Source organism: Pyxicephalus adspersus, chromosome 4 (genome assembly GCF_032062135.1).
Source record: "Pyxicephalus adspersus chromosome 4, UCB_Pads_2.0, whole genome shotgun sequence".
Taxonomy (NCBI): domain Eukaryota; kingdom Metazoa; phylum Chordata; class Amphibia; order Anura; family Pyxicephalidae; genus Pyxicephalus; species Pyxicephalus adspersus.
The window spans coordinates 84,344,820-84,416,908 of NC_092861.1; the positions used below are offsets into that span (position 1 = coordinate 84,344,820).

The 72,089-nt window shown below is 38.1% G+C and overlaps 3 protein-coding genes across 8 annotated transcripts in view; 2 read left to right on the forward strand and 1 right to left on the reverse strand.

Moving 5' to 3' along the window:
* The first annotated feature begins 21,969 nt into the window (after nt 1-21,969).
* LOC140328911 (heat shock factor protein 2-like) lies at nt 21,970-35,069 on the forward strand. Of its 3 annotated transcripts, XM_072408830.1 has the most exons (12): nt 21,973-22,172; nt 24,918-25,026; nt 26,139-26,311; nt 27,459-27,583; nt 27,714-27,777; nt 28,976-29,025; nt 29,324-29,396; nt 30,310-30,434; nt 30,944-31,075; nt 32,051-32,114; nt 33,185-33,254; nt 34,380-35,069. In XM_072408830.1, exons 1-12 carry the CDS (start codon nt 22,080-22,082, stop codon nt 34,712-34,714), a joined length of 1,413 nt encoding a protein of 470 aa, XP_072264931.1. In that variant the 5' UTR covers nt 21,973-22,079; the 3' UTR covers nt 34,715-35,069. The 3 variants fall into 3 exon arrangements, with proteins under 3 accessions (XP_072264933.1, XP_072264931.1, XP_072264932.1); XM_072408832.1 differs by lacking the exon at nt 33,185-33,254 and having other exon boundaries at nt 21,970-22,172; nt 34,380-34,615; XM_072408831.1 differs by lacking the exon at nt 24,918-25,026 and having other exon boundaries at nt 21,974-22,172.
* A 5,375-nt stretch (nt 35,070-40,444) lies between these two features.
* LOC140328912 (heat shock factor protein 2-like) lies at nt 40,445-57,482 on the forward strand. 4 transcript variants are annotated; one of them, XM_072408833.1, is made up of 14 exons: nt 40,445-40,615; nt 43,145-43,218; nt 44,311-44,419; nt 44,900-45,027; nt 45,961-46,085; nt 46,883-46,958; nt 48,250-48,311; nt 48,401-48,485; nt 49,372-49,514; nt 51,217-51,474; nt 51,578-51,683; nt 53,203-53,256; nt 55,571-55,655; nt 56,489-57,482. In XM_072408833.1, the coding sequence occupies exons 1-14, from the start codon at nt 40,564-40,566 to the stop codon at nt 56,752-56,754; spliced, it is 1,623 nt and encodes a 540-aa protein (XP_072264934.1). In that variant the 5' UTR covers nt 40,445-40,563; the 3' UTR covers nt 56,755-57,482. The 4 variants fall into 4 exon arrangements, with proteins under 4 accessions (XP_072264934.1, XP_072264936.1, XP_072264935.1 ...); XM_072408835.1 differs by lacking the exon at nt 53,203-53,256; XM_072408834.1 differs by lacking the exon at nt 43,145-43,218.
* Nucleotides 57,483-61,003: 3,521 nt separating this feature from the next.
* The window catches only part of SERINC1 (serine incorporator 1), an 11,534-nt gene continuing 448 nt past the window's right edge, over nt 61,004-72,089 (reverse strand). Inside the window, exons 2-10 of the mRNA XM_072408837.1 lie at nt 67,485-67,646; nt 67,185-67,378; nt 66,546-66,625; nt 65,216-65,353; nt 63,425-63,594; nt 62,978-63,068; nt 62,740-62,881; nt 62,433-62,660; nt 61,004-62,129 (exon numbers count right to left, since the gene is read on the reverse strand). Of these exons, the coding sequence (XP_072264938.1) occupies nt 61,991-62,129; nt 62,433-62,660; nt 62,740-62,881; nt 62,978-63,068; nt 63,425-63,594; nt 65,216-65,353; nt 66,546-66,625; nt 67,185-67,378; nt 67,485-67,646 (1,344 nt within the window). The 3' untranslated portion in view covers nt 61,004-61,990. The remainder of the gene's footprint in view (nt 62,130-62,432; nt 62,661-62,739; nt 62,882-62,977; nt 63,069-63,424; nt 63,595-65,215; nt 65,354-66,545; nt 66,626-67,184; nt 67,379-67,484; nt 67,647-72,089) is intronic.

The following is a 72,089-nucleotide window of genomic DNA, read 5'->3' on the forward strand; positions in this document are numbered from 1 at the left end:
TCTGTTTAAGTAGCACACGTTTAGTTTTTCATTTTTCATGGAAAGGGATACATTAAATTAACCAACGGGGGGCAACAGAGAGATCCCAGCATTCTTCCTTCTGCATTCATTGTTATTCATGGAACCTACCTAGCTAAGCCAAAATGTCCTGGTTTGTTTTAAGTACTGGTATTCAGGTGTTCTACAAGTACCCCATATTCTAAAGCTCAACTATTTTCAATCCAACAGTGCTCACTGCACTTATTGAGAAAGTTGTATGTTCATATGTGTATGTAATGCCACAACCTTTTTAATTTTTTAAAAAGTCATTTTGGTTACCCCTTATTAGTTATTTGCAATTGCTTAAGGTCTTACTTTCTAATAGGGTTTAACTTTTTTTTAAAAGGGTGTGCTGTACTTTAGTGATCTTTGGTCTCTTCCATGCTGATCAGGTATCCTCAACCTTCCCAAGGTAGCCTGCACCTGTTTTAAGATATATGTGTACACATCAAGATGTCTTTGTGGAACATTAATGTCTGCTGCCATCTAATGGCAAGTGGGAGGTATGAAAGAGTCATCCTGCTATGCATTACAGCTGCATGTTGTATTAACTAAAATAAATGTAAAAACTAAACACTGACAGCTTCTGAAGAGAAGCTGCCTTCACTTTCTAAATAAAAAAATAAAATCTGTAATGTGTGAAGTAAATACCATTCTCAGAAATAATAAAACTATTCCAAGAAAACATGTTGAGTGCTTTTAAAAAATAATTTATTCTTGGACATTGAGCCTTCTTAAATACTTATTTAAACTCTCCACAGAAAATGTTGTTGTTTAGGAAGATACACTTATTGCCATCTAAAATGTTCTTAATTTATATAACTAGAGGTGAAGCTATTTTCACATCAATTAGAGCTGCCTGTACATAAATGATTTATGGGGGGGGGGTCGTACAGCAGAAGAAAAGCTCTACCTTGAAATCAAACTACCGCAGAGAAGAAACACTTTTCTAGATACTTCTCTGCATTCAATATTCACCACAGCTATTCAGATGAGTAGACAATGTTCACCTGTTACTTTATATAAACAAATCTGTATCTCTCCTACAATCTGATAGATCTCACCACAGGAGGACCTAACATGATGATGAATGTTCTCATAGCTAAGTTTTGTCCTAGACCTGTATCAGCCTCACATCATGTTTAAAGTTCCCATACCTAAATTTATCCTAATTGACTTACTCTACATAGGAGAACCAGTAGCTCTTTTATTTTGCCATGACTCCACAGAGAATGAACACTTGATGACCTACCAGGAGAAGCTTAGCCACAAGTCTTATACCACCCTTGTTTGAGGGAACCTAAAATCCACCACATAGTTCCAACTCATACACCATCTTCTCAGAAGAGACTGTTCCAAACTCTCCTGCTTCAGGTCACCATGTAGGCCAAAAGGCTCTTTCTTGACCGGAGTAATCCATCAATCACAAAGAAAGCAGGCTAGTTAGGCAGCTCTTTAAAGGGGATGTTTAAAGTGAAACTAAAGTTCCATTTTCAAACTCCAAGATTGGGCAGGGCTTTCTTGCAGAAAGGAACAGGTAATATCATTTAGGCAATAAGCATTCTTACCTGCCTGATCACTGTTCTCTCCTATCAAACATTGCTGTGCTTTTTCCTGCTCAAATTTCTGACTTGCAGTTTTTTTCCTAAATTGGAAGGTTATCTATGGAAAGGTAATGGGAGTAACAACTACTGGGCAATAGGAGAAGTATATATGATTTATCTCCTATAGATATATTTTTAGATATACATGACATATTGCATATATATATATATATATATATATACATACACCAGAGATGTGAAGTCTCAGAGACTGTAAGCTTTAAATACTCATCTGGAGTCATTGATGATAGCATCATTATTAGGAAATATATTTCATATTTGTTGAAGCATATTGAATATTTTAATCACAGTCAATTTTCTAAGAATAAATGTGAGTTCTTAGAAAATAAAAAGATATGAATGTCCCTCTTGCATTTATTATAGCATGTGTATTAGGCCCTTACATGGACACTTTGTTGATATTACATTGTGCTTTTGCTATGACAGAGATAAAGCTGTTAAACAATCTTTTCAGTGAAAGCATATCATTTTTTAATAAGTAGCTATATTTCTTACAGTATATTTAATACTATTTTATGTAAGGGCAATTTTTTATACTTTATACAATGTCTATCATGTGTCTATATTTTACCCGAGAATGTATGGCTAGGCACAAGAGAGGGTTCTTCTTGTCTGTAAGAAAATGAACCTTAAATATAAAGCCATCACATAAGTAGAGAGCTTACATGTAGTCATTGACACTTGCTAAAAGCAGACTATTCTGATACTGGCTCTGGTGATTGCTCACAGTGAAATGGAACATTCTGTTCACTCCTGCAGTGCTTGTTTTTCCCACTTACATTACGCCTGGCTGTTTTCATTATTCTCTTTCAGTGTTTCATTCAAGGACCCTCTTATATTTTGCCATTGGGTCTTGGTTAGCATTTGTCAAGAACACAAAGAATTATAATGTTGTAACATTTTTACGTAGAAAAAACTATTTTGACATTTTCAGTGTCATCAACATAAACACGGCTAATTTTAAATACATTTTGAACATATTTTGCTGCTTAATTTTGCTCAAATGAATCTGAATTGGTTTAAATTAATGTGAAAAAGAAAAACACAGACATGTAAAAATGAATACTTTTGGTTCCTTTCTGTTACTGGTAACTGTAGCCATACGTAGATACAACATCTTATAGACAACTTAGAAATAAGCTTTCCTCGTCTAACAAACCAGGGTGATTGGTTCTATCTTTCTGCCAAAAGGATGTCAATTGTGTTATTTTTAAACTATAAAGTGAGTATGTAAGGTTGGAATTACAAGGTTGCTATCTGACTTATTTAAAGATGCTGATTTCAAAAATGCCATCTCTGTCCTGGCAAGTAAGTCACTAACCTGAAGTAAGCATGCAGCTAGTCAAACCACAGAAGATCTAAACTCATCTCCTGCTTGTGTTCCAGGTCAGTTATTCACTATGTACTAAAGCTGGGATCAGTGTGACATCCAGGATCCTTAACTTGAAGAATAACTTGGGGCTCATCCATACAACGTAATTAATACAGCTGTCCATTAAAACATTATTGCTCAGTACTGTCAAAGTACCAGAATTTGGCTTAGTGTCATCCTTATGCAGTCCATTGTACAGCACAGGTAAGATTGGGAAAAGAGAAGGAGAGCAGGGTACAAATACCAAAAAATGATTATGCTGATAGGAGGATGAAGCAAAACTGATGAGCTTATCAGTCTAAAGTGGATCTAAAGTCTTTCTTTGAAAAATACATGATGCATGTGCATGCCTGAATGGGAGTTATGTCATCCCAGCCACTCAAGATGTCCAAAGATCGTAAGCAGGAAGAAAGATGGTGGCACCCTGCAATGGAATGGGGACAAGTGTGTATCACAGGTTTAGTTGCGCTTAATGCTTCTCCCTTAACTGTGAGACATAGACTAAGCATAGGATAGAGACTTGTGCTTGACTGCAATAGAGAAATTGGTTCATCAATATCCACACAAACAACAGAGTGATGCTGAAAAAAGATGTATGGTGGACTGATAAACCATCATCCCTGTGTCCCAATGGATGTGATGGACTATTTGCTTGTGTGGATTGTGATTGCATCGTTTCATTTTTTAAGCGAAGCTAATCAACAGAATGTATGACTTGCAAGAAGAAAAGCACTTGTGACTTCTTGTGAGTCCTTATGCAATAAAAAGTGCAATCTACCGTGTCTGTGTCCTTTCTTTGGTGTTACAATACCTACTCATTGAAGAGCAGGTCCTTGCATACTAATTTTGTTCTTTTCCTTGTCTAGGCAAATGTGCCAGATTATCTCAAGTGATTACACTGTTCATTCTAGAAAAGACATTGGTATTTGTGTATAATATTTACAGCTGATTTCTAGAACATGCTCTAAATACACAGGTCTTTAGGATTTGGCAATGCATGTTTATGACCAAAAAAAGGCCTCTTCAAAGTTCTGCTGGGAATTCAGTACTTTGTGTTATGGACAGCTTTATGTTGCTTGATTTTTATATTTCTCTTAAAGTTTATAATTACAAAAATGAAAAAAAAAAAAACACTACACATTCTTTTTATAGATTGTAAAGCCCCCCTAGCAAACTCTACACAGATCAAGACTTGCTGCAGCAGTGAGCCATTCAGCCTACATTGTACATACACTTACACACCTTTTAGAACTGCATTGAACTGCAGTTTTGGACCTAAAGCCTAACAATGCTCCAAACCCGGGGTTAGCAAACTTTTATGGCCACTAGGCCATTTCAGGGGTGGGCGGAAGCACACCAGTCAGGACTCTGAGTCCCCGTCCTAATGGCTCCGCCACCACCAGGGAACGCCCCCTGAAGTGAAATCCCTCTCTTCCGTATGCATTGTGGAGGAGAGGGATTTCCCTTCAGGGAGCATTCCCTATTTACCGCAGCAGCAGAAGTATTAGGCCTGCTGCGGTAAATAGGGGAGTCACAGCAAGGAGGCAGCATCGGAGCTCCGGCTTGGGTAGTTCCTAACGACCCCTGGTCCATCAGCCGGCAACCCGCAGCTCTGGAGCCAGCGGTTTGCCGGCTGGCATTAGGCCGGATCAGCCAGGGGGCGATAGGCCAGAACAAAACTACCGGCTAGGCTGTATCTGGCCTAAAGGCCGTGGTTTGCTGTGCACCAATCCTATTTAACTGTTTGGGAGCAGCTGGGAACCACCTTGTGCAAACATGTGCAATGTGGTGGGGTTGTGGCACAGTTCCTGGATGTGATATGTTGCTTCTGGCCATGCAGTTGCTTTTATGCCTCTGGAGGAAGAACCACATTTTGACTTCAACACATGTCAAATTGTCAAAATGCTGCAGTGATCTTTACAAAACGTACAGTGATCTTTACAACATTTACAGTTGCCTAAGAGCAGCCAACCAAGCGGTTTTCAACCACAAGTCTGAAGTGGGCCTTACAGTTCACTAACATTTTATAGTTTTTAGTGCACTACATTTTTACTCTCATACCTAAATATCAAATCCTAAAGAAACTCTACTAAAATTAATTTTGAAAAAAACATTTTGTTAATGCTTAACACCAAACCTTTTATTTTTAATGAAAAAAAATGTGCCCTTAAAGCTGCTATACAAATAAACCAAAAAGGGTATAGAGGGCCCTGCAGACTGCTTTTGCTGCTGAAAGTTGAGAATTGGGGCAATGAGAGTTCACATTAAGCAGACTTTACCTTGTAACTTTTTCTACAATCAGAAATAATGTAAGTTAAATGAAAGTCAACTTCAAACATTTTGTCTAAGAACTTGCCATGTGAAGGCATAAAGGGTTAAATCAGTTGAAAGGAGTTTTTTAAATAGTCTCTAGAAAGCTTGCATCTGTTTTTCTGCCCATATAGGAAGAACTAAAAGCCATATGGCTCCTTCAAAGAACTAATTTGACAATATAACCGTACTATATAACTACTGCACTTTCTTTCCAGGAATAATCTGCTAAAGCCTTGAGAAGCCCAGTATCACGAATATCTTTACATAAATGCTACCAAACAATGAATAAAGTACAGGCCATGGAACCATTATTTATTACTTTAATCCATACAGGATTCTAGTGATCATGACAAAAAAAGCTTTGTTGAGCACAAAAAAAAATTTTTTTCATTTAAGCAATAGATGATAATACACATTACAGTGGGCAGTGTGGAAAAGAGTTCTTTTGCTACCTAAAACATTAAGATCAAAGGAAGCAATTTAGTGTTGATTGATTTTTTTCCTTTTTAACGTTAATGTTATCAACTTGTGTCCGACGATATAGTGCCGAATGAAGCATAAAATAGGAAGAAAATGTCTGCTGTACAAACAACAAATCTTCAAAACTGTAGCAATCCAACGCTGACTTTGCACCACAGTGGCTACTAGTGCTGAACTATTTAAGTTATAAAACAATGGTAACACCATGTTGGGATTTCAACATTTAAATGAAACGATCATTCTACAGTTCAGTTGATCATAATGTTGAATATGCAGTGATTGTTACTAAATTGTCAGAAAAAATTGTATGTTGATAAAAAGCTGGTGCCTGTAGGCCTGGAAGTAGTCCTTTACAAAGAAGGCTATACCAATGTTCTTTATGGGAGGACAGGATGGGACTATATTCGAAACTCTAAAGCTAAAGTGGTGGGCAGTGTTGGCAGTTTGTGATTTTAGAAATAAAGGTGTGCCAGCCACAATGTGTGCTCATGCAATAAAGCATACAGTGGCATGGTTTTTTTACGATCATATATGCAGTGAAGTCAGATTGGACAATAAATGATTTATAGATTGAAGTTACCACAGGTGCCAGTAGCTGGAAGCCTCTCTACACATGGAGAGACTAGTACCAAAGGAGTATGTCAAAAAATGTGCACAGTAGAAAGAAAATACTCTTATGTTGGAGAGCTAAAAAGTAAATATCAATGACAAAATAGACCATATTTATGCATACAAAAATAGAAGACATCAGGGCCCATAGGCATGCTTGGACAATCCAGGTAGAATCATACATTGTAGGGTTATTTGTGCCACCACAGCATGCTCTTTAAAGAAAACCAAAGGACAAACCCCCGTCTATAAAACCCTGTAAATAACAACCTATATCAATGACCTATATGCAAAAGCTTCATATAGGTTATTGCTTCATATTGAAAAGCTGCAGTATGCATCATTTGGCCATATCCTAGCCAACTTATAGCAGTTAAATTTGTCTACATCTGGTACCTGTCATTTCATTTACAAAACTGATAAACTGAGAGGGGTGGCAGAATAAAGGTAAGTGCTTAAATGTGCATAAATCCCTTCATATTTTTTAATGAATCATGAGTAAATCGAATTTCATATAATTTACCTTAGGCATTGAAGCAGCATGCTATATAGAGCTACCTATAGAGGTCAATAATCTAGAGTCTCCATGCAGACTTTTCTCACTTCATCTTCTGAATAATATACAGTATGGCTTTAAAGGGAACCTAAAGCCATGGGGATTTAGCGGCCTCTGATAACCTGTTGTATCTACACTTTCTAGCTAAATAAAAATTCCCCAACCATGTAGAGACAATGTTATGATCTGGGGTTACTTCATTTGGACAGGTCAAGTTCGGTTAAGTACCCAAAAAATATATATATTGTATATACTGAATGACAAACTTTTTCGAATAATGTATTTTTTTTCTTCCCTGATGGCACAGGGATATTCCAAGATGGCAATGCCAAGATTCATTGATAAGGAGTGGTTCAGTGAGCATGAGAAATCATTGTCACACATGGATTGGCCAATGCAGTCTAGATCTTAATCTCATTGAAAATGATTGGGATGTGCTGGAGTAGACTTTACACAGCAATCTGACTCTATCACTATCAATATAAGATCTTAGTTAACAATAAATGCAACTTTAAGCAGAAATAAATGATGTGACATTGCAAAACCCTAAATAAAGCTAAAGTGATTTTGGTTATATGTGTATAATGTTTTTTGGTCAATATTTTCTTTTGCAAGTTTATTAAATATGTTGTATATTTGTTATTAATTTGTATTATAACTTAATTTTCCAGAGAACTATAATATAGAGTGTGTTCATGATGATGCTCTTTTAGCAAAAAAAAAAAACCGCGTACAGATGCCCTATAGGTGCAGGCTCCAGGAATTGAATCTTGATCTTGTATTCACTTGAAAGTCATTGACCCAGAAAAAACATGGAGGGCACAAGTTAGACTTTAATCCACCTTTAATAGGAGCATGCTTGTTCTTGCTGAATAAGTAGGATTAGAGCTACAAAGTCTGTTCCTTAAAACAAATCATAACCCCATTATTGCCTCACTTGTTTCTTTACATGATTTACCTTGTCCTACTGTAGTCACCCCTATCCATATAATACATTCCAGAATGTCCAATTAATAGTTCTAAAGACTTAACATTTCCTAAAGTCATATGTGTATTGTTTTCTGTTTAACAAATATCTTATATTACAAAATATTTTTGTAATTCCTGAGCTTTTCGTGAAAAAGAGAAAAAAGCAACTTTCAAGTCAATGTCAAGTCTTATCAACCATTTGACGGGCATGCGTTACCTGGATTGATCTACTTGTTATTTGGCTCTAAAGCATAATATACTGTATATCCTATTAGGTTTGACATGTGTGTTAGTAGAATTATAAAATAGGACAACTTCATACAGGGATACAGCATCTTATGAAACTAATAGGAAAACCAGAAGTATGTTGGTGGTAGGTGTTACAATCTCAAATAGTGAATATCTATTGGCTAACTTTTACATGGGGAGGATGTACAGATGACTCCATTCTATGTTTGAGAGTATTTCTAGGAAGAGAGAAAAGGTGATCCAAGCAGGAGCAACACCTGCTTTCTGTGCTCTAATACTGAACTGCATTTTCAGCAATGACATTTTAAGTGATACATAAAACATTTTTTTATAAAATTGTTCATGCTATAATACATATTTATTTATATAGGAAGAAAAATATGACTGTATAATACGGATGAAAAAGTAAATGTAGTAAAAGAAAAAATAACATTTAATGCATATTATAAATAGTGGATAAAACCTTCCACACATTTAAAAGTAGAACTAAACTTGTTGGTGGGTGGTGAGCTTGTACCATAATCAGCAAGTGCATACCCTGTGCTGTCGCCCAGTCCTGGATGACAGTCCAGAACCAGTCATTGCTGTAGGGATGGGTGCCACCATCTTCATGGCAGATTTCTGGAAGATTTCCCAACATTGCATGTTTCTTTTGTCAAATAGTATTGTCTCCTAGTGGTTTTTGTTTTTCTCTGTTTAAGTCCCCTTTAGGTAAGTGTTTGATCTCATTATCAAGATGTTACTTTCTGCATTTGAAAATTGTTCAGTAAAAGTTATTAGGAATAAAAATTGTTTGTCTCTCACGTGCTGCAGTGCTAACAAAGTATTTGCTGGGTGACGCGATTGTCGATTAGAGGATGGCATTTGGAGTAAGAATTAAAGAGGACACTGAATGTAAAAAAGGGTCCACAATGAGAAAGGATCATAATTTCAGTTCTAGTGCCTCAACAGTCAGTGAGGGCTGGACACCTGAAGGAAGTTGGTAAGGCTTCTAAACGTAAGCAGTAAAACCAAAGTGTGAAAGCCAGTTCATGTTAGCAGAGGAATCAGGTATATTCTCAGGTTCCTTACTTAGAGAACTCTCTAAATATTGCAGAATGTAGCTTGGGAACAGTGGGTAAGCGTGCAGCCCTGAAGCTCCTTGTGTCTGTGGGACTAGCCTAGGTTAAAAAGATGGATTTGTTTGTTAGATGTCCCCCTCCCCTTCAACCTTAAACACTGTCCCATCTCCTAGAATTGGGCCCTAAAAGCCATTTGGACATTCTAGATTAAAACAACACTTTAGCCATTCCTTTACAAAATTGGCAATTTTTTATATACTTTTTGTGAAGGAGAGGGTGGTAAACAACTGATCTAATTGTATTTTATTCATAAAGAGTCTTTTTTTATTACTCATAAAAGTCTCCTATGTGTAACCCCTTTATGAGATCCTAATTAAAATTTGTGTGATGCCTTATAGCCGTGCATTTTCCAAGAACATTGTAATTTGCCAGAGACAGCATAAATTTTGTCTTTGTAGAAGCTATGCTACTGCAGCCCATGTATCACTTTAATGGGTTCTTTCCTGCTATAAACTCTAAATTATATACTACTGCAGCATAGCACACAGCATGCATGTGGTAAATAGAGATCAGTGAGATGTGATTATAATTCCTGGCTTGGTACACTCATCTCCTTAGGTCTGGATTTTTCCTTTTTTCAGTACTGTGCACTAAAATGGTTTCATATTATGCACGTTTCATTTCTCTGAACATCACTATCACCTTCATCATAATATCTGTTCTCTTTGTCTAGTGGTGACCATGATGGGAACTGCCATTTAATTCTGTTTTGTCTGACTAAACTGTTACATACCTTGGTAACTTAAAGCATTTTGACAGTCTGTCACAGTTTCTGGTAATATATCAGGAGCTGTACAGTACTCTAACACATAGCAATAAACAGCTTTCACTCCCAGAAAGGAGTATTACACATACACATTTAAATAATTTCCACCAGTATAAAAATTATAGTAAACTTGACTTTAAACTGAAATCTGATTGGTTACTGTACACTACTCCACTCTTGGTGAATTTATAACACGTTAAGGTGTATGAACATTAATGAATCTACTATCTGGAAAGATACACCTTTTGGATCATCAAAATCCTTCTTTAGAAGATAAGGAAAAGTGTAATCCATGAGTAATAAAACTAATAATGTGATCCCCTAAATAGTTTTACAACATTGTAAATTTAGCCATCGGGTGTTTCAACTGGCTATTTTGCTATTGACCCCCCCTAAAGAAGCGGTCTCACCCGTGAAATGCGTCGGGTGACAAGTATTAATCGCCTATGTTGTTGTTATGATATGGTTATTATGCTGATGTTTTTAAAGAAGACATTGTATGTATGTTTTAAATATATGTTTTGGTTTAAAATAAAAATGTATAGTTTTAAGATTTTGTATACCAGAAATCCCTACTTTTCCTTCTGTGTTGAGAAGGTCAATCTCAAAATATAATTAGTTATTACACTGCTAATACTTTTTTTTAGAAAACATTGCATGTAGTACACTATGGGCTTTATTTATAAAACAGGGAATCAGAGTGCCCATGTGTGGGCTATGCGAGTGGATGTTTCGGTAGACAGCTCTGTGCCCCTCCAATGTTTTTTAGCATCCTACACGGCTCCAACAATCCATGACACACCCATCAGCTCTCCACAGCTGCAGACATCTACAGGCTGCCTATGATGAAGGGAGAGGCCGAATCAAGTGGCTTCAGCATCAATCAAGATGGCGGCCGATCCGGCCACCATCCCTCCAACTCGCAGAACAGCAGCGAGCTTTACAGCATCAGGATCCACAGGTGGATCCAAGGCATCCTGCTCCCCTGCGGCTGTGGAGCTCTCTGATAATGAAGATACCAGGGAAGGAGGTAAGAACATTAGAACCTTTAAAACTTTTCTTCGGGCACTACTTTCTCATAATGTCAGCCACTGGTTCAACTACTAAAATAAATTAAATGTGTTTTCCACATTTGCTGAGAAAATCTGCCAAAAGATTTGTCTTATTTCTGTGGATCCTACCAACAGATTGCCAGCAGGTGGAGCCCTGTCATCACTGTCTCCTATCTGGTGCCAAGTGCAGCCTTCTCCCAAGCCAAGAAGGATACGTTTGTGAACTTCTGGATTTCATTCAACAGTGTAAAAGAGTCACCCTTTTCAGAACATTTGGAATTTTTGCCCAAATTAATGTCAAGCCGTGGACATTAAAAATATCCTTTTCTATTAAGTTTTTGCAGTGTAAATGTTAAAATGCTTTTTTTGAATTTAACATTTTGCAGACCTTTTCTACCTTATTGGTTTTCTTTTCTTTCTTGATTAATTCAAATTCATCCTGCTATATTAGATGAAAGACCAGAGGGGGAAAACATGGCCTCCCCTGGAGTGGCAGTATGCTAGTTTTGCAGATCCCACTCCCATTTTGGTCAGATTTTCTGACCCTTTATGTTTATTTTTGGCCAAGAGTTTTTTAAGACATTTTTATGCTTTCTGAGGCAATCCCCCCCCAAGCCCCCTCTCCCTCCCCAATGTCTGCTTGTTCGGTTCCCCTATTGGTCTGCTTGATGGTGGAGGGGTCAATCAGGTTGATAACAGGTCACTTGTGGAGTTGAACCCATGTTAAAGCTTATCAATAAGTCGTTAATGGAAATGGCTAATCAAGGTTTAACTTTTCTTACTCATAATGTGCAAGGTCTCAACTCCTCAATTAAGAGGACCAAAGCTTCTCAATATTACCATGCAATGAATGTTGATGTCTTAGCATTACAGGAAACCCATTTTTCCACTAAATCTTTGCCCATTGTCACTTCCATTCACTTTGCACTTTGAATTTAAAGACTATGATGGCCGCTACGTCATGGTAGTGGGCAGCTTAGGAGGAACTCTTGTCTCTCTAGTGTGTTGTTATGACCCTACAACTGGCCAACTGAGATTTTTTCAAGATATATTTGATAAACTCTCCCCTTTTAATAAAGGAGCCTTGGTTTTGATGGGAGATTTCAACTTGGCCCCAGATCAACTATATGACAAAACGTCAAGACCGACTTACAAATATCCCCCAAAACAAAGTTTGTGATTTGCATCACTGCTACAAGAGCTAGACCTGGTGGATGTTTGGAAGGAAACAACCCTTCTACTAGGGATTACCCATTTTATTCCTCAGCACATAAACAATATTAGCGAATAGATCATGCCTTTATCTGTTCATCACTTACCCCTACCTTATCTCGGCACGTATTCTAGCCACACCATGGTCTGATCATGACCTGGTGCTATTCCTCTAACAGGCTTAGGCTCCAAAAACCCCAGTTCGCATTGGAGACTAAATTAATCCTTACTGAGTGACCCCACACATTGTATGTCCATTAGAAATCAATTAATCGATTAATTTTAGGTTTAAGAACTCACAAGACACATCACCGGCTATTAATTGGGAGGCCCATATCAGAGGTCAATTTCCTTAGGTACTAAACTAAAAAAACAGGCTTCTCTCCTTATAGACCAAAACCAACAGCAGTTACAACAGCAACAAAAACAGTGCCCCCACATAGATCTAAGCCAAATTGAAGCACTGCAAACAGAACTAAACCTCTGCCTCACAACTAAAGCAGAAAATACACTGAGGTGGGCCAGACATAAATTTTTTACCTGGGAAGACAAACCAGGAACATTCCTAGCTCATAAACTTAATCCCAGGGTACATGCCGCTGCACTTCCGAAAATTAAATTAGGAGATTATCACAAAATACCAAATCAGTTTTGGAAGCATTTCACTGTTTTTACCAGACACTTTATGATGCACAATTGATCCAAAATTGAATCCTTGTGCAAATCCCATGCTAAAATTCTACATAAAGAGTTTATGGTGAAGGAGACTCTGGAAGTTATTAAAAATCGAAAATAAAACAAATAGCTTCCTAGGACCAGATGGTTTACCCAATCTGTATTATAAGACATTTTGGGACGTATTAGCAACCCATTTATCAGAATACTTCAACTTTCTCTGCAAAGGAAATGAGGTACCTAAAAAAGACAATAAAGCTTTAATCAGTGTAATTCCTAAGCCGGGCAAAGACCAATCTGAACTACAGACCTATCTCTAATTACCTGTGAGGAGAAGGATTTCCCTTCAGGGGCATTCCTGGTGGGGGGCAGGGCCATCAGCGCGGGATGAGAGAGAGAGAGAGTCCAGCCTAGTGTGCCTTTTTGACCTCCTAAAATGGCCTAGTAGCCAAAAAAGTTTGCTGACCCTTGCTCTAATGTATATAAAAAAAAAAAGGGGGCAGCCCCCCCCCCCCCCCCCCAATGAATGGGAGTGCAAGGATACCTATATCACGCATCCGGGGATGCTCATGTGTGCTCCATGCCTGAGATGTTCGGGCATGCGCAGAAGGAGCACTTTCGTCAAACGGGGGGAAAAGTGCCAAAGTCACGCATGCGCGGACATGATGGAAGAGAACTCCGGACCGATTGACTGCTGTGTGGGATTGAAGGTAAGTGTATTTTTTTTTGTTTTGGGTGACTTTTAAATTTAGTTTCTCTTTAAATAGATGACGCTCCTGTCCTCCCTCATGGTTTGGGAGAATAACAACGATCAAAATGAATATTTTACCCAGGCTGTTATATCTTTACCTTAGGCAACTTCCCCTCCCCCCTTTTATGATATTACAATATAATAATATATAAAATAAATTATAATGTTTACCTTTTCCAGATATTTTCAGGCCAGCCAAGTGGCACCACATGTTCCTCCTCTTTTCGAGGCTGGAGGGTTTTCACTGATTCACTGAGTGGTGAAGATATGATGACAACACGGTTTTAAACACTGCCAAGAGGAGCAGTTTGTTTAGGGAAAAAAATAATCTGGGTATAGGCTATACTGTGAGCATGCTTGCATGCGATTTAATGTAGACCAGAGGTGGAATAAGGTTGTCTGATACATTGATACCGCTGTCCATGTTTTTGCTGAAGAGTTTCTACCTCTTTATTTGTCCCGGTGACACTTTGATGAGATATCTAAACTTTTACAGTATCACTGGCATAGTAATACAGGGTTATGACCCACCATTCCCCATCTGCTGTCTCTCCTTGCAAATCTCCACACTGGCTTCCTTTTCCCATTTATCAGGTTCAATTTCTACTATGCTTTCTAGTTAAATCCCTACACAGCTCTTGTCCCAATTAATTTCTGATCTGATATGTAAATACACCTGTAGCTGCCCTCTTTGTTCCTTCAAGGCTTGCCCCTACTTTCTTTATAGTTAAAAGAGCCTTTAAAACCCATCTTTCAAACTTTCCTACCCATCTTCTTCTACCTCTTAATCCTCACTATTTATCCACTATTCCATAGCCCCCTTTTTTGTGTACTACTCTCCACCACCTATTAGACTGTAATCTCTTTTGGGCAGGGTCCTCAGCTTCTCCAGTATCATTGATTTTATCTGTCCTTTGCAATTCCTATATAATGTACATGCTGCATAAAATATTGTGACTTCACAAAAAAAGTTTAATAATAAAAATAAGTACCTATTTTAAAGAGATTTTTTTATACTTCCTGTTCTGTTATCAAGGCAGGAAATCATTTACACTTTGGCCCATATGGACACAGACCAAAACAACTCTGATAAACAAACTGATAACGGTTTTACTCTATCCAATACTCCAGCTCTATATAGTTTATAGTGGCAATACTCTATCCAATACTTCCAAAATACATGTTTTAGTCTTGTAATTCTATATGAATCCTGTGTGAAACATCTCTCCGGGCGGCCAATAGAAAGGTAGCTCAATTGGAAAGCATTCATGTAAAAAGATGCAAAACTTTCAGTAGACCTGGTAAGGTTTTTTAGGACATACACGCAGTATAAGAGACTATGTAAATCAGCACCGTGACAGATTCTCTTAACACTACAGCTTACAAATCAGTCAAGTTCTGATGAACTGTAACATACAATAATAAAAAAGATTAAAGATTTTCCTTTCATTTGGTCTATGTATTTTTTTGCCTTGGAAACAAGGGCAACATAAAACAGTTCCTAATGGTTTGTCTATGATTAGTACCCAGTTTATGTCATGGAAATACTATTATAAGTGAGAGCTAAACATATCACTTTACTAATTAAACAAATTTGGCATGTTCTACAGAAATCATAGAAGGTGATTATTAAAATGTTTGACTTGCAGAAAGGCTAGCAATGTCATGTGCTCGTCTAGCAAAACTATGCCAGTGGCAGCACAGAAGTACAAAGCTTCTAGCGGGTCATCTTGTTTCATATAATACAATTATACAGTGTATGACATTAATAATGAAAAACTTTTATGTCCCATTGTCCCAGATCATTTTTCCGCTTGAGCCTTTTGTTTGTTTCATAATAAAGACAATAAAGATATCCATAAATACTTTATATATATATATATATATATATATATATGTATTTTTTTTCATTTAAAAATATAAAAAAATAGAAGAAATGCATTTTTAGTATTTGTCAGTAGTCCTTTTCTTTCTTGCTTACTTTGCAGTGTTACAATTATGCCATCTACTGGTATCACAACGTTATAAGTTTGTGGTTAAGGATTTGTTATCCATTCTTTTCTGTATATCACTGTGTTGTTTATTCAGTGGAAGCTTTTCTCCATACTGTGTATATATATATATATATATATATATATATATATATAGATAGAGAGAGATTGCATAAATCTGACCCAAACTGTCCCAGGATAGTGTTATATTGACTTAACACTAACACAGGTATAGAAATCAGAATGGTGAATGATGCTATAAGGACATAATGTAATAAAAATAATTTATTGAACTTATAATTATGGGTTATTGACAGCTTCTACAATAAACCACCCAGCACTGTACTTACATATACATACTGTGCCACCCAAGGGATCTTTAATTTCAGCAGTGGGAGACAGCAAGCTAGGTTCAACAATCAACACACATCGTGAATGACTTGGATATGCATTGCTGGACTAGGCGAAAAGGGGTTAATTACCTATAAGCCCCTGTAGACCCTTACAACTATTAAGGGGCCAGGTTGTCGGGAAAAAATGTTATCCCCCAACATGGGCCTACTAACTGTTAAGGGAATGTGGGCGTCTGATATGGACCAGAGGGACACCCTCTCTTTTACTGGCCAATTTACCAGTATATAAACAGGGGGGGGGGCACGCCATTAATGGAGAAAGACCTGCCCAGTGCCTGTATTTCTATTAATCTGGGTATTGCTGAATTGCAATTTATTACTATTAATCTAATAGCAAAGAAAAAAGCTATTTATGATGAAAACACGAATTAACAAACCTGCATATGCAGTCTCCTTACTAATTTTCACAAATATAATATAAAAAGTTACCAGAACAGAAGTTTTGTTCAACCACCACAAAATGTAAAACAGCCTTGAAAGCTTGAATGTAACTGGAGAAAGCAAAGAGAGTGAGAAACATAGATTAAGCTTCAATAAGTACACTCCTAGTGACCAGTCTACTGTTTTTTATTTGCAATGCACTATTCTGGTGAATATTTTTAGGCCAAAATACAAACCTTTTTCTTGTGATTGTGTGTGGGGGATTGAGTAAATCATTGTTAAAAGTGCATAGAGCCAGCCAATATACTAAAAATCTAAATAAAAAAGGTAAAGGTAACACTTATCTGTCTTGATTTATTTATAAAAAGTATGTTCCATTCAGCACATATTCTCTTATGGGGAATGTTCCAGGCCCATGTGTTTCCAATGAACATGATTGATTCTCCACAAGAAAATGTGCTGAATGTCAAATTTAGTGCTTTAGGAACAGGCTCATTTAAGTATCCACAATTACATTTAATTTTTGTTTCCCTACAGTGCTCATCATTATTTTATATTAGCATTATATATTTTCATGGAGAAAATACAACTATATAATATATGTGTGTATCAGAGTTTTGCAACTGAAAAACAAGTGAGAATACAAAATATTTTATGTTTCATTATGTTTTCAATATATTATGTTTCATGTTTTAGTGAAAAGACAAAATGTTTCTTTTTACTACAGTCTGGCATCCCATACAGTTAAATCCCATCTCCCAGATACTGATTGTCCATACAATTATTCTACATGCCTTTGGCCCACAGGTCAGATCCTGTTCATCAGTTATGTATGACTGTTATGAGTACCCTTGTATAATTTACATCTGCACAGACATGGATTATGCCTTCCTTACAAATCCCGCCAGCATCACTTAGGCCACTGTACCCAGTCACACTCCAGTAAGTTAAGCTTACAAAATGTTTCCAGAACTGACACCTCTTTGTACCAGTTTTCCCAACACACTTGAATATTCCTTTTATTGTCTGAGCTGGTAGTGAAGTCATATGATTGATTTTTTTTTCTGCAAAACTGAAGAAGATATAAATTTAACACATAATACTGAAATGGCTTCAATTCAAATTCATGGAAAACGAAAAAGAATCCAAGGGTAGGAATGAGTGATGTGACAACAGAGGATGAATACAAAGGGCGAGGTTTAATGCTGTCTTGGACAAATTACTAAAGGAAATTGCTTATTTTCCCGGAATACTTCTCATGTCGTTTCCATATAATTCTAGAACTGCAGATGTGCAGTTTATCACAAAAGGGTGTTTTTTTGTCATTTCAATTTAAAATTTAAATTTTTGTTGACAGAATATGTTTAAAATATTTATTCCAAATGTGTTGCTTTGCTGTGCATTTTCCTGAGCAGGCAAAATTATTCAGGGAAAAATTCTTCTATTTACTGGCTTCTTTCAATTCACCACTAATTAGTCTAATTGGCTGTTTATGCTGAAAACTGAAACTGAGAACTGAAAAAGGCCAATTCAAAGTCAAATTCAGCTACTTTAACTGTTTGCACAATTGCATTTATTGATGTATTGATGATGATCACACAGTTTTTTTTTTTTTTGTGTGTCTTTTATAACTGCCTGGATGTTAGCCTTAAATCAGATAAGCAGTCAACTAAACCTTCAATGAATTTAACTGAGCCTCATTGAAAAGAAAAGGTCCATGATCCCACAGAACCCACTCACAAATTATTTACAACTTCAGAAAAGAGTTTCTGTCCTGAATTGATTAGCTCATCAATCTAATTTTCCAATAAAGTCAGACAGTGCACACTAAATGTCAGTCAATTACCCTTTTTTAAAGAGACTGACCACTTTCAAAGCAGCAACAAGACAGATAAGTATCACAGTTTCTAATATAGTGATATTTATAGGGGCAAGCTAAAAGTGGTTATGTTTGACTTTTGGTCCACTAAATCGTGCAGTTTCAGACATCATTGGTGTATAGCCTAATACACATTACTTTCTGCTGAGTACATGCAAATATTTATAATGGCTTTCAGAAAGCATGACCCACATAGCCTAATTGTGCACTTTATTTTGCACTTTATTTTGCACTAATAAAATCTAAAACAATCCAAACCATTGTTTCAGTGCTTTCATATGTTACCTAGAATTCTGCCTAAAGCTGGACAAAAAAAATGAAGTACAGGTTATACATACATATACAAAACATGTTTTATCTGTTGAAGGATTGATATTTCTGTTGACCAGTTTCAAGATTTGTACAGCTGTGACACAACGCACAGCCCCTGTCTGGCAGGGAAGCTTTTTCTCTGCAAAAGTCAACATATAAATCTTGTCCCTCCTGCATCTCCTGACTGGGCAGTAAAAATAGGAACAACAGAAAACGTTTTTGTCAGTTCCACGGAGTGATCAGGTAGGTAAGAATGCTTATTGCAGAATGGCCATTGCCTGCCCTTTCTGTAATTAACTCTGCTTGATACCAAATTTTAATTTTTAAAGGCGGAACTTTAGTTCTATTTTAATGGTTATCTGTCTCATCATTCTATCTTTGCTGTGTACAGTTTGACTTTTTGCCTTATTCTTGTCCACCACTGTTACCATCTGCCTTGACCTTTGGACTGTAAATCACAATTTATTTGACCTTGTATATGAGCAGCACTGTGGATGAGAGGTTAGTACTCTGGCTCAGGTTCGAACCTTGGCTAGGTCACTATCTGCATGGAGTTTGCAAGTTATCTCCGTGTGTATGTGTGGGTTTCCTCTAGGTACTCGAGTTTCCTCCCACATCCCAAAAGCATGCAGTTAGTTCAATTGACTTTCCCCAAAATTGACCTTAGACTGGAATAAAGACATATGACTATGGTAGGGACAGTAGAATGTGAGCCCTTTCAGGGACAGCTAGTGACATGACTATGGACTTTGTACAGCACTGCGTAATAAAATGGTGCTATATAAATTAATAATAATAACCTTGTCCTGGCTCAAGCTGGTCAGCATGGCAACCTGCCATACAGCCAATATACAAAGGTTTTTAAATAGGGGAAAGATGAAGGCTGTAAATGTATGACTGAAGAACATATATAACCAGTAATGATATATACTTACCTGGACTGTAAATATTTTTTTTTAATATTCCATGATTTTATAGCTAAAATTCAACTATTGAACTAGTTGAACTATGAATAGTACAACAGCACACCAAGAAATTGAACACACATTTTCCTGCATTGCCACAATGAGTGTAACTCAGTCCATTTTTATTGAATAGATTCTCAATGCACCTGCAGCATTTATCAGCAATATGATGAAATTTATATGTGGTGCACTTTAGGCTGGATTTACCATCAGGCACAGTAGGCATTTTCCCATGTAAGACACAGAGGGCTCTATTATTTATAAAAAAAAAGAAATCAGACATTTCCCGCTAGTTTGAGGGAATGTCAGATTCCCTGTTTTATAAATGTAACAAGTCTTATTTTCCCTTTCATAATTATTATACACATACTTGTTTTTCCAACATCTGAAGTATTAGTCATGTAATATAGGCTTATACCAAATTTGACATTTTTAAAGGTGTACCACCTTAAAGAGGAACTAAACCCAAAACGTCAAAAAAAAAAAAAAAAACAAGACACCTTCAATCCCACAGGGCAGTCAGATCGCTCCGGGGGTGTCCTCCATCAGGTCGTGCGTCGTCTTGGTTGTGATATGAAGCTATCACAGATGCATTGTGCTGACCGAATGGCACACAGAAAATTCTGAATGTATTTGGGTCTTCTTTCTACCTCCAGAGAAGGAAAAGCAATCACACAGCCAGAAGCTTCATGTTGCTTCCAGGACATTACCGTGGCAATAAAGACAGAATGGGAGCGCAGAGCTTCCTGGGAAACCCATATCATGCATCCTAGAAGGATTCCGGCTGCTCCTCCTGCACATGCTCAATCTCCGACATGTGCAGACGGGGCTTTTTCCTACAATAGCTGATCTCACACAGGCGCAGTGATATATTCACTCTTTTTTTTCCCCCATTCCACCCAATCTTGCGCCTGTGCAATGTGAGATTGGGTGGTGTAGCAAGAAGAAAGAAGATGGCGACGCTCAGGGTTTCCTCCATGCCAGGACAAAGGAGGAATGCAGAACGGTGTATGACACAATAGAGGTAATTTAAGGGCAGTTTTTTTTTTTTTAAGATCTACTTTAAATTGGATCAGCTGAGAATGTGATGCAGTTGATTGCAAGTCTGTTGAAATCAATGGTGAAATGCCCCACAAATGTGGTAAAAACACACATTAAACCCCGTTCAGGTCTATCACACACACACACACACACACTATATATATATATATATATATATATATATATATATATATTTATACACACACGCATTATGGAATGGAGGTCCATCCCTGTGAATTGGAGCAACAATTGAAGGATATGAGCACTGTTTTATCAGCGCTGTGTAATACGCTGCAACTATATAAATCCTGCTTAATAATAACAATCATCACACCACCCTGCAGTACTTTAACACAAGCTGTAACACACAGCCAAGTTGTGTCACACACAATGCATTGTGATATTACACGCTGTAACACCTATGATTGCACAGTAATATTAATAAACAGGATTTATATAGCACCAACATATTACATAGCGCTGTACAATAAATAGGGGTTGCAAATGACAGACAGATACAGACAGTGATACAGGAGGAGGAGAGGACCCTGCCCGAAGAGCTTACAATCTAAGAGGTGGGGAAGTAACACACAATACCAGGGGAGATATGTAGTGGTGAGAAGTATTGAGGGTTTAGAAGACAGAAGTTTGAAAGGATGGGTTTTGAGTCTCTTTTAAATGAGCAGAATGTGGGAGAAGGCAAATAGGATGAGGAAGACCATTCCAGAGAGTGGGGGCTGCTCCAGAGAAGTATTGGAGCCGTGCGTGTGACGAGGTTATAAGTGAGGAAGTCATTAGAGGAGCAGTACACAAATGAGGGGCCTCAGCCAAACCCACAATACGTGGTGACACACTACTGTGCTTTGTGGTGCGCTGTGTTCATAGGAAATGTTGTACAATGTTGTGTTACACAACAAAGGAGACATGGCATTGGGCTTACACGGTATAACCACACCGTGCATTGTACATAGCGGGCTCTAGGTAGAACGTATCTTCTATGATAACAAAGTATTCCTGACTTTGAATTACCCGCTCTTCCTCCCAGTTTCGCGCTATAGCGTCAGTGTTCTTTGTACCTTTGGAATGGCTGTGAATTAAGCTGTAGAAAAAAAAACGCATCCCGCAGCCCGACAGAACTGGCAGTCACGTGACCGAGGCCGGCTGGCCGCGGGTCGGATGGGGTCACGTGAGTGGGCGTGGTCTGTGTTGCATAGACAGTAATGCAAATGAGCGGGGACCACAGGCAGAGAGCAGCGGGCTAAACATCGGCCTGGGAGGAAGAATCACAAATAGTGGCGTGCAGCAAACATGAAGGCCAGCTCCAGTGTCCCCAAATTCCTGACTAAAATATGGTCTCTAGTGGAAGATTCCAGAAACAGCGAATACATCTGCTGGAGCCAAGTAAGGGTTCATCCTCATCATCCAGGGCCATGCTGCCCCATACAATGCATCCCTGTGATCTGTCCCGCCATTGATGGGAATTCTGCACAGATATGTTTGTAGGAACACAGCAATGTATTGTGATGTGATTGCATGCTGCAGAATGTCATGTTTGCTATAAACTGCAACTCCTATAGGACTGTTTACATTCATTGTAATATTGTATATATAAACACAGCAATATATCATTTCCAGTCATTTGTAATCTGCACCTTTCTTTTATTATTAGTAAACAGGATTTATGTAGCGCCGACAAATTATGCAGCGCTGTACATTAAATAGGGGTTGCAAATGACAGATGCCCCGAAGAGCTTACAATTCATTATAATAACAACTGACGATCCTGCCATGAAGGCACTTCCTGTTATGGGATGACAACGCTCTGTGTCTGTCTCCTGTCACATAGAGAAACACACAATATGATGATTGTGCTACAGGAATTCCTGATTACAGAAATCAGAGTCTGCAGGAGATCACAATCATTGTGATGTACAGCGCTGCGTAATATGTTGGCGCAATATAAATCCTGTTTAATAATAATTAATAATTGTGATACAACAGAGGAGGAATAAAGGGGGAAAATAAAACTTTTATAAAAACAAGTGACCGTTTATGATGCACCGTGTAAAGGTTTACCTGTACTATGCATCTAAATATATTATTTATAATTCCTGGGCTATATTATATTATTAGTATAATAGTATATTATCCCAGCACCTGCTATAGTGCAGAATAATCCATGGCTGGGGTTTCATTGTGACAAAACATTTACTACCATTCTACTTTACTTTTTGAATCTCCAGCTATGATCAGGAGGAAAATGGATGAGAAGCTAAATGATTCCTCCCAGTAAATTTTAATAGGAAATACAAATAAATGCTGCTTTGGGCACAATCAGACCTGAGGCCAAAACCTGCACCTGGCTGCCACTACATAATCATCATGTCGCCTTATATTGATAACTGCTTTGTTGTTGAGCGGTGATTCTCCTTCCAGAGATAGATAAATAACTGCACAACAGGAAGTACATTGTCGCTTTCCGGAACCGTGCCGCGATCCACCACAGCCACACGCACAGAACACTTCCCAACCACTCCTATTAGGATGAATGGGAGCACAATTGAGTGGTACAATGCTGCTGTGAGCTGCAAGTTTGACATGGGCTTTAGAATATTGCAGTGCATTAGGCTGCGTACACATGTTCAATAATTGTCGATCTTTCACGATTCTTTCCAATGACAATACTGCACGGGCGCTGTACAGCAAAGTTCTGCTCTATGGAGAAGGGAAGAATGTCGGGGTGGCACCCCGCTGCGCTCTCCCCCCTCTTTACTTGTATTATGATCATTTGTGGTGCCGCCAAGACAGATGCTTGAACAACGTCGAACGAGCGCTGTACACACGTCAGATTCTCGTCCAATACCAGCCCTGAAGCGTTTATCTAACAAGAATCATCTGACGTGTGTATGCATTATTAGGCTCTTACACACTTCCCAATTGTTGGCTGTTCAGACAGCACTTTTAGGATTCATAGCATAGGAAACGGCAATGATCATTAGCTGATGGTGATCCAACAGGACAGATCGCTGAACAACCATGAGACAGCTACACATACGCTAGATGGTCATCTGAGATGGTCTTGGGCATTTATCTTGGAAGATGAAAATCTGGTGTCTTTATCTAGTTTAAGTGTATATTTTTCTTGTGCTAGGGTAGCAGCCCTTCATTTAATTTTTTAACCTGCTGAAAAATCACATTTTACCAATCATGCTCCACTACAATAGTGCAGACCACAATGCACAGATGTTATATGGGAGATTGTCTATTTTGCAGGTTAGCCTGATAATATAAACCTATCCATGGTTGTCATCTGACTGGACACCACTGATGGAAAGAAGCAAATTTAAGCTACGTACACACGTCCAATGGTTCTCGCCCGATAATCGGCTCAGGGCTGATATCGGACGAGAATCCTTTCCAACGACTATAATTGCACATGTGTATGCCGCTTTAGGTCAGCTGCTGCCACTGCATTCTGTATATCAGCCAAGGTCATTGTTTGGTGTGAGTGGGGGGAGGACTTTAGTAAATAAAAAAAAGGCTGTAATCGAAACATCTAATATGCACTAAATACTACATCACTATTCATATGTCCCTCTGAGAGCTACAAAATGATGAAATAACTGTAAATCACTTAGTAAAGCAAAGGCTAAACTTTGTTTGCTGCTGGCTCCTATTTAAGTTGTGGCTGTGTGCTTACATTGTTTGCTTCATTCTTTTGTCTAACCACTCTTTGAGACAACATGGAATGTCCCAACCCCCTTCCCTTGTTTCCCTGGGGCCAGAACTCACAAGCTGGCCTCCTAAATATATAATGGCACCTTTATACATCTCTTATGAGAATTAACAGATTTGAGAAAAAAAGCAAAGCATGGATCCTGCTGTAACTACCAAGGATGTGCAGGATCTCCTTACGAGTCCATGTATACATTTGTAGCAGAGGTCCTATTACAGAAGGAAACCCATTTATGCACATATAGCATGAATAACCAAGTCAAAAGGGAAAATATGTTCCTACAGAAAATATATAATCTTCTGTGTAACTCATCATACATTAAATGCCATTGTCACTTAACCTTTGCTTGTAGAGTCATAAGGTGCCAAAATGTGTCAATAATATATTTAATGCATCCTCTGTGTTTACAGGATGGAAATAGTTTCATTGTTTTGAACGAAACAAGCTTTGCAAAAGAGATATTGCCGAGACATTTCAAACACAACAACATGGCAAGTTTTGTACGACAACTCAACTGGTGTAAGTAGAGAGACATTCAATACATTTTACAAAATCTGCTGCCCTATCTCATCTATACTTCAAAATATAAAACCTTTTCTATCTTCAGCTTTTAACGCCAGATATGTTTGTAGTTGTGAGAATAGTGGGGAAGAGTAAGAACCTCTTTAGGTTTTTGTTGCTGCCTGTGACTTTAAGAAAATCTACCCTTACTTCCTGATGCTTAACATTGTTGTCATTGAGATAGAAAGTTAGAAGAAATTACCAGGAAAGGAGTGAGAAAGGCCAGAAAGGTTTTCAGCTTTGTATTGCTGTTTGTGTCTCCTGCAACCTTTGGCACTTTACCACCCTTAATGCAGACGTTTCTCTTCTGCAAATTAGCTAATATATATTGGTAAAAATCTACATGTGTAGAAGGTTAAAAGATGTAGAAGTTAAAAATTATCCCACGAGGCTGACAACACTTGGTTGCACGCACCCGTTGTGCTATTTTTTAAAGAATCAATGTCTACAAAATTGAGAGCTAATGGCAGTGAATGGATCTCACTATCCTCACCATTCATTCTCTATGGGGCTGCCACGGGGAAATTAAGGCAGCGGTTCACTGGCAAGAGGGAAAAGTGATCACACTGCAACCTCACAGCCAGTGTGACCCTAGCCTTATGCTTCCTCGGCCTGCAGCTTCTAAGCAGGGATGACAGCACCAACCTTCCAGGTGTAGTCCTATGGTACAAAACCTTGCAAGAAAACACTCTTGTAATGGACTGCTATTTTCAAAGATTTCACCTACTCTGAATTCCAAAAAAGCCTCAACCCTAAACTGAGAGCATTTCAGATTATAGAGGTAAATTCATTACAACCCTAACTTGTTCTTTTGCACCAGGCAAAATGGGATTTCCATTTTAGTGGAAGGACTTCTTTAAAGCTAAATTTAGGGCACTGAAAGCCCGTATATAAAGACTAGCGCATGCCAATTCATTCACTAATAGTCCATTGAATAGATTTGCTAGCCAGAAACCAAAATGGTCTTTAAAAAAAAAAGTTAAGCAACACAGTTTTTGGTATTCTGTTTAGATATACTTTATATAGTTCCTTGTTTCTTTCAGTAAATGTAGCATCTCTCTTTTATGCAGATGGCTTCCATAAAGTTATGCAGGACGAGTCTGGTGCTGCTAGGCATGATAAATACTGCTCGGGCAGATACCAGCATCCATTTTTCAAACGGGGCCAGGAAGAATTACTGATAAAGATAAAAAGGAAGGTAACGTCAAGTACTGGAGAAAAGCGTGTATTCCGGAAGGCTAAGGTTTGTTTGCCAAATATTTGGTCCAGTATGTTTAAATCCAGATGTTAGATGCATGATTGTTCAGGAAGCAGATCTATGAAATATTTCTAGGCAAGGTGTTGTACATAGGCTCAAAGTGAAATATCATATTGAATATAATCTCCATTCTGATGGGTTTACAAGAGAATATAATAAACTCAGATTTTATGGGTCATTTAAACTCCTTTCTGGTCATGTCTGTAGAATAAAGTTCTGTAGCATCATAGCGAGTCCTTAGGAATATTATTCTATGGTTTATTTTTGAACTGGGAGCCTGCAAGTCTGGTCTTTTAGCTTTTAGACCATTCAGTGATGGTGCTGGTCTGTGGCTAATGATCTCTACCCGCTCAGTTTGAATCCCAAATATGTAACCACTATCTTCGTCATTTGCTTGCATGCTAAAATAGGAGACCTGCCAGCAACCTGTATGCCTCATCTAGGAGGCATGAGGAAACAGTGATCGCACTGCAACCCCACAGCCAGTGTGACCCTAGCCTTATATTTGCCTTACCCATGCTTCTGCAGCGCCTAAGCAGGGATGACAGCACCAGGCACATTAACAGCTGGCCACTGCCATGAAACTATGAAAGTGACACCAGAAATGTGTAGCAATTTGTTTTCACACTTACCCATAATATTCCTTTAAGGGATAGTCTTCTTGATGACATACCCATAGGTCAATCCTGTTCCTATGTGTATGCCGTTACGCGAAGACCCCGGAATATGGAAAGTTGATTTCATACTTACCTGTAATTTTCCTTTCTGGGCCATTCCTGTTTATATTATTATTGTGATAATAAACAAACATATTTAACTAAAATAAGCATTCAAAAAAGGATAAATTCAGTAAGTTAGCAAGAATCTGTTTTGCTGGATAACTGTTTATCTGTCTTTTCTTGCTTATTTTACCTGGTTTTCTTGACCTAATTTCTTTTTGTTCTTAAAGTGTTTGTACAAAAGCAAAAAAAAAAAAAAAATGTGTGTTTTCATAGAATATAAAATCTGTCTTAATCAATTTTTTTATAAACACTTATATCTGAATTCTTATTAGACACACGTTGACGTTAAAGTTAAATGTGTTTTCTAGTTATTGTTAAATAATCAGCATCTTGGAAATCCTTTCATCCAGGTATCTGCTCCACACATTGAGGAAGGTAAATCAGGTCCTGATGACATGCAGAAAATCCTGACATTTCTTCATCAGCTTCAAGCAAGACAAGATGTACTTGATTCGACTGTGGAATCTTTGAAGAGGTACAGTAGACTACTTTTAGAGCAGCACAGGAGTGGCATAGAAGACATCACCAGAAATAGGGCATTTGAATATTTCAAATAATGTCAAATAATAACACTAATAGGTGATTTTTTTTTTCTTTCAACTTAGGGAAAATGAGGCCTTGTGGAAAGAGGTCATACAATTACGGCCACCTCAGCAGCAATTTGAATCTGTGAGTACTGTGTGTGTGTCTTGCACTGTAGCTAGAAGGGGGGTGTCTCTATTCACCTGGATAACTATTCCTATTTTTTTAAAAATGGACAGATAAATACAATTGTTACAGGGATGAAAATAAAAATCTTTATCCTTGTGATAACGAATTGAGACGTGAGCCTACTAGGTGTGTTGCATACTGCCACCTTGTTCTGTTACTTATTCAGTCATAGCTATAGTTAACCAGTCTACCACTTTGCCTAAAATCACTGTGTTGATGGTGATTTAGGAACAACACCAACTGCTCAGCATTGTAAAATACAAATAGAGTTTTTCTAATACCACCACCCTCTCCTCTTAAGGTTCTTTACTGAACTGAGAATGATGTTTACTGAATTGAGAATGATCCCAGGGTAAAAGATATGTCGTTTTCAGGCATATGTTAGCATTGTACTACATAATACTTATCGTAAATTATGTTACATTGATTGTAAATCCAGTGTATGTTCTGACGTAAGCATAGTCGCAATGATTTAGGACCTGTACAGACACTTTATAATTATCCCCCCAAATGATCATTGGTGGTTATTTCATAGGACAGTAGAAATGAAGAATGCTTTACAGACAGTGTGTGCAGTTACTGCTGGGCAGGCTGGCTGTGTTATGGAGAGGTGAGAACAAGCGGAAGATGTCCGGCTTACATCCCCTTATTGGTAAAACAATGGCCACAAACTGTGGAATTGGGTAGCACTCAATACCATTGTGGTACCACTGTTCTAATGTTACATTTTTTTTAAATGATCATCTTGTGTGATGAAAATGTAGTGTCTCCATAGAACTTTAGGGTAGGAAGCAAAGCGTAAATGCGCTAGAAAATAAAAGGTATAGCTGTTGTGCATAGAAGCAGCTACTGTGTGAAATGTAGAGCACTGTCAACCTATACTCAGTATCAGTCACAGAAACTTCATTTATTAGTGCATTGTGATGACAAATACATGGGTTATTTTTGTCCTGTTGCCACACAACACTGCTTGGATCAGTAGCGTTAAGCTTAAACATTTTGCTGCACAGAGTTCTTTTGCTAGTAAGAAACTTGTTTTAAAATGTATAAAATCTGTACACAGTGATACAAGTTCCTATATTCTGGTAAAAGATTATGATGAATTACAGTTTAAGCTGTGAATATCTTAATAAATGAAAACTTATTTATTTTATAGGTTGGAGCATCTAACTCCTATGAACAAATGACACCTTTTCAATCAAATCAGTAAGTACGGTTTACATTTACTAAAAATAAAAAAATGGCAGTATAAAAAGATGTTTTACTGCCTTTACTGATGTAAATTACAAGGAGTTAGACATTTTGTAGCACACTGTGTCATCAATTTAAAGGTATATTTTTTTCATTAAATTTAGTATCCATGCCCTGCAAAATAAGGAATTAGTGTTTTTAGTCACAGGAAGCAGAGACTTCCTGTGGAAATGTAGGTAAATATTACAAGTATGTGTGTGTTAGTTGAAGCGCAAAAAACTGTGTTTTCAAATTATGTATTTTCATTGTACAGCCCACTCATGATTGACAGTACAGGCAACTACAACCCGTTATCTGCTTCCAAAGCATCACAAACCTCCAATCAGGTAAGACCTTTCTTTATCTCATTGTACGTTTATTATTACTCACATTGTACGTTTATTATTACTAATAAACCCATTATTAATATTATTAATAATAGCATCACTTATGCTCTGTTAATAACTTTGTTTGTTTCTCTTGCTGCCCACTTCACCAGTCTCTGCTCTGATGCAAAGGAGCAGCACTCTAAAGTTTTGAAGTTGAACCTTCAGGAGTGTTGTAGACCAGGTCCACCCACTCCACACATGTAGTGTGAGTGAGATCTAAGGAAGGAGGCAGAGAGTGCAGTGCAGACACAGGCATAATATACTCAGGATCTGTCTACTTCAGACAGACTTTTGGTGGCTAATAATTTTCAGAATGTTAGAACTCTTTCAACAGAAAATTATAAATATAATCTAATTCGAATTAATAATTATGGTACATAACTAATATCATATTAACTAATATCATTTATACATCTGGTAAGGTTTAATCACAGCCTTCCTGCTGAACCAGCTGAGTGTTGGAATCGGTCTTACTTACCTACTTCACTAGGTAGGTGTTTAGGGAGCTTTAAAGGGAGAGAACAGTTAGTGAGTAAAACTCAGCAGGTTCACAGAATTCCTTCTATAGTTTTTCCAATAAATTAGAAAAAAGATTTATTACTGGAGTCGTGGGTTTTTAAAAGGTTGTTACTGAAGGCATGAAGTAAAATCTTTTTCCTGCAGGAGCCACCAAAACTTTCTTTCTACCTGTGTAACCCTACAGAGCATTTGCTCTGCATGGGCAGCACAGCTGCCACCAATATTCATTACTGTGGCTGTGCTGCTTCCTGTGTCACCTGGCTTACTTGTCTGTGGAACCACATAACCCTGTCTTGGTAAATAATCTGCTGAGAATGTTGTGCCTTAATTCAATGTTATGTTTAATGTGCAGGAATTTAAGAACCGATCGCCGCATTTTTCTGAACAGAGGTCTAAAAGACGCATCAAAAGAATCATCAGAGAAGATCATCATAATCTCTCTACAGAGGAACCCAACAACCATTCAATAACTTCTTTGTAAGGAAATCTGGCTTGTTTCATGAAAACATAAAACCCATGAAATAGGATTTTGGATTAAATGGTCTCATTCTAGTTGTAGGTGTATTATTTCTGTTACCTTTTACTTTTCTTTTTTCTGGCACTGTAGGTAAAGTAGAACTTCAAAGATTATCCATAAACCAAAATCATATGTATTTTAACTTACCAGTTCATAGAGTTGACAACTGCCTTAGATAGCAAGTAAAATTGATTTTAATATTTTAGTTCAGTGAATAAGAAGATAGAAGTACACAACAGGTATTGGTAACAAGTATTGCCAGCACCTCAACCTCCACTCCGAGAATAGCATTATTTAGTCAAGGACACCAGCTTATTCCTTCTACACACAAGCAAGAACTATGGTGTAATTGAAAACTAAATAATTCAGTAAACATCTGATTTTTTTTTTTACTTTGTTTGCTACAAGAGATCAGCACATAGAATTTGTTATGGGTATTTTTTATGTATTGGACTGTTTGTCATTCCAGAAATCGGGAGCTTGAAACTTGCACAGATGAATCTGATGATTCTTCAGATTTTTCCTCTTTTGAAAGTGAGATGGTAATCACTGAAGATACTGCTTCAAATCATGACCTGTCATTAAGAAATCCAAGTGAAATGTAAGTAATAATTCTAAAAGAAAAATTAGCAGCTTTTTTCAGTGACCACACTTAGGTGACAGGTCATATTATACACAGAATTGCAAGAAAATATTGGTAGAAAAAAACATAACAAAAACAGTTTGTTAGGGCTGATTAGGATTCTTAGTAGAGGAATAAATATGAACACATTCAGGTTGTTTTAACTAACCTCATAGGCCATAGAGGCAGCTCATTCTTTTTCTCTGCAGATTAATGAAACTGACTAAATAAAAAAATACAACTGCTATTTTTATATCTCCTCTCATCTAAACACCTTTTGTGTGTTTCTTTTATTTTTTGACAGACGCTGCTATTACAGCTGCTTTATTTACATGATATCTCTCGGTTTTCTTTTTGGCAGCTAGGAATTACATGTTTTTTTTCTAAATTTCCTGCATCTACCAGGAAACAGTGACCTAACCTCAAACCACATATTTACTGCTAGGCAAAGGAATTTCTAGGCTCTATGAACATGGGGTCATGGGGCACAGTATGGCTCCTTTCAGACTTGCTGTTAAAAACTGCTGCTGTTAGCCATTCCCAGCCAACCCTCTTCAATATCGTGTGATTTACCCTGCAGATGTTATGCCAACTAGAGTTTACCCTAACCTCTGTGTCATGCTGTGTGGTTGAAGTTTGGTGCAGTTTAGTTGTTGAAGTATGAAAGAAAACACAACTGCAATAAAGCACTTTCCAACTGCTGTGAGCTGTGGTTGAATGTAACTGTAGTCAAGTCAATGGAAGGGGCTGGCTACCGCAGTCTGCCGCAACCGCCTGCAAAGTGTAGATGTTGCCAGTAAGTTAAAAGGGACTGAATGATCTGAAGTTGGTGTGTGTGTATGTATGTGTATGTGTTACACTGAAACAACTATATTTGTATATTTTTGTCAACACTAACTTTTTGCAAAATTAGCTATAATTCAGTTAAATAATTTTACTTTTATCTTTATTGAGCTCTTATCACAGAAAACAAGCACCACACAAGAGGCTGAAAAGTAGTCCAGAAAGACAAGATTTTGTAAGTACTAAAAATTATTGGAACACATTATTACTTTAACATGATGGAACAGTCATGGATGTATGTGGACTAATTTTGTTACCTTTTAATGAATTACCAATAGCAATGTAGTTATACAAAAAAACAGATCTGTATTATTATGCAATACATTAAAACTTTTTTTTGTGATCGACACATTTTAAGATATTTTGTTACCTAATTCAGTTGGAATTTTAAAAGGTTGAGAAGAACCTTAGAAAAAACAAAGATTCTTCTGAAAGATTTTAATAATATATATGCTTTAGACATTTTTGAAACCTTTAGGGCCACTGTAGATGGGCTTTGGGCTGCCAATGATTTTGACATCAATTTGATATGCTTCTGAGATCATTCAGAATTTATTGCAGATTAATTTGACATGCAGATGAATTTCTTTTGAGTTGCATTTTACCTTCAAACTGCATTTGCATTCCCATAGACCTGTGGAGAAAAAGAAGCAGTTCCGATGTGGGCTCAGGCCTTTGCTTAGCAGTTGTTGTTATAAAAAGATTATTGCAGTTTTTGTAATACTTTAAAGTGGCCTAAAACTGCAAGTGGACTGTAAGTCTTCTGCTCCTATTCAAAATAAAGAAATGAAAGCCTTCTGCTTTAGCAGCCAATGCAGCTCATACAAAACCTTCTGTGGTAAATAGTGTAAGGAGCGAATCAATGGCTGTTCAGAAAAAAGGTGACTGTTCTAGAAAATTGTTCTTTTCAATGCTTTTTCTATCTTGAATAAAAAGAAGACATGTATATAAACATGTATATAATGTATGTAAAGTTAAGTGCGAAGTCTGATGAAAATAGCTTTTATTTCTCATATTAACATCATTGAATTTGATAATCCATCATTTTTGCTTCTCACCTTAGAAAGTAAACAAATTTTAATTTAGATTTTTTTCTTCTATTAAAGTCATACATCCAGAAATAAAACAGCTGTATAGGTGGGATGACAAGAATTAGCAAGTAGAACAGTTTGTTTTAATAAATAGTACATAAATAGATTACATCAAATACTTGTCATATATGTTTTTTGTTTTCAAAAATTCTAGACAATAAAGCACAGAATTATATACAGTGGTTCAGAGAACGAAGATGAACAGAGCTTTCATATGAACATGGGTATCTTTCTAAATTCTACTCAATGTGTTCTTTATCACATATATGCATATGTTTGTGGATTCTTCATTTGATCGTTTAGGTGGAAATATGAGCAAATTAAAAAAAAATCACATATAGAGATGCTGTCTGTTACTAGCATCAACAGCAGTTTTTTTCATCAAATAATCCCACCAGTATTATAGTTAATGTTGATCTTGCTAGTAGATCCATTATTTCCTCCAATTCCTCTAACAGAATGACAGCACTATTTGCTCTGCAGTAAAAACCTACAACAGCAGTGTCACCACGTGCATAAAACTATTATGCTTGAATGTTGTAATCTTGTATCCCATACAACAGCTCCTGAAAAAACTGCTGTCACAGACTTTATTGAATGTTCATTCTAACCCTTCTCTTTTCATCAAGGCTTCTATATCTTATTTAATCCTGAGCCTTTTATTTAAAAAAAAAATTGGATGATTTGAGCAATGTTGAAAGAATGTGTGGATTACCCACTTTAATGAAGGAAATCAAGGCTGCAGATCAAATATCAGCATGGATAGCCATTTAATTGTGGGGAGTTGCAATTCAAACGGTAGTGGCTCTGCATGCTTGGATTAAATATAAGGATAATGGATAGAAACATAAGTATTCTTTATAGGCCTCATTATTTTGTGGTTTTCATATATGTGGGGGCACGCAGTTTTGTACCTAATACACAGGAGCGTAGTGTTTACTAATTTAGGGTAAAAAAATTGTTATTTAACTTTAGCAATGCAGGTAGTCCCTGAGTTAAGGACATCCAACATACGCACAACTCCTAGATATGAATGAACAGGCTTCCCTGCTCGCTTATGTGCAGGTCAGAGGCTTGGCCGGGGGGGGGGGGCGGGGGATTGCGTGATGACTTGCAGAAGAAATCTTTTGCTAAACACAGCTGAGACTGAGCTCTTCTGCAAGCTCTCTTTAATGACCAAGACAAACTGCAGTTGTTTTTGCTCCAGAAGTAAATGAATGCCTAGGTTATTTTGGGGTTTATGAACCTACAGTCCATATCTCGTATGTAACCCAGGAACTACCTGTAAAGTTAAGAGACTTTAGTTATCCTTTACTGTTTATTTATTTATTTTTTGTTTCTGTTTAAAGGGCCAGTAGACAAGTCCTTTAGATCATGCCGATCACCTTGTTACAAAACGGACTACATACTGAGGCAAATGCATCGGGATCATACTCATCTAACGAAGAAGGTCCTAGCTGTGGAGCAACAGTCTTTACAAAAACTTTCTGAAATATCAACAGCATTGAGCACGTTAACTAGTTACATCATGAACACACAGAGTTCCCAAAAAGTATCATGCCTTCCTTTTCTAGATTCTGCAAAACATCATGAAAGTGAAAAGCTAAGTTCCCAAAGTAAGCACCGTGGACTGTACTCAGACACCTCAACAAATCATTCCACTAACAGAGAGTATGAATCTTAGCAACTCTTCATTTTAGTGCCTGCATAGGATCAATTGCATCCCTTAAAGTTCATCTGGTAAACTTGTGTCCACTAGTAATTACGTGAATGTACAATAGACTACTTTTAATTCTATTACAAACCTTTACATACTTTTAAACACTAGTAAATGTGTATTCATTTGTTGAATAGTGAAAACATGAAAAAATGGAGCATGTGAGATCGTAAGAGATCGAAAAGTATGTTTTCTAAAATGAATTAAGCATTTACACACTGTTGTAAAATACATTGTTACAATGTACATGATGTAATAATTGGTGTGTGATTTCTGTGAAGAAATATGTGAAAAACAAAAAATAAATGAAATGTAGAAAAAATGTGTTTGTGTGATATCGATTTGCATGTTCAATGCACTCATCAGAGATAATTTATAGTTTTTAGCAATGCAGATGAAGATAGGATTCGTTGGCTTGAAGAGGGGAGGAAGTCAGATTTAATTAAGGGTGCCTATTAGTCTATAAAAGCATGTGTAGTAATTACACTGTGCTGGGGTGCTATGTTACAGGTACTTTAATGTCTGAGGAAGGTAGGTTACCATTCTGGGGTATATTGGAGTAAAGGTGTACACCAGGGGTTGGCAAACTTTTTAGACTACTAGGCCATTTCAGGAGGTCAAGAAGGCATACTAGGCCCGAAAAAACAAAGTGTCCAAGGAAAGGTCTTTTATTTAAAAATACAGTACGATCAATGGGAAATATGATGTTGCATGTTCCTAGAGACAGATACAATATCAGGTTCTAATGATGAGTTTAGCAACAGAATGTCATTAAGGTGATTGTCAGTGAGCTGAGAGCGCAGCTTGTTCTTACAAAACTTTATCTTTGAGAACAGCTGCTTGCACGAATATGTGCTGCCAAACATTGCGATCACACGCTTGGATTGGGCTAACAACACTGGACACTGAGCATGTGGCAGCTGACGGTAGAAGTCAATGAAAGTCTCTGTACGTGTGCACATGCTTGGCATCGAAATGCCCCTTGAGATTTGACTGCTTGAAAGTGCTGTTGGTGTCCTTGCACACTAAACACAGAGCTTTGTCAGTTCATTTGGGGCTGAAGACACAACATTCGAGGTCAACCTCCCAGAGACTGGTAGCTGCACGTTGTTACTGCTCTTTAGGCATAGTAATTGGGGTTACTGTGCGGGAACTCGCAATAACGCCAAAATTCAATTAGGCCAGATCCAACAATGAATGACGGGGTCGTTAGGCTGGACTGGAATACTGGCTAGGCTGGAGTTTGCCTATCTCTGGTGTACACAGTTTGGAGTGTGGTGAGATTTTGGGTGCTTGAATTGGGAGTCACAAATGTTCATCACTAAAGGCATGTTTGAGGGTGTTGATCAGCATATATAGCAAATAAAAAAAATACAAATGTCACATGCATACATAAAAGGCAAATGTGACGTGAAGAGTATAGGTACATTCAAGTGAAATGACAGATGAGGAGAGAAATGGACAGCACTTATTTTATTCCCTGTTCAGGTTTGATTTACATCACCCCTTCCCCAACAAAAGCTCAGCTGTAGGGCCCATGGAATAGCTGCTGGTGGAAGAGCTGCTATCTACAATTCCTTATCTGAAACATTTAAAGATCTGTGCCAAAATGAGAAAGAGGGAAGCTGTGCAAGCAACTATGAATTACACAGATTACAATCAAATTGTCAAGGGCTATCGGTTGACACCACAATTGGTATTTGCACATGATTTGAAAGTGGCAAATTTCAACTCCTTTAAATAAGGGGAAGGAAAGCAGAATTGTCTGAGGTGTATGGGTATTAATTAATATCATTATTAATAAACAGGATTTATATAGTGGCAACATATTACGCAGCACTGTACATTAAATAGGGGTTGCAAATGACAGACAGTGACCCAGGAGAACTAGAGGACCCAGCCCAGAAGAGCTTACAATCGAGGAGGTGGGGGAATAATGAAATTATTGGTAAATTAACAGCAGTAACCACTTGTATAAGTATCACTTTTCCAGTGTGTGTGTGTGTGTGTTGGAAGGATGAAAGTGCTTGAGGAATTGTGAGAGAAAGCAAAGTTTTAAAAAATAAAAAGCAGAAGCAGAAACTCCAGCCTTCCTCCTCCATTAAGGCACTCCTTCAGTATCAGCCCTCTAAAACACAATATACAGTACAATACATTTTTACATACCGTATGTTTAACTATCCAATGGTAAGATAATCTTATCCAATCCTAAAATGATATGACATTTTATAAAGCTGGTATAAAATAGAGATTTAGTCATGTTAATCCTAAATGTTAAAAAGGTATTGTGGTACACGTGATCCTTTTTAGTGCACACTAGCTGTAGTGCTTGTCCCTAGTGCCTAAGTAATTAATTACCTTTCCTATTTGAGACATATAAACTAAACTTGTTAGACATATGACACGGCTGATCTTTTTACAGTGCTATGGTATATGTTAGAGCCAAATACATGTATATTAAAATTGTGTGACTGTGGGGGGACATTAGTGTCAGCCCTCTGTACAGAGAGTGATGGGACTGGCTCAGTGTTTCATTGTACAGCACTATGGTATATGTTAGAGCTATATAAATCTATATCTATATAAAATTGGATGTATGTGTGTATGTTCCACCATCACTTGAAAACGCATGGAGACATTTCAGCCAAACTTGCCATACTTATGACTGAGACTTATGTGAGTGCCCCAGTCATTGTTGTACAGCACTGTGCTATATGTCAGGGCTATATTTGTATGTATGTCATCACTCGGAAACGCATCAAGACATTTAAACCAAACTTTCTAGACATATGATTCCGCTGATCCTTGTACAGGGCTGTGGTATATATCAGAGTTATATACATGTATAATAATAGTGTGTGACTGTGGGAGGACATTAGAGTGTCAGCTCCTCAGTACAGAGTCTGATGGGTCTAGCTTAGTGTTTCATTGTTCAGCACTATGGTATATGTCAGAGCTAAATAAAATTGGATGTGTGTGTAAGTTCCACCATTACTCGAAAGCGCATGGAGACATTTCAACCAAACTTGCTATACATATGACTCATGTGAGTGCACCAGTCATCTTTGTACAGCGCTGTGCTATATGTCAGAGCTATATTTGGATGTATGTATGTCATCACTCAGAAACGCTTCGAGATGTTTAAACCTAAATTGCTAGACATATGACTCAGACTCATGTGAGAGCACCAGTCATCTTTCTACAGCGCTGTGGTATATGTCAGGTATATTTGCATGTATGTGTGAATGTATTGCTCAGTGTGCCTTTGGCTTATATTTTTTCATACTTTTTTTGGGTCTTCTTTACAAATTTCTGGCCTGTAATAACGCCTTCCAGAAAACGTAAGGCAATTGGCCGAGTGTAATCAAAGGCAAAAAAATGAAACAAAACCATAGACAAGAAAATCACTATAGCTTTATTTGATTCCTTTTCCTGTATAATATAAGATTTCAATAAAAAAATACCGGGCAATGCTGGGTAATCAGCTAATTGTTTAATAAGAATAAAGTAAAAAAATGAAAAATTACACACCTACATTAATTATGTGCAGCTGGTACTGCTGGACTGAATGCCGTGGGGATAGCCTAAAAGTGATTTTTAGGTACTGGGTTATGCGGAAGGTACTTTTCAGATTCTTTTCTGATTTTTTCTGACCAGTTATCCACAAAGCACCAGGTCCAGAGTTGTTGGCATTGCATTATCACTTTCCCTGTCCCTGAAGACTTTTAGAGAACACAGGTAGTTGGAAGGAAAGCAATGTTTTTTATCCTTTTTTAAGGCAGTAGACCAGACATGTCCAAAGTGCGCCCGCAGCCTCTGTCGTCACAGGGAATCCCCAATGTCATTATAGTGGGCGTGTGCTGTGCAGGACCCGCACGGACCACGCCCACTCTGATTCCAAGAATGTGTTCTGCAGGGAGCCGCACTGTCACCTGACTACCTGCACAGGGAATCCCTCACGTCACCCCCTCGTGGGCGTGTGCTTTGTGGGACCCATGCAGACCACACCCACACTAACCCTGGTTAGTGGTTCGGCCCCCACACATTTTCACCTCACCAAATCTGGCCCTCTTTGCAAAACGTTTGGACACCCCTGCCCCAGTTATCTCCGTAGACTTGAATTAGAACCACTTGTCATTGCTATGGAATCAGTTCTTTATTGTAAATGTGAACTAAGTTTAAATTATTACACCACATTGATTCCACCATTACAATACTACAAGTGATTCTTGACAAAACGTGGGAAACTGGTTCTTGTTAAAGAGACAATGGACATTTTGGGAATAATAGAGAGATGATGGAAAAATGGTGCTAAAGGACGGGCATTACAAAGTTGGTAAAAATTATAGGGGCGCTGTAATCATAGGGGCTACTGGACACCTATGACACGAACAACTGGATAAACTTGTAATGTGTTGACTCGCACACTTTTTAACCACCTGGCTATAGCTTCCCCCATCTGACAAAAAAACAATTTCTGCTTTACAAAGAACCCTGTAGAACTACAAGCAATGATCTGTTCCTGCCTTTGGCTCCCTATTCACATGTGTTTGGTGGGTCTTAGGCCTGGCCTCTTACCCTTAAGCCGCATACACAAGTGCAATAATAGTCGTTGGAAAGGATCTTTCACCATCCTTTCCAATGACTAGCACTGCAAGATGCATGAACGAGAAAGGGGGATTAGGATCGTTCGTTGTCCATCATTCGTGTATCTGCCAGGACGGTCCTTTGGATGATGGACGACTGGCGCTGTACACATGCCAGATTCTCGCCCGATATCAGCCCTGACATGAATATCAGGCGAGAACTATTGGACATGTGGTATTTAGTGTTATTTTGCCTTATTGCCAAGTGGTTGCAGCATGTCAGATTATAGGGGGAACAGTCCTGCTCCTACGGGGAAACCCCAACACTCCAACGGACCTGGGACTGCTTTCCCACACCTTCTGAGGGTGCTGATGTCTCCTATCTGGAATCATGTTAGTCGGTGCTCCTAGTGTCTTTTTTCGGAATCCTGTCTAGCTCCACATTGTGTGGCCCAGTCCCTGCACTGACCAGGCCCAACCTGCATGTAAGTTCAGACCACAAAGACTTTAGGCAAGCTACCATGTCGTGATACACACATTATGATGATTTGTGAAGGGGAGAGGATCACATAGTGTAAGCAGATCTTTAAATTTAATAAGTTCTACTTTATCTTTTCATAATTATTGCACTACTATTTCATTTTGTTTTCTTTTATGTTTATTTTCTCTCCCCTGTGTATGGTAATATTAGTGATCTTCACATAATTATGGGCGATCCATATAAACCAAGAACAGCTGACAGTCTGTAAATGTGATCAGTAATACATAATTGCAGTGTACATGGTGATAATATTCTGCAGCCAGACTCCAACACGGCTATAAATAGAACAGCCTTCATACATAAGGACAATAGCTATTGGCTGCATACTCTGAATCCGAGCCATATAACTGGTCACAGACCCACTATGCATCAAGACCCCCGTCCAATCAGCTCTGGCAGACGTCCAGAACACGCCTCCCACCTGTGCCTACACGTGAGGTTCCACCCGTTATGTAAAGTAAATCAGTACAGCAATGAAGCGTCAAGCTCTTTGGGCGTGGCGTAGTGTAAGATGGGCGTAGTGTAGTGTAAGATGGGCGTGGCGTAACGTAAGATGGGCGTGGTGCCCAGTATGCGCACGCGCAGTACCTCAGCCTTGCTGTGTGCGGCCGGATAGCACTGTGTAGTGGACGGCGAAGCTCGGGGACAATGAAGCAGAATTCGAACGTACCGGCTTTCCTGAGCAAACTATGGACGCTGGTGGAGGACTCGGACACCAACGAGTTCATCGCATGGAGTCAGGTACCCGCCCCATGCCCTGTGTGCACGTTGGCACGGCTTCCATCTTGTGGCGGAGGCCCAGGTGCAGAGATGATGGCACTGCCAAGCTTTGTGTGTGTGGCCGCTGTGCTATGTTCTCATTGTCACTTCAACATTCTTCACAGAGTTCTCACCCAGCCTAATACTGGGCCCCACATAGTTATATCATTGTCCCCAATGTGTCACCATGGTATTGTGTATTGGTGACACCTGAGAGATCAGACATTTGTTGTAATGACACCCCAACAGGCCCTGCATAACCCCATGGGAACACTTCATCAGGAGTGATAGAGTGTAATGTACATAGGTGTGTGTATATGTATGTATGTATGTATGGTGTGTGTATATGTATGTATGGTATATATGTATGTATGGTGTGTATATGGCTGATCCCCTCCTCACTGTGAGTTAATCACAAACAAAGCAAAACAAAATGGAACCTAAACATTCATTAACTTCTGGAGCAAGCTGTGCTTTATTATGCTAAAAGAAACAACTGCAGAGTTTGTCTTAGTCATTAAAGTTACAAGATCTGGAAGAAGGGCAGAACAGGTAGTCCCTGACTAAAGGACATCTGACATACGGCCGACTCCTAGATATGAACGGAGATTTCCTGACAGAGGCTTGATGGGAGGTGGTCATTAAAGTTACAAGATCAGCTCAGCCCCCTAAGATCACCTACAACCTCAGCTGTGTTTAGCAAAAGATTTCTTCCGCAAATCATGCAAACTGTCCCCTCCTCCCATCAAGCCTCTGTAAAGCTGCGTACACACGTGCAATTTTTGTCATTGGAACGACAAAGGACTACATGATGCATGAACGATGCTGTACATACAGCACCGTTCTGCTCTATGGAGAGGGGAGGGGGAGAGCGACGGAGCGGCACCCTGCTGCGCGCTCTCCCCCTTCCCTTGCATTAGGATCGCTCGTCGTTCATCGTTCGTGGATCCGCCAGGACGGATCCACGGACGATGAACGACGCCGACTGTACACACGCCAGATTATCGCCCGATATCTGGCCGATGCCATTTATCGGGCGAGGAAAATCTGACGTGTGTACGCAGCTTAAGGAAATCTCTGATCATATCTAGGAGTCGTCGGTATGTCAGATGTCCTTTAGGCAGGGACTACCTGTTCTGCTCTTCTTCCAGATCTGAGCCTGCAACCTGATTGGCTGTGTTATTATGAGGTCACACATGGACCACAATCATGTAATAGGTTAGGTGGCTCTAGCAGGTAGAAGCCTCTGTAATAATAATAAACTGATATGTCAACTCTTACACAAAAACTTAAGTTTACGCAAAGTGGAAGTTGCTGGTAAATATCCTCATTACTGAATCTCACACATGAGTGAGGTTGGCTCTGTTTACATTCGAGGGCCATGTCCAAAAACATTGCCTGATCTCATATATGTACAGACCGAGATCGGGAGACGTCATAGCGCAGGATATAAGGGGGAGCAGTGCAAAGAAGACAGAAATCAATACAGCGCAGGATTAGTTGGGTGCAAAAAGTACATTGATCAGGACTTTCAAAAAGGGTATATAGAAAAAAAGTTCCACTTTATTGGACAGTGTTTACAATATAGACAATGCAAAAAAAATAAAATAAACTCAGAAAAATGTAAATATTTGCCTCTATGTTGCTATATTGAAAATCGAAAACATACCAGCCTAGGAAACTTCTGATAACTTGTACCGGTTATGCAGAACTCGACTGGGTTAGAAAGAGAACTCGCTGAGAGATCTTCAGCATGTGTTACACCTGGTATTGCTAGGTATGTTGGATGTCTGATCCCAATTCCTTCTGCTGACCCCTGTGTGCTGGGGAGCAGGGAAATATTATTTTCTTTATTATATACAAAATAAGTTTTCTCAAAAACTCCTCACTCCAAAGGGTCAGACCTTGGGGTTTAAATACAAATCAGCCTTCATATTTGTATATACATAAAATGTACACATAGTTCTTGGTAAGAACAGGTTTAACAACATTTGTGTAGACATTGTGGGTTAAGTTAGCTGGATACCCATAAACATGCCTGTATTTAGTTCTCATTTCATGCCATTCATTGCCAGTAAAAGTGCATAAAGACATCCTAAGAGGTGCAAAAGTGACTAAATAGAACAAAACTTCATGTACTTCCCCATTTACCACTTTGTTTATAGAGCATCCTATTGATCTCCTTTACAAGCGTGTTATATTTATTATACATCACACAGCTCCTTGACGTGAGTAGAATTCTTTGCATCACTTGTCCTTCTCAAAGGAGCTCACATTCTAACATCCCAACTACATTTATACACAATCATGGAGTTGGGGTGGAAAATTAGGGCTGTAAAATTCTTGTGCTGGGGACACTTTGCCAATGGAGCGTTTGGCGAACTCGCAGTCTATCTCCAGGTTGATAGAGCTGCACATGCCACTGGGAATGGCTCCTAAGGGGGAAAGGTGGAATGCTTTAGAGATTCAGTTGCTTGCAGTATTTATTTTTTTTTTTTTCGCGTGACATAGGGGTCTGTTGGACTGCATTGTCTGGTGGAGAATCTTCCATGTCCAAGGAAACCAAGATTTTCATCTGTCATCAGGTAGTTTGGTTGACTCTTTCTGAGCAGACTTCTCCAGCCGTGTCAGGTTTGAAGGTGCTTTCTCCAGGCTGAATGGCTCATTTCTTTCAATTGGATTTAAATCAGGGGTTATAGAAGGTAGTATTGAGTGTTTTGGGGTTATCTTGTTCCTTGACCTTCAACTCGGGCAACCTTCTGATACTAGATTGTACATTTTGCTCTGGAATGTCCCTACAGTCTTGAGATTTCATTGTCCCTGCATAGACTTGGGGCACCCTATGGCAGGGCAACAAAGCAGCACCCAAAACATACCCGACGCTCTTGTTTGTTTGGAGTAGGAAGGGTATAGTGTTCTGTGGATATAAAGCTGCTCCATGTATGTCTCATCTGTCCAAAGGATGGTCTCATAACAGTATGACCTAATATGCATTTCAGTCAATTTCAGCCTGGCTTTTTCATGGTTTTTATTTTTTTAGACTTATTTTTACTTAAAAAATGAAGAATGGATATCAGGGACTGTTGGATCTTGTCCCTTGAGTTAAACTTGTATATTTTTGGAAGTTGTCTTGGGATTTTATGTTTACCATTCCCACTTTCTGCCCATTCTGGGGTCAGTTTTTTTTCCTGTGGCCTTGTCCATGGAAGTTGGCTACAGACCCATCAACATTTATCTTCTTATAATTGTCACAGGAACATCCGCCTGCTTGGTGATGGTCTTGTATCCTTTACCTTTAACACGCTTGTCTATAACTTTCTTTCCCATCACTTCGAGCAAGTCTCTCCTTTGCTTTGTCTGATTTATATTTAGTGTGGGACACGCAATGATTCTAAATAGCAGAGTGAGTACTTTCCTCCATTTAAATAGCCTGAATGACTAACAGCAGAACCGTGGGATACAAGTGATTAGTAATAAAAGGACGCGGCTAGTTTGACAAATCCTCTTCTGCATTACTCAGTGACATATGTAGCTATACATGGGGCAGTTGTTTCATCAAATTATAGGAGGCATAAAGCACTTTTTTCTGTCCAAGTTTTAACCAGATTTAAAAAAATTGTCTTTTGGCTGTAAATTGTGTCCAAGTTTTTGTAAACTATTTTTTTGTTTTAATTTAGAACGGTCAGAGTTTCTTGGTCCTTGATGAGCAACGGTTTGCAAAAGAAATCCTTCCCAAGTACTTCAAGCACAATAACATGGCCAGCTTTGTGAGGCAGCTAAATATGTGTAAGTGTACAGACTGGTAAAAGGTCATAATACAGCTGATATCATGTTGAGACAAGATAATGTTTTGTGGATCTTTTGTTGCTTCTCATGCTTTTTAGATTGAGTAAAATCTGGGATAGACAGATGCATAAAGAGATTCTTGATCCTAACCCATGTAATCTAATAAATGCTAAACTCCTTCCTCCAACCAGCTTTTCACAATTTCCATCTTGCCAATAAAAGAACTAGTTACTCGGGATCATCCAGGCTGATATGGGGGATCTGTGTGTGTGTCCCAAGCATCATAAGTTTGGCTTTATAGCTAACTAAAATGTGGCTGCCAAATGATGCCAGTTCAGTCTTTTGGCTGCCCCTAAACACAGACTTGTAATAGTGACCAATTCCATTTAGCAGACAAAGATAGAGGATATAAATGTTCTCCTGTTTTTATGTACGTAGCTTATGAATAGTATCTAACAACAATCATTTTATTATTGTTAGATGGTTTTCGAAAGGTAGTCCATGTTGACTCTGGAATTGTGAAGCAGGAGAGAGATGGACCCGTTGAATTTCAGCATCCTTTCTTCATTCACGGGCAAGACGAGTTACTGGAAAATATCAAAAGAAAGGTAAGGGGTTTCCTTAAATTTCTGTAACCTTTCAGTGAGCTAAACTCTAAATTGACACAGTTTAAGCAAACTCCTTTTATTTTTTTTAAATCCCTGAAATAATTTGACTTATGTAATACATGGATAGTAGGCCCACTTCCACTTTAGCACAGTTCGGCTTTGTGCCTAATTGTCTCCTGTACATGCTAGAGCTCTGTCAGGTAGGGAAAGTATATACCCCTGGCTATGTTAACAGGAAATGAATTGCACAAAACTATCATTCATGATCATTTCCGAGGACAGTTTAGAAATGATTATTTGTACAAACCGGCTTCTCAGTTTTTTTGTTGAGCAGATTGTTCTTTGGGATGGAGGACAAGTATTGGGTGTCAAACACTCTTTGTTATTTAATAATATGATACCAATTGAAGTGCTCAAGCCTGAGTAATCCAACATGGGAGATCCCTAACATCCTCCTGAACAAAGTTCAGAGGAGATTTTTATCTGATCAGATAAGTTGGTTTAAGATGACGATAATCTGTATTGTGAGCGGACCTAAAGCTGTACAAGAGCTGCTCAGAGGTTAGCACTCCGGCCTTTGCAGTGCTAGGTCCTAGGTTCGAATCCCAGCCAGGACACTATCTGCATGGAGTTTGCAGGTTCTCCCTGTGTCTGCGTGGGTTTCCTCCGGGTACTCCGGAAGATACGTTAATTAGCTTCCCCCCTAAATTGATCTTAGACTACATTAACCACATATGACTATAGTAGGGACGTTAGATTGTGAGCTCCTTTGAGGGACAGTTAGTGACATGACTATGGACTTTGTACAGCGCTGCGTAATGGCGCTATATAAATACTGTGCAATAATAAGAACTGGGATGGTGCAGAAAAGAGCTATTTCTGTAAGAAGAAATGGACTTGCTCATGTAATTTTGATAATGTTTATTTTGGCAGGTATCTTCCACAAGACCTGAGGAAGCTAAAGTGAGACAGGAAGATATTTCTAAAATTTTGAACAGTGCTCAAAAAGTGCAGATGAAGCAAGATACTATTGATTCAAGACTTTTTTCATTGAAAAGGTAATTACTGTCCAATATTTAGGATGCATTACAAGCCTGCACTGTATATAGGAAATTGTAATAAATGCTTCTTATATTGATTTGTGATGTTTTTGTGGGTTATGAATAATGAAGTTGTTGTGTTTACAGTGCTCAACCCAGAAATTTTTTTAAGCTGGGTGGGAAGAAATTATAGGTGGGTGGCAGCCCCTGTATTGTGACCAAACTCTTTAGTAACCACCCAAAAACAGCCGGTGGGTGCTGAAAAGTGCTGGGTGGTGCACCCAGCTAAAAGGGCCTGGGGAGAACCCTGTGTTTAGGCAATCACATTTTACATTATATTTGTAATGTTTCAGTATGTGAGTTTAACACATTTGATATATTATACACCTTTTTAATGCAATGTCCAAATCAGTCTTGCAGCTAAAAACTGTATGCTGGTTGCATGGGCTTATGATTCATTAGGGTTCTTGGGTGCCACACATATTTCAGGCCCTCCAACATGACCCCACACAAAAGGTGCATGCTTCCTGCGCTTCTCCCTGATCTGAATCTTTCTTCTACACACCTGTCAACCCTTTTCAGATGAATTTGTCTACATTAGGGATATATAAGGGATATATTCTATTCTATTGGGACACAGACCTTATTCAACAGTTTTAGCAAAGTAGTATACCAAAAATGTGAGATTAATAAATGAATTATAGGGTGTGTGTGTGTGTGTGTGTGTATGTGTATATATAGTGTGTGTGTGTGTGTGTGTGTGTGTGTATATATATATATATATATATATAATTATTTTTATTATTTATTCATAGGGAAAATGAAGCTTTGTGGAGAGAAATAAGTGATCTGCGCACCAAACACTCCCAGCAGCAACAAGTTATTCGGAAGGTAATCCTTTACACTTTCTGTGAATATTCTGTGCCCTGTGTCTTTACATGGGCTTTAAAACAATGTCATCTGTGCATGATTGGTACTATTTGTTGAAAGAGTAGGTGCATCCTACTGATTGCTGTTGCCTGGCAGCTGTTTTTGTTAGGAGAGCAATGTCATTTGGACATGTTGTTTGTTGCAGTACACTAGTATGGTATGTGTGGAGTGGCAATAATGAATATCAGCCTAGCACATTAAAGCATAATTTTGTGTGTTAAGGCAGCACTACTGGGAACAGGTCCTAGGGCTTCATAGCATTCATGAAGCCATTGCTCGGTAATTGCTGCATTGTGATCTGAAATACCTACAGACACTTTTATTTCATTTTTTGGTTGGATGGACACTGTTTCTACACACACCAACACATTATTTTTCTCAGAGATTTATCTTGCAAATGGTTTTATCAAAATTCTCTATGAATGATTTTAGGATATTTTTGCAAACTAATATATTATATTATAGTTGAACACTGGTATTAAGGTGCCACTGAAGGTAGCATCCTAAAATCCTAAACTATACCTATAACACATTTGTAAACTACAAGAAATATATTTGGGCAATAAGATGCCAGCACGTACAGTCATGAGAAATAGTAATTTTTAGCTTTTGCGCAACAGCTATAACCTGGCTGAAGTTGGGTCATACAAATGGACAATGGTCTCAAACAAACCAGCAAATCTACAACTTGAATGGCTGAAGGAAAAAAAAGAAATAAGGTGTCGTATTGCCTTTTATGTCCAGTTCTCAACGCAATTGAAAAAGTGCTGTGACAGAACCTATGAATATTAAACCAATGTCTGTAAACATTCATGAACTAATACAATGGTGTAAAGAAGAGTTGGCCAAAACTCCTCCACAGGGATGTAAACAATAATCATGAGACTGCAAGGTATTACTGCTAACAGTGGTTCTGCAGACCATTGAATCATGTAGTGTTGACTTAAAAATGTAAATAATTTTTAGTGCCAGATGATTTGTGCATGTCCTGATATGTAAAATGTTAGAATTTTCTTTCTTTTTCTCATGACTGTGCATTTAACTTCAGGCTACCTGAGACCTAAAAACTGGGAAGGGGCAACTATAAATCGTAACATATAATTGCTGCTCCCACTTATGCTGGCAGTATATAGTAATTGCAGTGTAAACTAATAATGATTAGTTTGTTCAAATATAGATCCTGTCGTGCAGAAAATTAAGGTTAATCTAACGAAATCTTTTTTTTTTTTTTTTTTTTTTTTATCATTGGCAGATTGTACAGTTCATTGTGACCTTGGTACAGAATAACAGATTAGTGAGTTTAAAGAGGAAAAAGTAAGTAATAAACGTCTATGTTTGAATGTAGAACCTGTAATTATGTAGACACAAAATATTAAAAACCGTTTTTGTTTTTTCCATTTTAGGCCTTTACTTCTTAACACACAGAGTCCTCCAAAATCCAACATTTTGCAAACAATAGTTAAAGAAACGGCTGAAGACAAACACCATGTAAGTTTTTGTAAAATCTTCCTTTGTGTTGTGTTGTGTTGGTGATTTTCACTAAAACGGTTATTAGTTTTAGACATATTAGTAGTAACTAGTTCTCCCAGAAAATATTTTTGCTGCCAGGTGATAAAACATTTTGGAGGAAACAACACCCTTTTTGGGATGTGTCCAGATACACATCATTATAATAAATAATGTCTGCAACATCGAGGATAGGGTTTGTCAGCATGGAGAAGGTTACTTACCAGGGCAGAAGAAGGTATTCTAGCCCCTTGTAACATGTTGGCTGTTTTTTTGTAATGTGAAGCCAGTAAAGATATTCTTGGACTTGATAGCCAGTGGTGTGGGGCTCCCATATTATCCACTTTCACAATTCTTCCAGGAAACTGTTTGGTGTTCTACAGCAAAACGGAGAAGCCTAACCAAGGGCTAGCAAGCTACAAGAATCGGTCCAAGACTTCACATATATATCCTTTCCTTCTGTGAGGTCCATGGGTCTGAAATACTTTGTGATTTCAGTTTTAATATCTGTGAGGGTCAGTAAGTGGCAGTTTATATACAGCAGCAGTCTAGTTAACACAGAAGCTGATTTCAGATTACCCACAACATTTCCATAAAATTCCAGTGGTGCCTAGATCCTGAAGCAGCAGAGCCATCCTTAACCATAATCTTTCCACCACCATCATGTTTTACAGTTGGTATGAGGTCAATTAGCTGTGCAAAACATGTCTGTTACTGTACCTAAACAACTTTATCTTTAATTTATAAGTATGCAGTACATAGTTGTAGAAGGCATGGTTTTGGCCTGTATACTTTAAAAGCAAACTGTAGTCTCATATATATACTTTACTGTGTACTTTATAAAAATATCTACATATATATTTTACAGGTCACTCATAGGGGTGAAGGCATGAACAGAGGAGAGATTTCAGATGATATAGTAATTTATGATATAACTGACAATGTAGAGGAAGAAGACAAGAGAAATGTTCTCACACCTGAAAATTCTGATCATTCTTCGGATGCCATAAAGTAAGTGGAAAATATTGTGGGAAAGTTGGAAATATTTCAAACTGTATTGATATAACAGAAATACACTGTAAAGGAATTACAGGTTTTACCCCCTAAAGCAGTGTTTAAGTTCACTGCTGCTGAGCCTGCTCACATTCACATCATAAGATCTGACCTGTGCATCAGGACATTCATAGTTCTGCTAGCGAGAAGGCAGAACAGAAACACTAGCCCCTGCAAGCAGTAAGTCCGCCCTATTGTATTTAAGGTCCAACAGGAAGGACCAGGGACATTAATCTGGTGTGTGTGTTTTTGGGCTTTTTAATAAAAAAAAATCTAATCGTGAGCAGGCATTGGGAGGTGTATGCTGTGATAGCGGGCTACTGATTTAGGTGTATTATTTTATTATACGCTAGAGTCAAATGCTACTTAACATGTTTGCATTCTGCAGAATGTAAAATTATGTATACATTTTATAGCCAAGATTATGTAGACTTTCCAAGCTATTTATTTTATTCCAAGTTTTATTTTACCAGTGAAGGATTGTGCTTGTAATCTACTGTTTTTTTTTTTTTTTTTTTTTTTTTAACCTAATATAAATGCATCAAAACAAGTGTTGAGATGCATTAATGTGTGTTGCAGTGCAGTTTGTGTCAAAATGCAATACAAAATTCCAATCATGAGGTATTTTTGAGCTGTGACATTTTAACACATACACTAATTTCAGTAGAAAATAAACAAAAATGCAAATTTGTAAATCCATCTCTACTTCTACCTGACCTCAACCCTAATACACTCATTTAGGATGATTCTTAGAACTTAATTGAAGACTAGGTTTTCTATTCCTGCATCTGTATCTGACTTCACAAATGGAATTAGGAAATCCTACAGAACCTGTACTAAGAGGAGAGGCTGTTAAGGCCATAGGAAAATAGTTGCAAAAGCCATGTGATTTTGGATTGTAAACAAGCTTCTATAGGTGTGAACTTAAGGTNTTTTTTAACCTAATATAAATGCATCAAAACAAGTGTTGAGATGCATTAATGTGTGTTGCAGTGCAGTTTGTGTCAAAATGCAATACAAAATTCCAGTCAGGAGGTATTTTTGAGCTGTGACATTTTAACACATACAATGATTTCAGTAGAAAATAAACAAAAATGCAAATTTGTAAATCCATTTCTACTTCTACCTGACCTCAACCCTAATACACTCATTTAGGATGATTCTTAGAACTTAATTGAAGACTAGGTCTTCTATTCCTGCATCTGTATCTGACTTCACAAATGGAATTAGTACAGGTTCTGTAGGATTTCCTAAGAGGAGAGGCTGTTAAGGCCATAGGAAAATAGTTGCAAAAGCCATGTGATTTTGGATTGTAAACAAGCTTCTATAGGTGTGAACTTAAGGTGTCCACAAGCCTTTAGCCATATTGCGTATTTAGTTCTGTCCTAAGACCAGATAGAAGATAAGAAGACTTGAACTTGTAATTTTAAAGTGACCCACTTTGTGAAACAGTTAAGTTTCTAACAGAGTTACAGCATGCAGTTGAAAATGCAAGAATGTAATACACATAGAAGGGTTTGATGCTGCAGAGCCTACTAATCCATGTCGTTTAATTAATGGAGTCTTTACCATATGCTTTTTAGGCACATTGTCTTGTGGTTTCTACTACTACTACTACTACTACTTAGAATTGACTTCATCTTTATTCAATTTCTCCCAGTCACCGGCTTTCACCTGAAATCGTAATTGTAGAAGATGATATGGAGGATGAAGATACCTCGGTTATGTCTGAAGATAAAAATGCAGTAGTGGGTGGTCCACTGAGCCCAGTTCGAGACGACACCTCAAGCCCACTGATCTGTGGTCCCCTTCAGCTTAATAATCAGTCCTCGCTTTCCACAGAAGACCCTGTCACCATGATGGATTCCATTCTGAATGAGAGCGGCGTCATTTCTCAGAATATTAATCTTCTTGGAAAGTTAGTAGAATTTATTATTTACCTAGGGTGGTTGTCTGCCAAAGGCCATCATGTGCATGCTTTTAACATTTTCAACTTTGTTTTGTTTCAACTTTGTTTGCAGAGTTGAACTGCTGGATTATTTAGACAGCATCGACTGCACTTTAGAAGAATTCAAAGCGTTATTGTCTGGACGTCAGTTCAGCATAGACCGAGATCTCCTGGTAGATGTACGAAACCATTTATTTCATTTTTGATTACCAATGTTTTTTATGTGTGTGTGTCTATGTACAGTGCACAGGTATTTCTGTATTTCAGCCACGTTATGGTTTTTGGGGTTTTTTTTTCTGATTATACTCTTTGGTACCACCATAACAGATCTGTTCTGTTTTAGAACATTTTACATGTAAGCGCCTTTTTGGTCTGTTTTGTGTTGGATGCCAGTAAATCTTACATAAACTAGTTAATGTTAATACAAATAATATATCCTTTATTTACCAAGCCGTGTAATGAATGGAGTTACAACTTGATAGTGGATTATGTGGTTCGGTCTCGGGTCACAAAATAACTGTATAAATCCAGTCTTTCAGTGAATTACAATCTTGCAAATATACATTTTTCATGTGTCTTAGTGTACAGCCACTAAATATTTGAGCAAAAAAAATGGCTTTTCTTCAAATGTGTTTTATAACTCTTTAAAGGGCTGTGCCTTGCCAAGGTCTGCATCATTAATCCTAATTGGAGAATTGTAATCTGGGTCTTCTGTATACCAAGAAATCATTCCTCCCATCTAAGGTGAATAAAACACAGCCACGAATATAAAGACTACTGCCAGGATGTATGTGGTCCTGTCATCTCTAGGTAGACCTCAATGTCTGTAAACACCGTTAGCAGTTATAACCTTGAAGTCTCATGCTTTTACATCTCTGTGGAGGAGTTTTGGCCAACTCTTCTTTACACCATTGTATTAGTTCATGAATGTTAACAGACATTGGTTTAGATGCCAACCTTGGTTGGTACCTAACCAAAGGTGGCATCAGCATTCTGAAGAGAAAATGAGACGTTTTTAGGGGGAGTATTGTGATGTTGTGAACTGTAATAATCCCTACAAGTAATATTTAAACATTATTTAGAATGTATGTACAAAACGTAGAAAGACGTACAGAACGTAGAGAGGAAGTGCCAAAAACTTTTCTTATGACATACCCTAAAATTTGTCAAAGAGACAGCAGCTGTTTTCTTACCTGCTCAAAAAACATTATACAAAAAATATATTAAAAACTATTTTTATCAGATGTACAAGTTCCTCAAGTGAAGTAAAGTTAGGTCTGTGCAGCAGACGTTTAACATTCTAGGGTATTCTCTTTTGCACCGTAGCCTCAAAGTTTTCTAAAATGTTTCACAAATAATTGTTTTATATGAGATATTTATTGAAGTTACCGGTGATGGAATTTTTCTCATACAGTTAAGAAATTACTATTCATTATTTTTACTTTAGAAGACATTTGTGGATTTTAGTTGTGTAGTAAAAGTATCAAGAGTCTGTTGCCAATAGTTTGAGCATTCTTCCTATTTTACTTGTGTTTTTCCGTTTCAGAGGATGGTTGCTTTAATTCAGTGTTGGTAAGAATACCAATGTGTGCTGTAACAAGTGACTTTGGTATTTGGATATTGCCCCAACAATCCTTTTTTTTTATTTTTATTTTTTTTTTTATTTTTTTTTCATTATCTACAATTTTCCTTTTCCAGATATTCTCCAGTAATGTGCAAATGAGTCCTTCTGACTTTCTTAATGGCCCAAAGGTATGCTTCTCATAATGGATACTGACTTCTGTGTTCTTCACTGGGTGCATCAGTGGGCAGTGAAGACAGAATGGCCATATCATTCTGTGTTCACTTTAATTCATTAAATTCTTGGTGAATATAGACAGTATCTGTTAGTAAGATTTAGTGAGCAGATCATTTCAGCAAGTGTTTTCTGAGCTTTGTTTTCTCTGTTGAAGTTGATTTCCTCTTTGTAACTAAATCTGAACTCATAGGTGCAAACGAACCAAAGTAAAACTTCGGGGCAGTAAATAGATGTAATAACTCACTATTCACTACTCACAAAATGACTGCAACTTTTCACCTTTCCTGGTTTTATCAAACAATTGGATCTCTCAGAAGCTGAACTATGACAGAGGGTCCATCATTGAGTATCCCAGTTTTCCCAAGAAATAATGTTCACTATTCTAAGATAGTGTCACTATTTCTTGGCTTTTTTCGATGCCATTTTGCAGTATGGGTTTCCACCACTTAGGAATTAAAACTGTGTTTTGTAGACATTTTTGTAAATGTGAACTTAAATAGTTAATTAATTTTAAATTTAATATAATTTATCCTTGTTGCATTGTTGAATAATATTAGGATTTTATTTTGTGTATCAGCCAGCTTGCTTGTTCCATTGTGAACATTACGTGTATCCAGGGTGCTAGAATTCTTGCTTTATCAGTGATATTGAAATCCTATGCTTATCATGTTTATACTTTTTATAGATCATTGCAGACAGCCATATTATGTCTGTGCTGTTTTTAATAGAGATTCATACATACGGTGGCTAACATTTTATTCTGGATGAAAGATTCTCCATTGGCAGAGAAACGGTCATCCTATCAATTATTTTACTTGGCACATTGGCAATAACACGTGTACTATATCTGTGCATGTAGTTGTTAAATGTTGCAACATTTTACATCTGATTAAGGAGCACGCCACTCTTGGAGTACTGAGCTGGAAAATATTGTAAGATAATATACCCATAATGAGTTATAAACTAGAATAAACGCTACAAGGAAAAAAACTGCATCACCCTTTATTATCGTTTTTAAAATAACTGTGTCTTGTAAAACCCGACATGAATTGTTTATAGGATGCCTTGTGCAAGAGTGCATCTTCTGGCTGCTATTCCTTGTTCACAGATGATTTTCATGGAAATCTATTAGAAGAGTTAAAGGAAACCTGTACTGAGGGAAATATGTATACTGTCATTACTAAAAATGCTGGCTGCTTGGGTGTCCTGGCTTTCAGCTCTTTGTTACCAGCTTGGAATAAACTTGTTGGTGAGAAGTTCTTTCACAGATCACCAAAAATTAATTGATGGGATCCATATCTCTCTATGTTCATGTTTTGCTTTAAGGAAAGGGTTTGTCTTTTGTTCCTTTTATGATGGTGGTGCTGGGAATTTTAAACACTATTTAGAGAATACGCTTGTCTGGAAGTTATTTGTTATCTAATAACAGACAGTGCACATGAAAGTTTCTGTGAAAACTATTTGTAAACTCAAATTATTGTCGAAAGCAGGCCGCCTTAACAGTTCATGCTTGGTCTTTTACATATTTAAGTGTATGTCAAGGCAATTTGTTTTTCTAGAGTGGGAGAATTAGGTTTTTACAGCTTTCTTGGACTAGATAAAAAAAAAAATGAGGGAAGTCTGCAACAGGACCCAAATCTGACCAGGGTTCTAAAGCCTTCCTCTACTACTGTTAGTGCTGCTGTTGGGAGAGTGTTCTCTTTAGTAAAACTTAATTAAGAGAGTCCTGGATAGCAGCAACAATCCGAGGGGTTCTAATTCTCCCTCACTTTATTCATAACTTTGAAAAATATTTTGGCTTTACATACACTCCAGAAAGCCGGGGCAAATTTAGCATGGCTTGTGAAGTTCTTTGCTATCAAACCCTGTTCTGTCACTTCATGTTGTTCAGAATTCTGTTTGAAACATAAATGTTCTCTCTTCAAACATTTTGCCTTGTGTTGTAGACAAGTAACTTGTATCTAGCATAATGGATGCTCCCACTGCAGCCTTGTCATCTATTCTGGTGCTCTGGATTCCAACATGTCTTGGAGGTAGCTATGGCAGACTGTCTGTTAAAGACAACTCTCTCTATATTACAAGAGTGTAATCACTTTTATATTTTATTTATTGCCTCAAATGCAAATATTTGCATCAAGAGGTCTTGTTGCGGATGGAATCTACAATCAACACATTTGCAAGTAGTATTCTCATTTCTATATCCTGCATTCCAGTATTGCCTTCAAACATTTTGCTCATAACTATATATTTTTTTTCTCTTTGATGTAGTTGGAAACTAAAGGAATTGAGACATTAAAAAACAGTGAACTTCTTTCAGGACTAGCAAATGGAAATGCAGATGGTGCAAAATCAGGTTTGTTTCAATAGTTTAGTCCCATAATTCTTGTAGTTTGTTGTTGACTTAAGATGCATAAAATGAACTTGTGCCTAGATGTGTCCTTAGCAGCTGTAGAAGCTTCTCTTCTTTTTTTATCTAGTTTTTTTCATTCATATGCAGATTGATATGTAATGTCATCTGTAAGCAGACTACATTTTTTAAATTTTTGTTTTTCCTTTATTAGAAATGACATCCTCATATTTACCTAGTTTACCTTAATTAGCTCTAATTATTTCCCTCCCCCCTTAACTACAATTTTACACCCATGATTTTATTACTCACTAGTACATGTTGATGTATTAAATACTCCTCCTTAGTGGAATAATGCTAGGTAGAGAGACAACATCACACTAAATAGTTGGAACATGTTTGGCTTCATTGTGTCCTAAACTGCAAAACAAGCTACTGCATAGCTGAATAGTTTATTAATAGATAGTTCTCCCAAAAAGGTTTATCAGCTGCTTTGTTGGCTCTAATACAGAGTTGTAGCTGAGCCCAAGCAAGTGGCATTGTACATGACAAAATTACTACATAGCTCAAACTACAACTGATTGTACAGTCTCATTGCATAGCCCCCGATGTGACGCACAGGGATCTGCATCGCACTCAGTGGTAATGGGGCCCAAGTAATTGCTGAATAAAAGCCCTTCAGTCATAATGAAGGAACTGTATAGACAATAAATTATGCCCCCTTTTCATGTCTGCCTGGAATGAAAAATCTACTAAGGAGTAGCCAGTTACTAAAACATTTTAGTGTAAACATACACAGGCATTTATTATATTTCTAACTATTTGTGGCTTGTTTGTAGACCACCAGCTTGTACAATATACATCCTACCCACTCATGGCTTTTCTGGATGGAGACACTGGAGGCTTTACATCAGAGGTCCCATCGGTCAAGACAAACAATATGGACAATTTATTAGAATCTAGCCTGGATTCAGAGCCCACGCAGAGTAAATTGGTGCGTCTAGAGCCCCTGACTGAGGCGGAGGCCAATGAGGCTACTTTGTTCTATTTATGTGAACTTGCACCGATACCTCTGGACAGTGACATGCCTTTATTGGACAGTTAAATAGCTGGGATATTGTACGTATGTATACATTCATCAAAATGATGAACTATTTATTTGAAGTATTATTTTGGTACTGTTCTTCTCCCTCATGTTTTTGCAATTTTTAAATTCTGTATTTTAACTTTTTGTTTTGTTTTTGTTTTTTTAATGCACAAACTAATCTATTAGATTTGGTGACATTTTAAAGATATCATTTTAAACAATGGTTTCATAACATAGACTTTTTTTTATATACTTTTGGCTACTTTTAGTTGTAGGCGATTACAAAGCTGCATTAATCTATGTTGCTTTCACATGTAATGTATATACACCTGCTCCGCAGTGTGCACAAATTCTAAATCCCGTGAGATGAGCACTAATAAAACTGCACCACCTAATATGCCAAACACACCAAGCATCTTGTTATGCTGATCTTGGTTGTCATCACCTTATAAAGTGCAGTGTGCCTTGGTCTGCATCAGTGTTACATTGATCGGGTAGTGCATATGTATATAAACTGTATGCTGGAATTCATTCTGTATGGACAATTATGAAGAGTGAGCTAGATACAAAAGTGCCTGTCCTTTTTAGTATGTGTTTGTTTTGAGGGACCAATGAACATTTCTGTTCGGTTATACGGTGGGTCTTTTATGTAAACCCATTTATGCACTACTCTCTCTCCTTTTTAAAAGTTGCTTTATTATGGCTGCAATATGTTTTACTTCAATAAACAGATCTGTCCATCCTCATATTTGTACACGTGTATGAATACTGGGCGCCAAGGCACCTCAGCCTGACCACTTTATTAGCCAGTAATTTATTCTCTGGTCTAGTTTCTGACCCCTCTCACTTGCCCTGCAATCAGTGCAGGAGCATTTTCTTGACAAGCAAGAGTCCACAATAAGATGGGGTGCTGTGAAAAAGTACCTTGGAGGAAGGTTAGTATACACTTGGATTTTTCAATAGAATTCACTATTGAAAGACCCAAGGGTAAAAGGGTATAACTTTTACAGTGGTTTTGTGACATATTGGATATTAAACCAACCCTATAACTCAATTGAGCTTTACTGTGATCATCCAAAGCACTAAAACTACCTGCCTAATATTGTGTAGCTAGAGGCATGGTCTCCACAAAGACCAATTTATTTTTGCTTTTAGGGCCCATTATGAATTTTCTATACTTGCTGAAGACTTTGGCCAGTAGACAGGTCAGCATAGGCACTCCTACTGCCTTGCAACTACTCTGCAAGCTGTTATGCGTTCTGACTCCTTTTTACTTCTAGCAAGCATTAGGTTTTTAGCCATTTTTTATTCAGTGACACTTATATTGTCAGAGTTGCTAGTATTAATAAACGTATCCATTTTCTTTATGGTTGAGGGGCACAAGCATATTGATACTTTCTTTTTATCTTGCCACCTTCAGAGGGATTGGACATTGACTTGTACTACCGGAATGTCTGTTTTTTGCTAGAATCAGGATAGTGGACAGCTTTTCTGTAGCTCTACTCTGCAATTAGGATCAATTCATCCCTTTCAACTTTACATGCAAAAATTATTGCATGGAAGGCACCTTCTCCACTGAACTAACAGACTTAACCTCCCTGGCAGTAGGCGGTAACCCTGAGCCACACTCGGGTGGAATTGCCAGGGGGTTACTTGGTTCCAGTGGCGTCCTTCAGTGATGTCTGGCATCTGCTTCCCCTGGCAATGCCGGGCATCGCCAGGCTACACAGATGCCGGGGCAGCATCTGCATCCCTGACGTGAGGCCAGGGGAAGCAGATGCTGGGCATCTGCTCACAAGGCTTATGCTGGAGGGCAGTACATTTTTAAAATGAGTATTTTTAAGTGTACCACCAGGGAGGTTAAGGAAGGACTGAAACGTAATATACTGTGATCCTAATTGATCATACTGCAATGCTGCAGCAGCTAGTTTATCATCAGGATAATTTAGAAAATAGAAAACGGTGCAACAATGTTATAATTAGAGACCTGACTGAAAGGGTGGAATCCAAGGATTTTAGACCCTATGACTACTTTAGTGTTGATACTGGCGCCCAAGGCATTTTGAGTAAGTAACAATCACTATGGATGGGGCATTCCCTTTTAACTAATTGCATACTATAATGGCAAGTCAGCTTGTTCTAATTGCTTCTTTTGTAACGTGGCAGCAAAGAGATTGGTCAGTGAGAAATTAGGATTTTCAGACTATGCTGCAGTGTTTCTGCACATCACTCTGACACATAACTTCGCAAAGGGACTTAATGAGTTGCTCCTTCAAGATGCATGTCATTGCAGATATTTGGAGCTCATACACAAACACATTAGAGAAGGAGCAGGGTGAAGAACTGTCTGTAGTCCACACCAAATCAACTAACTTCTCTCTCTATGGGGAATGCTATACAAATGCTGCACAAGTTTGGCACAAAGAGTAGCTTTTGTTGGCCAATGCCCATCATGAGTGAATGAAAAGCACCCTTATTCCATTTGTGGTCTATATGGTTTGTTTACCATAACAGAGACCTTGCAGATACTTTTTGTAGCTTCTATATGGAATATACAATTATAGATAAACTATAACATTATGCTATATCTCTGCTGGCTGGCATGTATTTAACTCATTTGCAAATGCCAACATTCTCTTCCCAAGACAGGGAAGCTCTGAAGGTGCCTATTACAATAGAAGAATTGAGGAAAGTGATTAAAGAATTATCCCTTTGGTGAAGCTCAGGCTTTCTCTTGACATGTCTAAAATGTCTGAAAGCTTTCACTCCTTGCTTAAAAATTAATGCGTGACCCAATGTTATCACGCTGTGCAAAGCCATGTGTTGTGAAACTGTAAGCCCGTCAATAAATGTTTTAAGTATTTATTCTTAATAACAGGAGATTCACAGGGTTGGGCAGCACTGTGCCTCAGGAATGATTTAGACTATATTCCTTTTAGTTATAAAGTTTTGCTTTTCAGGAGACTTGGCACTCCTAAGTTTTGTATCTCTTTTAATCACTGTGTCTGCCGACCAACAAATTGGCAGGGGTTCCCTAAGAATGTTTCCTTCCCTAGCTAAGGGTTTGTGCCGAGACTCTACAGCACCAACTGCAGCTGCCTTCTGGGGAAAGCATAAGTTGCCAAAATCACAATAGAGGAGGTGTTTGCATTCCCCCCCCCTTTAATCACATGCTGAAACATCCGCTGTCATGGGTAAATTCCTAAGTTTTAGTTTACTTGAATGAAATGTTAGTACATTAGAGTTAAGTCCTATTATATAGGGCAGATATTTTATTTAGATGCTGGATTGTCATGCAGACTTCTCAGATGTGGCTGGGCCCACCACTTAGTTGACTGCTTTTGGACATCTTGAAGGTTTCCAGTTCCTATGTCCCTCATTGGACCATAGCAAAAGATTTTTTTTGTAAGAACTTACCCAAATTTTTATTCTTGGAATCTTTTGAGGAACATGCGTCCTGTCGCTCCGTGTTCATTATTATTCTGCTGGTAGTGCTGGCTGGAAGCTGTGGCATGCTGGTAGCAGAGGCGGGTATTACCTGCAGGTTTTTTTTTTTTGTTCCAGGGTCCAGTTGTGGGCAACAAGACACTGCCAAACCATGTAAGAATCCAAAGAGCCTATTAATGCAACTTTTAGTGTTTCTAAACATAAATAGTTCCCTGCATGTGTTTGAAAGAATATCATCAGATAAAAGTCCAATTCGTGGTAGTTCACAGGGAAAGTGTATACAGGATAACACAAAGGTATATCTAAAATAATTTGGGTTTTATTATACCGGGGATCAATTAGAAGATATAGGCTGAATACTTCTACTGAAATAATGTTTTGGTCCAAAATTTAGGAGTGGTGCTGTGCCTTAGTGGATAAACCATTATTACTTATTTATGCTAAATTTTGCAGATGCGTTTTTTGAAAAGCCAGCTTAGAAGATTTACTAATGCTACAGATAAAGTATAGGCAAAGTAATTTATCTTTAAAGAGTTTGTAATCTATCTCCCCGGACTACAAAGCCAGAGTAGGTAATTGTGTTGTCATCCGTCAGCATAGAACATCATTTGTAATCCTTGAGCAGGTACAATAAGTTCGTGTTTTTTTTTTTTTTTTCTTTTAAACGACCTAAACATTCTACATTTTTACAATACTGTAAAACGTGTTTTCTTCAACTACATAAGGCTGTGCTAAACAAAAAAGTACCAGAATGTCTTTTTACATGGTTTTAGAAAATGTATTTCACTTTTTTATATTAAAGAAATAAAAGTATTGTCAATTTCAGTTTACTGCCTTTATTCAATAGAACAAACAGTAATAGTTCCACAAAGTTAAATACAAATAAGATGAGATAATCATATTCTGGAAAGACAACATACTTTGTTCTAGAACACGTACAAAGAAATAAGCACATCTAATCCATAAACAAAATCTAAGTCATACACACTTGCTATATTACATAATACAATGAAAATTGCACATGCTGACTACACTGACCTCTATTCTACCTCCTTTCATCAGCAAAATGTCTTTCTGGATCTCCACCCACACAACAAAAATGAAATAAAGTGACCTACAATCAGATTGAACCATGCACTGATTGTGTTAGAGATTTGAGAAAACACTGCACAATTTTTATAATTTCTGAAACCGTTCCCCTTTCCTGGTGATATACATTGTATTAGGATAGGGCTGCTCAATTTAATTTGCTCATTACTATTTCATAGATTCGCTACTGAATTCATTGCCAAATTAAGATACTTAGTTTGCACAGAAGGCAATGGCAGATGTGGTTGTATCTTAGATAATACCAATTTTTACTTTTATCCATGTGAGGCTTTTAACATTTGTCTTATACTGAACTGTGTAAAGGTAAGCATGCTGATACCAGCAGACCCTGATCCATTAATTACCTAGGTAAAAATAAAAACACCCTATCCAACCTCAGTATTTGTGATTTGTGGACACAATTATCACAGCTAATGTGACAAATAAGCAATTGCAGTGTATCTTAAAGAAAAGACCATAAAAACATTTCTTACTCCAATACTACTGTTCAAGTCACAACTACAAGAGCAATTTTATGTTAGATTGTAATGAATATGGTTACTGCAAATGATGCCTATAGAACACAACTTTAAGTAGTCTTACTGAATGTACAGCATGGCATCATGCAAGGGGACTGTTGCGAGTGAGCATGCAAATGTCTATACAGTGCTCCTGGCACGGTTAGAGAAACTGCACACAAACACTTCACCTTCTTATACTAATCAAATTCACGATTGGTTAACACCAATGGAGCAACAAGTGTCCACACATACAGAACAATGCACACCCAACTAGAGGAGATCTTCACCCAGACTGAAGGCCACTTACTGGTCATCATCTCGTATGTAGAGTCAGGGCTAAAAAGATAAAACAATGTTAGTTGGTAAGAAAAATTTACCCCATTAATATTTATATATCAAGCTACTAATCCTTCAAAAAAGCCACCAACCTACATCGTACTTTATTTTAATGGTGCATTAACTTTTCAGTTCTTGCACTTTTTTTCGTTGGTAAAGGGTAAAACAATGGCCATTAAAGAGACCCTGTCCTCAGTCAGTCCACCCAACTACAGTACAGCTGGCTGATGGCAAGTGCTGTAGGTCATCCTAATTCAAGAACACAAATCATTTAGACCTATAAAGCTCACTTTATAAACCCACCTGTACCAGTTGGTAAGAGTCATCATAATATAGAGTGAGGCCAAGAAAAGCATGAAGTGAAAGAAGGAATAGCTGTAAGTGACCCCATCACGTTCATTGTCAATAGCACGGTGTACATCATCAGAATCACTCAGAGAACCATCGCTTCTGGTTCCGTCCTCTATGAGCGTCGACTCATCGCTGGTCAGAGTCAGCTTGTTCACTTGGCTGTTATTTGAGGTCCGAATGCTGAACAAACAGGACAAAAAAATGATCAGCTCAGTCCCAAATAACTTACATCATACTATAAAACATGTCTTTTCTTTACCTGGAGTACAGGACACAGAGCAAAAATAGGACAAGTCCCACAATTCCTTGAGCATCCCACCACTGCACAACCTGAACTTGTCCTGGAGTGGTTGTAGTATTGTATCCGATGATGCTAAGCAGGCTTGGATTGCATTTGCGGTCTTAAAGTAAGAAATAAAAATATATATATATCATACACGTTTAGGCATTGAATATATAAATCTATTCCTTCATAATGACATAACCTTAATGAATACCTGGTTCATTGGTCATAGCTGACCAGGTCAGATACATGGTGTAAATGGTTATCACAGACGACTGTAAAAGTCCAGATCTAGGCTGAGATTCCTATAGGACAAAAGAAAATTTTTTTTATGAATGTGTATGTGCAATCTTTAATTTTCCCAAACCTCAGCTCAGCAAATAGACTGAGTGATGCTGACCATCTTTCTACCCAGAAGAGATATTGTGACATAAACAGAAGTAGTACATGGGACATCTACAGATCAGGGGTAAAAATATTGCAGCAAAGGGCTCTCTTTTCACCTTTAGTAGGCTAATATAATATTTGTCAGGAATTCTGCTATACCTACAGTGCAGTCTATATCCATCACAAATACCAGAACAGATCAACACACAGTGATAAGGTTGTACCTATTACAATACCACACCTGCTATGTTCTCTAAAGCTAAAATGAACTTACCTGGATTTTGGGCAGAACAGACATCACAGAGGCTCCAACACACAGAAGCATATTCACACTGATAAAAGCTTTGTTTTCAGCACAGCCTTCTGGATGAGTGTAGTAGACATAGAAGAGCACTATTGCAACCAGTGCTAGGGCATAATTAATGCCAGTAGCTGAGAGCAAAGCTATGGAAATAAAGATACAGACAGACAATCAGCATTTCATTTAAAATAGAAAAAACAATTTACCGTATTTTTCGGACCATAAGACACACTTTTTTCCCCCCAGAAGTGGGGGAAAAAGTCCCTGCGTCTTATGGTCCAAATGTAGCCTCTGTGCCCGGGCCGTCTCTCCGGTATCCTCCCCAGCCGCTGTCCCGTCCCCCGTGTAGCCCCCCCTCCGGCTTTTCTCCTGTCCAGCGCGGCCAGAGTGACTGTGACTCCTGTCACTCTGGTATCTTGCTCCCGGCGTCCTCCCACTCTCAGCATGATTGGCTGACAAAGTCATGCTGGGAGCAGGAAAGCACACACATACACAACACATGTACACAACACAAAGTAAACAAATGTTATATTGCAATCCGATTGTCATACATAGTATGACAATCGGATTACAACTGAAAGGAAATACTCACCCAGGTGTCCGCAGCTCTGCTTGCTGGTGGCATCTTGCAGAGAGATGTATAGCACAATGCAGAAATCCTGCATTATGCTATGTATCTCTCTACACATGCCAGCAGCTTCCATATCTGTCTCTGTGTGAGGCACGCAGGGAAATCCCCCCCCTCACATCACTCCGGAGGATGAGTCATCTTCCAGTGATGTGATTGGTGATGTATGGGGGTGTGTCAGGGAGGGAAATTTAAAGGCAGATTACAATGTAATCTGCTTTTAAATGGTTTTTACAGTACAAAAACACCACACAACATAAAAATAAAAGTACCGTACATTTTGATTTTATTTTTAGATTACATTGTTGTCTATTATTTCATTATTGTTTTAAATTATTATTTATATTTATGTATTATATTATAATTTATGATTTTAATATAATAAATAAATATAAATAATGTTAATAATGGTTCTAAATGCTGCTGTTTACTTTACAGGGTTGATTACATGTGTTTATGACTGTGCTGTTGGTTTTTAATGCACATAAAATATTTTAGGACACTATTTGTTTCAGAATATTTTTTTCTTCATTTCCCTTCTCTAAAAACTGGTGCGTCTTATGGTCCGAAAAATACGGTATTTGTGCTTCATCATGTAAACTGATTGGGGAAAAAAATCCAACACATAATTATATCTATGTTATATCTGAAGTTTTTGGCAACGATCAGCACATTTCACATACAGGTAGTCCCCGGGTTAAGGACATCCGACATATGGAAGTCTCAGAAGGGAGGCCTGTTTGCATGACTTGCAAAAGAAATCTTTTGTTAAACACAGCTGAGGTTGTGGCTGATCTTAGAAGGCTGAGCTCTTACTGCACACTCTTGTAACTCTTTAATGACCAGGACAAACTCTACAGTTGTTTCCTTTTGCACATTAAAGCACATGTTGCTCCAGAAGTTAATAAATGTCTAGGCAAGTTTTTTTTTTTGCTTTGTTTGTGAATAACTCACTGAGGATTTTATACAGTAACTGACACCGTCGCTGCCTAATAAAATGTTGAGACATCTGTCCTACCTGTTCCGACTTACATACAAATTCAACTTAAGAACAAACCTACAGTCCCTATATCTCATATATAACCTGGGGTTATGGATTATCTACAATAATCCATATTATTTAAAAAGCACATTACCTGCATACCAGCAACGAGAATTTCCCTCCTCCATCTTTTCAACCCAGGATTCATTCCAAGAATGAGCAAAGTCAATCAGCAGCACGAGTTGGATCAGAATGAAACAAAATGCACCACCCATACCAACATAGAACCAGACTAAAAAAGAAAGAAAACATTAAAATGCACATTGGGGCAAAATAGGAAAATGCACACCTCTGCAATACATGCACATTTACCTATATTTTATCTCTAAAATTAAACAGTAAGTACAGAAAAATAAGTTTGGTTTAACAATATAGTGCCTTTGCTGCTGTAGGTAGATGTAAAAGCCTGCTGGACTACAGCCATCTTTTCCCTATCTCACTCCACTTGTATACATTAAAGTTGGAAAAAAAAGCTACTAGTATGCTTTTAATGCCAGAGGAGGCTATGGAGTTTTTCCCCAGAGATCCTTCCGCTAGTGAGGTCTCCTATTTTTGTGTATATGATGGGTGAGAGCGATATCATCCCCCACAAAAATGGCAAAGATTTTGCAGTAATGGACAGTGGTGCAATATGCCAAGTAAATACCCCAACCTTCAAAAATGCTGAACTTTAGAATTTTCTAAACAAACAGAAAAACAATGCTGCTGTCTTAATTCTTGACTGTGTGAAACAAAAGGGCTCTTGTAAGCAGATGTAACACAAGAATTGTACTACCCTGGGGATATATAAATAAAGTCTAGGGCTCTACTACAAGCCTGGTTAGGACTTTAAGAAGTTTAAAAAATGGTTTTCCAGAAAGAAAGTAAACTGGAAACAATAATGTGATGCAATATAAAACAGGAGGAAGGCTTGGGGTTGGGGGTACATTTGGTTCACATATACACAAATTCTTTCCCTAAACACACCCAGTATGATTTATCTACATCCAGAGTTTCTCAATCTGTGTCTTGTTAAAGAAAGGCTTAGAATCAGAATGCATTCCAACAATGTCCTGTTCTATATGAAATAAAATATTTTTTAGAGCTAGATTTAACACATTTAGAGAGCTATGGATACTTCTGTGCAGTTCTGTTCACTTTCCATAACTTTCAATCAACATTCTTGATCATTTACGATTCTAATTTTTTTTTTTGTGAAAGCAATCAATAATTTCACATACTGAAGTGGCAAGCAAAGGGCTTTCACTAAGGAAGTAGAGATTAATAATCTAACACAAGAACCCCTAACAATCAATTATTGTTCAGCTTTTATTTACTTAACCACACAAATAACTCCTAGCTTGAGGTTATACTAAAAAAATGTAATTTGGTATTTAGAAATGCCTATGTACTAACAAAAACTACTGGGTACAGTGCAAGCTCACCTGTTGTAAATGGACCTTCTGGGATGAAAAATGCACCAACAGTTATTGCAATGGCTGCTGCAAATTTAAAGAACCAAAAGCTGGAAAAAGATGGAAAAAGATAGCTATGGTTATGGTGTACATTTATCCAATGGAAAATTAAATTCTCAAATAGAAATACAAAAACAACAGTGAAGTCAATTGTAGGCTGGCTAACATATTGGGGTTATTACTTATCTTATCATAGTATAAAATAGCAGTACAGGAGTAAGATGATTTAACTGATGGCTACAAACTAAAAAAGGCTTTGGACTTTTTTAACAATCCCACAAATTAATATAATTTTAACTGGACAAATATTGTTTATTAAAAACTTGACATTGTATCAGCAGATCCATCTGTACGGGTGACATTCTTCCCACTGGCTAGCAATGTAAGCGTCATTCTTCCTTGTGACCAGCTCGCTATTGTAATGTAAGCTGTGGATTTAATAACTATAGCAGAGGGTTCCCCCATGTAAAAAGGTCAAGAAGGGCTGCTCTGGAAATAAGAGCAAGAAATGCAGTTTTCTGTTTTTAAAACGACTATTGTGCTTTGTATTTGAATAGAAGTCAAATCTTTTAATTTCTACGTTAACATTTGAGAAATATTTTTTCTTACCCATTATGCACAGAAGCCCGGGGATCCTGGCTACTCTTCACTTTAATCATAAGAAGAGAAAAGAGGAGAAAAAACATGGCCATCCCAAAGCACACACGATATACTGCTTTGTACCCAACAAGCACATCACAGTTAACATGGCCACTCACTCCTGGGATTGATGAACCTATTCCATCTTCACAAAAGCCAGGAATCTGAAAAATGCAAAGTGATCTTATAAATTTCTCACGAACACAGATCCCACTATATATATATATATTTTTTTTTTTTTTACATTTTTCATATTTTAAGCTTTCAAACCTTTTTAAGATGTTCCTCCATTCCCGGAATCAACATCACACAAGCAACTCCAACTCCAAGAAGCAGAAATGCAGCATAAATAAGTCGAGTGACTGTGGAATTGTTTCCACTTGGGCAGCAGCGGCACAGCAGACATGGTGCACTGCCACACAGGCAGGGGATCTGAAAAAGATATCATGGTTAGAGCAATCCGAGTACACTAAAATTTAATCTTGTCCTGCCACAGTACAACCTTCATCACACGTTATGGTAAAAGCCACTCTGTAGAGTTGGGGCACAAAGAATCCATTATACTGAAAATATTCATGGAACACCTCATGTAAAGAATTCTAAGATTTGATTACTTCACTCAAGGCATTTTTTAGCCAGAGTTACAGTAAGGAATAAAGAAAATTCCAATAGAGATTTCTTTTGCTGTCTATGTCCCATTGAGGAGATCCATGTCTAATTTGGGTCTCAGAAGAGAATGTCAGAAAAAAATTTCCAATTGGGACAAGTGTCCCTATGAAAAGATTTCCCCTTATTTAATTGTAAATAATTACTGAAGTACTTTGTACTTGGTTTATTTTCCTATGATATTGATACTATGTACAAAATGTTCTTTTCTATACTGCGAGAAACTCAATAAAATATTTGTAAAAAAAAAACAGTTAAAAGTTTTTGAGCAACACACTGAGTAAAATCAGGACAAATAAAATTGGAATATAACAGTCTACAAAGATCTCCCCTTTATTCTTGTTTCAGTAGGACAAACATCCCTGCACCAACCTATCCAAAAACTAAAATTAGGACAGTTTTAAGTACATTTTAAAGCCTAACTACTGACCAGCTGAAAAAAAATACCCTTTCACCATTACAATCCCCCCCCCCCCCCCCCCCCCCAATGTGTGTCTAGGGCAGGGGTGGGCAAACTTTTTTATTCAAGGGCCACAATCTGAAGAAAAATTTGGCAGAGGGACCAGGTCGATGGTAGAATGGGCGAGGTTATGCCATCATGACACCCTTGAACGTGACGTCATGATGGCATAACCCCGCCCACTCCCCCATCCCAGGCTCAGATCCGGGGACGTGTCCTGCGGCTCTGTCCGGTGCACCCCCCGGCGGGGTCCTTCTTCTGACCCTACTCGGGGTGGCATCGGCTAGAGCCACGGAACACCCAAAGGGCCAGAGAAACATCCCCATTGGGCCGTATATGGCCAGCGGGCCAGAGTTTGCCCATGACTGGTCTAGGGGGAAAGGTATAACTGTTAATACTTTCTATTATATCTCACACTAGGCTTTCTGACCGCAATATGTCCTGCATTATGTATGAGGATAGCAAGGGCTCCCCCATAACCTGGGACATCGGGGCAGAAAAGATCACTACTGGGGTTGGGGATATGGAATAGATAAAACTATTTATTTTAATTATGCTACATAAACAAGCATTTAACCCTTGCAGTTGGGGTGTAGGGGCAGTACAAAGCTTTTATGGCAATACAAACATGTGGCCCTACAATTAGGGCTTAATACATGAGAATTGAGTTGCTTAACAGCATGAGATTTACAGTCTTTAGTAAAACGAGACTCATTTGTAATACACAATATTTTGGCTGAGGCAGGGAGCAGATGGTTGAATCTCATGCTCATAAGGTATTCCAGCCCTTGATCAGTAATACCAGTCCCAATAATTCATCTTATGTTTATGTAGTGACACCTATGAAATACAATAAAAGTAATGGCCACTTGTACACAATGCATACTGACTGAGGAGTCTATTGACTTTTAGGTAACCATTTGTGTTTTGGAGAGGCAGCAGTCAGGTTTCTGGTCATAGCATTATATACCATGCAGGACATAATGGTGGCTGGTGTCCAGGAAAACTAATATGGTTGCATTGTTTCTTACATTGCAGGGCAAATGTATTTCCTTTAAGCAGTATGGAAACGTGACCATACACAAGGTACATTATTCCAACTATAGAATGTGGGTACTCACCACCTACCTAATATATTCTTAGATTTAGCCAATTTCTCTGCAGATTAAACTACATACAGCTAAAATGTCTCATGGGTCTAACCTGAGTTTATATAGGCCAACACATTTTTAAAGTTTTAAATTAGCAAGCACTTTAAAGTTCCTGGTAATAAAATACGCCTGCATTAAACATAAAAACAGAACAGAAAGCTGCCATTCTTGACCTGTTTTTAAAGATGCAGGGTAAGTGATTACCCACTTTAATTCTTAAAATTAATCCTGTGCAAAGTGACTCTCATCACTTCCCCTACACCCAGATTAGTCCACCCTCTGGCACACATTCTTATTTGCTAGCAGGGATTCCTATCATAGCAGGTAGGATATGACAATGACCAGCAAGCTAAGCCTTTCAAAACAGCAGGCATTCGGACATAAGAGGAAGCAATCAACTCTTGTAGTTATGTGAAGTAAGAAAAAACTGTTGATGGTAAATCAGAACCCTATTATGAAAAAATTGTGACCCAAGCAGGTTATTTATTGCAGAAGGACAGGCAATGATAAAATACCCTTACCTGCCTGATCTATGTTTTTTTTTTTCTTTTTACATTGCACTCACCTATTTTCGGCACAGGTGCTGCCATTTGTACCCAGACATCTTCCAGGTTTTCCTGATCCATTTCCAGCAAGTTTGATTGGCTATGCTGATGTAAGCCGGGTACCTGGCATCATACGCAGGCAATTATGTTTTATTTCCAAGGAGACCTTGCCTGTCCCTTCTGCCAGAAAATCCTGCCTGATCGCTAATTTTCATAGAAGATCTCCATTTTAATCTTCATAAAACCTGGTAGCATTTTATGACAGTTCCTAGAAGTTTGTTATCAGCACTAAGCTCAGCAAGTAAACAGGACAGGCTCAGATAACATACAATACAATATTAAGTCTTTAAGAACTAAAGCTACGTACACACTTCCAATTATTATCGTTGTTAAACGAACAACGAACGATCCTGCACGATATCTACGAACGATCGTATAGCACCGATCCTGCACATACAGATAACGACACGATCGTTCGTAGATATTGTACACACAATAGATACGATCGTTTGAGCGATAGAGGGAGTGACGTGCACGACAGGAAGTGAACGAACGTTCGTTCATCACGCATGCTCAGACCATGGACGATCAACGAACGATCGTACACACGAACGATGGTCAACGATCGTCGTCCAATCCGATCCGCCGGTCCGGTCGTTTCCAACGACTTTCCTCGTTCGTCGGCGTCGTTGGTTACTTTTTTCACGAACGATTTTTGCACAATCGATCGTTTGTTGTTCGTTCGTCGTTCATTTTGAACTATAAAAATTGGAAGTGTGTACGCAGCTTAAGGCAGCACTGTTTTATCATCAAATAATAGATATACAGATTATCACAGCAGAACAAGAAACTCCATACCTACAAGTTTTCTTTATAACTGGTACATAGATTTTTTGTCCAGCATGGCCTATGATCCATCGCTTCCTGTTTTGCAGTGTAATAGCAGCATGAGACATAGAAGAAACCTGCCCGCTATCTGTTTAAAGGAGCAGCAGACTCTAATAGAAAATCTGCCAGCCTAACACAATGCAAACAAATGGAATGAGATAATGTTGTCATATCTGTAACTGATAACGGGTGATAATAGATTGTAAGCTCTATGGAGTAGGGCCCTCCACTCCTGTGTCACTGTCTGTCCTAATAATTAAACAAATTATTCATTAGGTAAGGAACACAGTAGAAAAGCCAGTTTGCAGTGTTGTGAATATGCAGTGTGTCAGATCTCTGACATCCAGCAAGACGAGCAGCAAGGAACAGGACAGGGCACAGGGAATGGAGGAAGAGACCCTGCACTGCCATATATTGTACATTTCCAGTACAGAGTACAATACATCAGAGAGTCGTCATATGGTGAGCTGTTGGTAAGTAGGTAAGTAAATAAGAAAGGAATACAGCAAATTGCCACACAGTTACCTGCACGCTTATTACAGGTGTGACACACAAAGGGCAGGAGATCTACTTTTTATTTACATGAACCATTTAATAAAAAGAAAAGTAACACAAAGATGTTCTCATCCCTCAGTCTCAGATAGGAGAGTCCGCCCTCTGCTCCTATCAGTATGTTCTATGCACTGGAGCAAAACCGATTGGCCCCTTGTGCTGCTTCTGTCCATGTTTGAGCTCTGCTGTAAACCAGACTCCATAGGTCTGATAAGAAAGAATATGGTGTGCATTAGTAGCAATCCAGTTATGGATATATTCATGATGACAGCGCTGTGTTAGTTTTCTCTTTTATGTCTGTTGAAATACATATCTGTCATTTTTTGAATCTGTATTGTGTCTGACCCCATATTGATCCATGTCATCCCTGGACCCCAGCCTGACCACCAGACCCAGATGAAGGCAGAGCCTGTACATACATTGCCAGCAGTCTGCCATGACTGGATTGGTGACACTGCCAGATTCCCTGGGTGCGGCTGTACAGGCAATCACAGAATATTAAATAATTCTAATAGATATAAACAATACATGTCATGCTCTTCAATCAACACATAACAGGACTGCAGTCATTTTCAGCCTTATGGTGTATTCAGATCAAAGATAGGGGTGGGGG

Excerpts from the sequence above, each read along its gene's own strand:
- LOC140328912 (XM_072408833.1), top strand. The coding sequence starts at position 40,564 with ATGGACGCTGGTGGAGGACTCGGACACCAACGAGTTCATCGCATGGAG. Across the intron at positions 43,219-44,310 it reads AGATTTTCATCTGTCATCAG|AACGGTCAGAGTTTCTTGGT; the intron begins GTAGTTTGGTTG and ends GTTTTAATTTAG. Across the intron at positions 51,475-51,577 it reads AATATTAATCTTCTTGGAAA|AGTTGAACTGCTGGATTATT; the intron begins GTTAGTAGAATT and ends CTTTGTTTGCAG.
- LOC140328911 (XM_072408830.1), top strand. The coding sequence starts at position 22,080 with ATGAAGGCCAGCTCCAGTGTCCCCAAATTCCTGACTAAAATATGGTCT. Across the intron at positions 29,026-29,323 it reads ACACCTTTTCAATCAAATCA|CCCACTCATGATTGACAGTA; the intron begins GTAAGTACGGTT and ends TTCATTGTACAG. Across the intron at positions 33,255-34,379 it reads GAGCTTTCATATGAACATGG|GGCCAGTAGACAAGTCCTTT; the intron begins GTATCTTTCTAA and ends TTCTGTTTAAAG.